We start from the raw sequence: 72,089 nt of genomic DNA, 5'->3' as shown, positions 1-72,089 counted from the left end.
GTGCAAGCAGGTGAAATACGCCGGAGGTGGTGATTATCTATTGTAACTCGTATTCTATGAAAATATATTCGACCGTGACCCACAGTATTAACGGGTTTTCATCGTTCCATCTCAATATACTACACCCTTTTGCTGCAACAAGTCCCTTGTAATAACAAGCACTGTTGTTATGTTGGGGAATCGTAAGTTCCTACACAAAAGTAGCAGGTAAACAATTACATACGTTGGCTCATACACGGATATAAGTAAGTTCCTACACGGTAAAAACCAGGAAGTAGGCATGCTAGTTCCTGCACGATGGAAAAAGGTACATTTGTATAGGTATACACACAATTAAATATGTATAAACGAATTTTCAAAAATAAATAAATATATGAAGATTAAAAAGTATTATAAAAATCGGTAGAATACGATTGCGTACGTTTGTCCTTTTTGGCAACAATAATATTTATAAATCATTCGATTTTCGTCTACAATAAATAATTTATATTATATATTTATATAAATTTTTTTTTGTAAGAAATAGCAATAAATATTGTACAGTTGAAACATTTGCCGTGAATAGTTACTGACAGTGGTGTATCCATGAGGGTAGTTTTGGGGGTTCAAACGACCCCCTTAGGCTTTTTTTTTTTAATGTTATTTTAGTTTCTTGCGCTTTGTTACGATCAATATCAATAGATCAGTTGCGTTTAATATTAACCCATTAACCAAGTATCCAAATATAAAAAATGTAATATTATATACAAGTAATAACGTTCTCTATAATACGGATGATCATAAATATTGTCATTGTATATTATAAACTAGAAGAGCGTATAATAGTTTTATAATTAGATATTCTAGGTATTTTTCACAAAACATTAATCACAATCAATGAGTACTATTATTTTGATCTTGGAAATATTATAGTTAATTCTTTCTTTCTTATCCGAGAAGTTATATGAACAAGTTAACGTCTTTACATTTATAGTCTTACGTTTCACAGAATTAAAATAGTAAGTGTTAACAAAATTAATTTATTTTATAATACTAAATAATTTTTTTTCGAATATTAAATTATATACAGTATAGTATATTATATTATAACTAGTAGATATTATAAAATATGATTTTTGTTTTATAATTAAATCATTTTAGGCTCATTCGGAAAGTGATAAAAAAAATCATCGGGAAAAATGGATTCTTTTTTTTTTACTCATGTTAAAATAACAAAAAGTAAATGTATAAATGTAAATGTTATGAAATAAATTTTAAAATATACATATAGATAATAATTTTATGTTGTAGATATATTTTTATTTCTGTAACCACCCCCATAAATATCATTCTAGATACGCCACTGGCTACTGATATAAGTTAAAACTAATATTTATGAACGTAATAAGTTCGAATAATGACTATCCACTTTGCTAATTATTGTATCTAAAACCAATTACTACAAATACGAAATCTATACCATAAAGATGAAATATCTATGTTCGTAATGCTCGATCTTTTTTAATTTATTGTTTTTTCCGTGAACTTAAATGTTTAAACTATGTCATCAATAAAATTAGCAATAACAATGCAATTAAAAACCACATTTCGAGAAATTCTGATTATTTATAGCTTAATCTTAGTACATGACATGTTTGTATGAATAAAATGTAAAACAATACCATTGTAAGAAAATGTTTTAATAATTCACAATAAGATTGGTTATCTCAGTCCAACCTTATTATTTATAACCGTAAAATAAATAATAACTAATGATTTAAGTATTTTAATACTCAAATGTTGACAAAACTCGACAAAAATCATGAGAATATAAGCAATATTATTGAAGTTAAAATATCATATAACTTTCAATTTGTATACCCAATGGTTGGAAATTGAATATAAGTATTATTAATGAATATTAATATTAATAACTATTGATATAAGATATTTTACATATCACTCATTGTGAGTATTAATGAAAATAATTGTTCGGAAAGTCACATAAAAGTTTTGTTAAAGATTAATAGTTAAATTTTGACTATATTGAATATTTTAACAAAACAAGTAAATATCTTTTTTTTTAAATATAACTTGGCAATGAAGTTGTCGATAAACTAGCCAAATCCACACATAATATAATCTGCCCTCCCTTCTTTTACTCAACTTCTCCAGTCTGATTTCAACCCTTTGATAAAAATATATACATCCAATTTATGGTCCTCCCACTGGAATAACCTGTCGGCAAATTTCGTCTCGAGATATAGAAATATTACCCCAAATATTCTAAATAAAACGTGGTTCAATAAATTATATCTATATAGACCATTGATTGTCCAATTTAATCGTTTACGTATGGGACACAATCTATTACCTAGTCACTCATTTAAACTCGCCCTAAATGACTCTCCTTTCTGCACACTTCATTTAAATGAATGTATCTGTGACCTTCCACATATTTTATTTGATTGCCCTGCTCTTCAGGCTAAATACCAAATCTTAATAAATTCTCATAAAATTCTCAACATTTGTTTTAATCTGTTTTAACTCCATACTGAATACTAAATCTGAAATTTTTATAAAAATTGTAACCTCTATTATTTTGGAAGTTAGATTTATAATATAAAATATTTTTATATTAATATTTGTAATCGTTGAGCTATCATAGTTTTATACTAGAGTCTATTAATAAAAAAGTAAAAAATAAAATTCCCCAATTTTCATTCTGGACAGACCTTTCAATTTTCTTTGAAATATACTTATATGATTTTTTTATGTTACGTAGATATATAAAATAATTCAATATAGAATAAAGATAATAAGACGTTTCTTAATAATAATAATGAAAAATAAAAATGTCAAATAACAAATGATGAAACAAACAAATTTTGTCTAGTAACAAATTGACATAATTTCAAGTTATCATATTTTTCGTGGCAATAGTTTTAACTGTAATATGTGTCACGTTATAATATATTATATTATTGGCTAAGTCCAAAAATCAACAAATTTCATATTCCATATTGTAGCTATAGGTAACATTAAAAACTATGTTTACTTCGCTGGTTTTATAAGCTATTGAATCACAACACGTTTTGATGTCAAACAGTGAACGAATATACATTTTCAGCTTTGTGTGTAATTTTATATTTCGAAAGTAAACAAAAATAAATAAGTAATGGCGACATTATTTAATATTAAATGTAACATAATGGACCATGAAAATGTTAAACAACTGTTTTATAGTCCAAAGAAATGTTCGATTTGCAAAAAAAGAAGTTTTTTTCGACTGAAAAAAATGGTTAAGTGCATTGGTAAGTAAAACAATATAAGACTATAAATTAAATTATTACATTGTAATTTATTGTTTATACATATGCATTAGTATCGATACTCTTGATAATTTACAAGATGGATTTCTTATTAAAATATAAAATAATCACTTAACAGCTTGCAAAAGCATAATCCATAAAAAGTGTTGGGTGGCGGAAAGTCGGTCTGTAAACCGATCGGTATACGAAGTGGCGGTAACTCACCACAGCGTTTCTACCACTGATACTGAAACGGTGACGATACAATTCATTCCATCTTCCGAGAAGGACGTGCCAGAGAAGGACGTGCCGGAAAAGGACATGCTGGAGAAGGACGTGCTGGAGAAGGCAATCAACCAAGACGTCCAATTGCAGGGTATCACAGCAGTGGTACCAGTCGAGATCCTTCCTACTTTGACGACGTGGCTCTATATGTGGCTGATGCCGAGGGAGGTCCTGCGGTTTCTAATCACTTCCTCATGGGAAATGGAGTATAAACAAGAATCGTTGCTGACCGCATTCAGATTCGTGGGTATATTTCCGTACGTGGTTAAGGACGCGGTAGCAAAGGCAAGGACGACGTTGAACGGACCCGGCGGTGTGGTAGTGGTCGGTCCTTTCGCGGTGACCCGCCGTCTTATCTGGACCTGGTCCATGACCGTCAACGACAATATCTCGCAGGTGTGCCTCGAAGTGACCTACGATCCGGCCATCGGTCTGGTTGTACGCGTCACATTCCAGTGCATCTTCTGGCAGATGACTCCGGAAAAGAAACCAACATTAGAGATGTGGGAATTGATCCCATCAAATTCAACAGCGGATTGCACACTAGAGACGTTGTGGGACTGGGTCGAGCCCGAAACCGTTATCTTATCATGGCAAATGGTGCAGGAAAGCCCGGACCATGGTACACTCATTCAAGTGAACGTCCTCGCAAATCCATCGTGGACGCGAATCACCGCATTTGGTAAGTCCACAGAAATTTTACGAGCATATAAGCATCCATCATGCGATTATGTTTCGTGCAGTGTGGTCGTTGTTCAATGAATTTGAGGTCCAAAAAAAATATTTTCAGTACCTATGCCAAAAAAAAAATAGTTACTTCTTCTAATCAAGGAAAAATGGGCAATATATAAAAAAAAATAAGAAAGGCCAAATCCAAAATGACCACAGGAAAAATATAAAATTCACCGTAAAAATACTCTTTGGTTAAAGTCTAAAAGGTTCAGTATGAAAATTATAATGAATTTTCACACTAGAACCTTTACCAAAATCTTCCATCACAATGGCATAATTTATGTATTTAAAACTCACCTCAATGTCAATAAGATTACAAGACGATAATAATTGCTTAACGTCGTACATCATATCATAAAATCTATCATTGTTTTATGATTTCAGATTGCATTAAAATTATATTGAAGAACAATAATAATTACAAACCGAAGAGTAAAAAACAACACCGAACCGTCGTCAATAGGTCAAAAGTTGAACAACCTGTCTCTTATTCTGTAGAAAGCAAGTTAACCAAATTAGGTAAATGAAACCTTTAAAAATAATATCATAATTATTCAAATGATCAGAAATTAATACAACCGTAATTTTTTTTCAGATTATTTAAAACTTAGCGAACCATGGGTATATAAAAGAACCAGACGGAATGATTGTAATCGGATTGTGTATTCATTGATCATAACCAATTCAAAATTCCAAGGCCTCATTATTTAATTTTTTAGTTTTTTTTTTTTTTTTTTGATCTCTTTACATGTTTATACACTTTATTGAATGTTAATCTATTATTTTCGATTATAACTCGGTTATATTGTTTAATTGTTCAAATAAACGATTTTTTTTTTTTTTTTATAAATACAGTATGTAAATGCTAATTGAGAACACTCAATATTTTTGTGTTGAGACCAGGGACAGGAACCGAACCGAAAAGAACCGATTCTGGAACCGGAACCTTTTAAATAATAGGAACCGATACCGGAACCAAACCGGAATTTTTAAATTATAAAAGTTCTTTTAGGTTCCAAAATTAAATAATTTTATTTAGCATAGATTATTTGTAGTTACTACTTTGTTTATAAATAATCAGGGATCCATTCTTATTATGTTTATACCTAGAACTATACAAAGTTCTTATTATTATTCTTACCTATTTAAAATTATATTTTTGAAGTATTTATTATGTGTATACTTATCACAAAATACATTATATAGAAATGTTTTTCCCAGTATATACCATAATTGGAATCTATATTATCTTCCAAATAAAGCGATGATATTATTAAAATAAACACACTACCCGCTAGTGTGAATTGTAGTTCATAGTTTATTGACGATTGACGAGTATTGTAAATATTTTTTAACTACTGCTCCTATGGAGTGAAGGCTATTATTTATAATTTAATTATTTTTAACCTATTTATCGTATGCGATTTTTAATTTAAATTTTTACTATTTTCTAAATTCTGATACATAACGATTTAGTTTTACCAGTTATAACAGATTTTATATCAGTAGGGGACAACGTTGTTGAATGTCAGCAATAGATATTAAAATAATTTTTCGTTTACTACTATACTACACTAACAAATGGACGATGGTATATTATAGTATATTCACTATTTTTTTTTTTTTTTATTGATAAGAAATAATATTATATTTGACTAATAACAGGAACCGATACCGAAATTATCTGGAACCTGTACCTTTATTAATTTTCATCATACAACCGGAACCGAACCGGAATAGTTATTTTATTTTCTGAGAACCAGTACCGGAACCAATACCGATAAATTCAAACGGTTCCAGTCCCTGGTTGAGACCTGCAATTTGAATTAAATATTTAGTTGGTATTTATTAAATAAAATAAACAACTTTTTTCTTAAATTGAACCCACCACTAACAATTGAGGGGCGACATTCCAAAGTGTACTATAGCAAAAAATTGAATATATGAGTTATACATCAAAACATATAGTTTAAATGGTGGGGAATCGTTTGAAACCATCAAATTATGCCTAACCGTACTATTTCCTATCAATAAATTGATTACAAATACTAAGATTGCGTCAAAATGCACTACTGCCGATGGCGAGAATTTATTAGAATGTACTATGTGTACTGAATCTATCAATTTGGCCAAAATGTACTATTGCCCATGGTAATTTAAAAATCAGACCATAGAAATATTTCAAAAAGAACTATTTCCATGATTTTTTTCAAAATGTATTATATCCAGACTACGTCATAACGTACTATTGCCCATGATAAAAAGGAAATTTAGTACATCGGTTATATTCAAGATGCACTATTGCCATGTGTTACAAATGAAAAAGTTATTCCTTATTTAAATTTTGAGTTTATATTTATTCTAAATTCATGTTATCACTATAGCTGTGCGGATTTACATTTTCATATAGTGATTATAATAACCTAAAAGGTAAAACATAATAGAACGTTTCTAACTTCATCATTATACCATAAAATTCGCTCCAAAACTTGGCTGTTATCATTAATGAATACGTGATAGATAATAGTTTAAATTTTATTTTGCTTTTGAGGCTTAAAACAATTATTTTTACATGTCATTAAACACGTCTTTCTTAAACGTAAAGATGACTTCGAAAGGCCGCATAAGAAATTTAATGAAAAATGCAAGAGTAATGGTAAGATATTTAGTCTTATCTTATAGAATTACCTAAGACAAATCATGTAAAGGTATTGAAACAAAAAGATGTAAAAAATCTTTTAAGATTTTTTACGATACCAGATGATGCAAAAACATTTTATTCTGATATATTTAAAGAAAGTTGTGAATTAAACGTTGAAGATATTGTAGATGAATATAATGAAGATCAAGACTGACTAATCATTGTATCATATTTTAAAAAAACATTAATCAACATTTTAAATAGATATGGGTAATATCTAGTTGTTAATAATATTAATAAATTTATTATTTTATTTACTATTTTATTATTATAAATGAGGCAAAATTTTTTTTTTTTTTTTTTGTATTTTAATAAATTATATTCATTTTATTTGGTTAAAATACCTTAACCCGTACTTAGTATTTTAAATAGGTATAGGGTAATATCTATTTGATATTGTTTATTAATTTAATTTTATTTGTTATACTTTATACTACATTACTATTATTAATGAGGCTAAATTGTTTTTATTTTTAACATTTTTAATGTATTGATTTTATTTTATTTTAAACAGATAAAGATAATATCTAATATTGTTAAATTATTTTATTTGTTTTATTTTAGTAATTTCTCCTTTAACCTTTATTAATGAATTCATAGATTCTGATTCACAAGGAATATTGTAAAAAAAAAAGTTTGTTTTATTATTAAGGTTATTATTTATTAGTTATTCGGTACCATGCTATCCAAAAACTGTAAAATATTTGTATTGGCAATAATATGTTTGAAGACAAACTTTACAACTTAACTATTTTCATCCATCATACTTTATTCAAAAAAGGCTACTTAATTTTTACCATTGGGTTTTATTTCATAAATACTATTCCACATCTGTAGGAAATTATGGAATATGTACATTTTGGAAAAACTTGGTTCATTATTCTCTAAATTCTTAAGTAAGTCAAAGTGTACTATTGGATGGAAAAAGTACACTATGGCGCAACCAACATTTAAAATTATCAATTAAAATAGTAAAATAATAATTTTAAGGTAATTTTGACTTGAGAAGTATAATAAGTATATTTTTCTGAATTTTTAACATATTTTACCTTTTTTCTACTGTTTAACAACAGTATACAATAGAAAATCGTGATTCCTGAACATTTTGAAAAGTGGCATTAGTACATTATGGAATATCGCCCCTCAATTGTTTGCCTAATTTTTAAATTTATTTTGCTAACTTAACCATTTTCCTAAGTCCAAATTAGACAAAGCTACAGTATTTCTGAAAATGATTGTTCTATGGATATTCAAACTTGACATTTTATCTCTATTTATTAAGCTTAGTTTTACACATTATTATAATTTAACTACTATTCATTTTCACTTAAATTTGTGGAAGAATTATAACTTATAGCATAGAAACAGAAACCGTAAATAGGTATGTTATAAATTTCGCTACATTAAACGGATCTATTGGAATGAATGGAACGTATTAATAATTAATAACAAATGTAATTCTTATTTTTTATTTAATTATTAAAATGTTTATTTTTATGCAATAAAAGCCAACTAAGTAACATAATTCAAATTACAGATCTCTACGCAAAGATATTAAGTGTTCTCAATTAGCGTTTACACACCGTATATCTGAACTATACCTGTATTCCTATACGAACATGTTTATTCCTTATAATCCCGTGATTAATAATCTAATAATCCGTGTTACTAATTTATATTATAATTATTATATTGTTTAAATATATTATTTATTATGCACATTTTTAACCGCATATGTGTATTGTTATTTATTAAAAATTACTTAATCATTTATTTAATGATCACTCATAAATATATTTCTTTCTTAGTGATGTAAAGGGTCACAAAGTTAACAGTTTATTTAAAGCCACAATCAATACTTAATTTGTGATATAATTTCTGCTTCATGGTATTATTATTTTTAAAATAAATTATTAAATATACGATAACCATTTGAAATCCCTATGAAAAAGTTTCGAAATATGTATTCATTATAATATAAATCGTGAAAAAAAATTTCAATATACAAATCTTGATAAATAATAATTCTTTTTTTGCTAAATGACTGTTACACATGATATATTTCTAATTTTTTTAAAAAATTTACTTAGCCTTGTTTGGCTCCACTGATAAAAATATTTTATGGAGGATACAAATAAAATCAATTGAAACTTTTAATCAGTAAAAATACCTTATACTAATAATTAATCATGGTACTCGTTTTAGAGTATTTATAAAACATTATTTTATTCTATAACAACATAATAGGTAGTATTACATTCAAATATACTTTTTATTTGTGACAACAATGTGCTATGCGATTTTTATTATATTTTTCAATCATCGTATATTTAATTTTGAAGATTCATATGTACACATTTAATTGTGTATATATTCATATGTACTTTTTTCCTCCGTGTAGGAACTAACGTACGTATTTTTTGTACCTGTTACTCTCGTGTAGGAACTTACATTCGCCCGTTGTATTCACAGCGACTATGACTATTGCGCGGCACTTCAACCAAGTGCACTTCATTAGAACCTCTTCCTTTTTTTTGACAGGCCCGAGTTTTGCGTAGGTAAGCGGATCGCTCATCGAACACGGATGCCCGCACACTCCAGCGAACTTGATCTGTCCGGCCCATGGTCATCTGGATCCAATGTTCATTACGGTGGTTTTCACCGGTTACCCGTTATCAGGCCCATAATGCGTGTCGTGTTCAGCTTCAGTGACAAAATTCGGTCTTGCGAACCGTTTGGACCGTCTTGTCGAAGCAGCAACACCCGTTGTCTAGTGCGCCGTGTTACGACTGGAACTCAAGGGTGCCGTGCAATTATTTGAAATCAAATTTTTAAGAAAAAACGTTTTCATGAAAAATAAAAAGTTTTGAACAATAATACAGACTTTAATATAAAATCTACATTACATACCTATTCCATACAATTTTTAATAATATTGCAATCAATCTATATCAATTATCGTACCACTTTGATTGCTATTGCTTCGAAGTTACAAAATATAAATTATAACTATATTTTGTTGAGAAAAAAACCATTGGTTTTAATAATAGTTAATTATTAACTTGACATATATCTACACCATTTACACTTTAGCCTGCGTGGCTAACTTTTCAGGGGAGTGATAATGGACTGTTGAGATGCGTGTTTATTGCTTTGCGTGCTTCAATTTCGGTGAAAACGTTTGTACTTGATTTGGTTAGTTCTGTTGTACGATTGATGTAATTGTAAGTCGTTATACTAAGACAGGTTTGGAACTAGCTATGGCGCGTGCGATTGTAACCTCGGAGCAAATCATTGAAACACCTCAATTGTCTGGTGTTTGATGGATTAGTAGGACGCCAGATTACGATTCCATAAAGCCAAACCGGCCTAATAATTGACTTTTATTTAATTAGTTTATGTTTAGGTGGTATTTTCGAGTGAAAGAGAGGACAGAAGATATGAAGTTTATTGTTCACTGATTTTATTATGTCTTTTAATCGAGGGACCTCAGGTCTGTCATTCGTCGAGTATATGCCTAAGTATTTTATTTTAGTTCAGACAGAAATCGAAATATTGTTTATTATTAATCAAGGGCACACTTGAGGTATGTTTTTAATGTGAAGCTGACTTGCACATGCTTGCCGGTATGTATTGTTATTTATACCTCTATTGTTTAGCTCATCAGATTAATTGAACTATAATTTTCATCCAAAGTTGTCCATGGTTCTGGCATTAGTATTCAATTTCAGATAAATAAAATCTTAGAGATAACAGTAGTGTACGTTTGCTATAATAAATGTAATCAATGTATTTGATTTTTTTAAGTATTGTAAATGTACAACACTTAGGGAAATTTGTTGATATAGGTGTTCATGTGGACTTTTACACTATTTCCTTGTCGACCGAAGAAATGTCTGGGGTTAGTATCAATCAAAAAGAAAAAACAAATTGACGAAAAAATATTAAAATAATAAATTTGCAGTGCTTACAAAGATGTCCAACAGAATATTTCCATTTTATTTTAAACTTTCCAAGCCATATTTATTCGCGATATAATTTTTTAGCATAACGATGAAACAGAAAGATTAATGACCAGACATTGCTTATAGTACATATAGTACGTAATAAATTATCCTTTTTTTGAAACATTGGTGGCTAATGATATTTTTGGCCGAAAGAATAATAATAAAAATAATAAAAAAATAGTACTTGCTGGTAAAACATTCAAATTATTTTTATTTTTTGTATTCTGTTTTTGTATTGATCATGCTACTCTAATTCATCTATATTTAAATAGAATCTTCAACGAATATTCAATTTGATTTAGTTTAACTCGAGACTGACCACGATGATCCAGTGAACCCAATATAACCATTTGAAAAACATTATTCTTTATGTATTTAATTCTATCTAAATAAAGTTAAGACTGTTTATCTAAAACTATCATTTCAAAATTGAGTTTTAAAAATAATATGTTAGATCAATTAGAATATCTATTTGTTTAGTGATCATATTATAGTTTGTTGTTTTAATTTTTTTTTTTTTTTTGATATAAATCCAAAAGCAATTTACATATTAATTTATCCAATTACCATAGTAATTTATTAGTTATACTAAATAACACGTATTGTGTCAATCATAATGCTACAGAAAACCTTAATTATATAACGTGAAATTTAATCAAATATAGACAAATAGCATGAAAAATAACCCATTGTTGATAGTTTTAGAATACCGAACATTAATTATATATTTTTTAATTAAAAATACATACTCTGAACCTTTTGATTTTATATAAATCCGAACATAATTTAGAATTCTTGTCACTCGTTGGTATAAAATAAAATCCATAATTTTGCGTATTAATACAATAATGTTAACATTAAATGTCATAGAATTAATATAATAATTTATGTATGTAAATATGTAATTTTTTATATGTTTTAAAAATAATATAATATTTAAATGTTTTAAAAAAAAAAATTGCACAATAATTACAAAAATATGGTTATCGTGATTTTGTTTTATGTCCTCATAATTATGTAAATATATGAATACATTATGTAAATTTCTAATTTTGGTAGTTGTATACTTAACTTTAAATAGACCAAATATTTTTTTTATTCCGATCGATATAATATTACAAGATAATGATATTTATGTTTTAAGAGCAAATTAATGCACTTATAAGTAAACCTATTACCTATAACCAATCCATTGGCTTATAAAATAACTACAATATTTCCAAAATGTAAATTAAATTAGTGTTCGATATGAGAAATATTTTCAGGAAAATAATATAATGAATTTTAAAACCTTTCTAATTTTCAAACATCAATAATTTGTAAGCAAAATAATGGAATTATATATTGTGCGTGGGTATTTAACCCTTATAAAAAATTTATTATGTTGCTATATCTACATCTTCGATGTAAACATGAATATTAAAATCTTGTATATTGTATTTCTTTCTTGTTTGTTTAAAAATATTATCTCAGACCATTGAGATGTGTGCCAAGAAATCATTATTTTGTTATTAGTGATATTTCAATACAATTATTGTATCGTAGTTGGATTAACTCTAAGCATAAACGTTTTTATACAGAAAATTAACAATCATAATTTGTGATGTAATATATTCGATACACTCATTTCGAACTGTACCGGTATCGCGTGATGTATTTAAATAACAATGAAAATATGTAACATTCTAATAGTTCATGTTAGCTGTGTTTGTATTGTCGAGGGACATTTCATTGCAGCTCGACGTGACACAAAAACTATTTCGTCGGTCGTACGAAAAAATAATCCTTATCAAAATCGAGCACTTATGCGTGTAGAAACAACGATTGTCATAATAATATTATGATGAATGGCATGTTATAATAGGTGTATGATTGATCGCTTAAACAGTTGTATACGTGCGATTTACCAAAAATACTTGGTAGATATACACATGCACACGTCTCAGGTACGATCCATTAGAGATTGTAAACGTCAAGGACTGCGAACAACGAACGACCGCGATTTTACTCGTATTTTAAAATTTTCTAGTGACGTTCGAAATGCAATACGATGCATACCGTGAACGCAGGGTTTAATTAGTATACGTTGCATGCAATGCGTTTTCAAGATATCGTTGTGTGACATCAGAAAAATTAGGTGAAACTATAGGTCGTTTAGGCAAACGCCGTGTCCGAGGTGTTAGTGGCGTAAAAAATTATCAATCATATTAAAACATATTAGATCGTCCATTGTACGCGATAAACGCGGGCAACGCGAGCCAATTCATTTGCTCATTATATCTGAAGTGCAAAAAAGAAATGTTCTTTGGAATACATTTAATAAAAAAGGACAGATTGGTGTTGGCGATAAACTTTTGCATAGGTGCAACACGATTGCACACCTTAAATCATTTTTCTTTGAGCAAATACAAATATTTAAATTAATTTACCAACATTAATAATAACTTAATACGTATAGTAAAAAAAATGTATGTATATACATCACAGTAACTTATTATAACGCGTCAAAAAAAAAAAAATAAAATAAAAATATCAAGTTCTTATAACTTTTTAGCACAAAAACGTGGTCCTAATGTCAGCAAATAATTATTTAAAGATATTTCATTATTTTTATACCTTTTCTAACTATTTATTATAAATGCAATATTCTCTTCTTGCTCTTTACGTGGCTTGTTAATATTTATTATTTTTTAAATAAGATTCACTTTGAAGATCCAATAAAATATGTATAACTTGGTGAATATAATAATGAAATGTATAAAACTAAGCATTATAGTGGCTATGGAAAAATTCTGGCCAATTGGTCGTTCTTGCCTCGGTTGAAGGTTCATTTGCCCATAAAATCTTTTTCTATTTCAATTTTTTTTTTTTTGTTTCTCCATTTTCCCAAAATAAAATTGCACAAAAATAAAACAGACATATACATGTTGCACATTGCAGACTGCCACAATCTAATATAATATTTAGATAATACGACGTGAAAGTAACACTTATCAGTTATTATAGTAATAAAATATTATTAGCCGCCGTATAGTATCCACTGGCCGTAGCAATTGTGTATACGTATACTATACTATAGTTGGGTTTCTTAAACTATAATAATTTATTTAAAATTATTTTAAAATGTATTTAAATGTTTGTGTTTGCTCAAAGAAAAAAGATTTAAGGTGCGCAATTGTGTTGTTTTTCTCAAATATAAAAAGGTAAAAAGTCCGCAATCGTGTTATGCCCCCTTTGCACAATTCACTTCAAAACACACTGCACGTCAAAAAAACAAAAAGTATCGGAACACGATAAACCGCAAATTCACGTTTGCCACGTTCACGTTGGACATAAGCTCGTCTCCCAAAATTATGAAATTTCATTTAAAGTTCAGTTGTAGATATGGAGATCATCATAGAGATAAAATATTTTACGACTGCCATTTTTTCATATAACATACTCTAGTCTGTGAAAAAGTTGTATCTTATTTGCATAAAGAAATCTTCACGTACTTAATAATTTCTCGAAATCTTAACAATAAATTGTTTTTATACCGTTGTTAACAAACGATTTACATTTCAACGGGGGGGGGGGGGGGAAGAGTAAATATTAACAATAATGAATCTTCTTTATCCAAAACCAAGCTTTAAAATTGTTGTACACGTGGACCGCGTACACTGCGCGCGGTCCCCCCGAAATTCGTCGCGGTCGTCGTAAAAAAAACATCGAATTTTTAAACGATGTGAACGCACACGAGTACTTAACGTACAACCGAATAATAATGGGTCTGCACGAAACGCGCACCGACAGGCGTTATAATAATAACAACGTGCAACACCAGACGCGGCGGGACGGGCGGGCGCTGGGGCAGGGAAACAAATTGGTTATCCGCACATTCGCACACAACGGTAATGAAACGGCGCGAGTGTTTGCGCGCGCGGACGATGAGCCTAATCGTAAACCCTGTGCGAATGTGCAACAACGTGACGATTACAATGCGAGTGCATAGTTTAAAAAAAAAAAAGAACTGATAGTGTTCAGTGCGCGCCAGAAGCGAACGACTGTTCGGCCGAGCGTAATCTCTTGAAATAGTAAAAACACTCTCGTTAAAAAATCCGCTCGGCCGACCCCCGTGACCGCGGCAGGTACACGTGCACCGGCGCAACGGACGAGTTTTCGCCGCCCGACCATGAAATATCTGCTGCTCGCGTTATCGTTCGTCGCCGTCCGGTGCGAACCGCCCCAAGACGATCGGCTGATCGGTTTGCATACGTGGCGGCCCGACGACGGGTCGTATTACGATTACTTTTGGCCGTTGCTCGCGAAGATCCACTCGAAGTACTTCGGCCACGCCACGGACGACACCGGTGCGACGGCGGCGGACGGACGGAGTCTGGCGGTCGCGGAAAACGCGATTCCGACGCCGGTAAAACTACGGGGCACACTGCCCGGGCCCTAGGGACGGGTAACCAATGGAGGTGTTCCGGTTGGGGACTGGTTTTTACGGTTCCGGTTCTCGATTATTTTATTAAAAGGTTCGGGTCTCGGTTTTTGAAAAATACAAAATAAGGATTCGGGTTCAGGTTCCGGTACTATAGGGTTCTACATTTTTTTTTTTTTTTCTTTAATTTATTCCCTAGTATTTTTTGATACATGTTTAAAAATGATACATATGTTACCTGTATTATAGCATTACACTAGGCAATATGGCATATTTTATGAAAATAAATATCTCAAAATGTCACTCTTTAACTAATTAATTTTTACATTGTTTTTTTTTTTTTAACAGCTATATAGTAGTGTATAATATTATAGTATTAGCCTAAAAATTCGGTTCCGGTTCCCAATATTTTAAGAATTCTTGGGTTACAGAACCGGTTCTTTTGAGTTCGGTTCCAGCCCCTGGTTCCTGGTGGAAAATCGATCGTTAACCGGGTACTGAGTGTTTTGCCGACAAAAAATTTCGGTATCACACCAAGTACCCGATAATACGGAGTGAAAACCTCACCTAACCTAGCAGAGTATCGGTTAAACGTCCGTTGTCAGTGCTCCGGGACGTGTCCGGGCCGGGTCAGGTGTTCAGTGCCCCGTCCTCTTCGATACAATGTCTTGTCATCGGTCAAAGTCAGGCATCTCGAAATTAGTAGCCACGTGCTAGTTTCTTACGTATTGTCGGGTGAAGTTAACCTAACGTTTTTATTTAAAAAACAAGTAAAAACCTTATTTCAAACCTTTAAGTGAGTAATAAGTTGTTATTACCTGTTATTTGTGTGATAGTTATTCGTTAAATTTGATTACAATGTGCGAGTAGAGCCGTGTTTAGTCTAATTTGACGCCGACGATTTTTCAGTGGCGAAACAATGAACTCGGAGACCACACGGTCCGTTTCATTGTTCACACTTGTTTGGACATGTAAGTTACCGGGCTGAACACGTCCACGGAATGAGAATCGTCTCCAACGATAATTTTCTGGTCACATCCTGCATAAATGAGAACGGTGTTATTTCAAACTAAAATAGATCAAATTATTTTATTGCACACGGACCGAGCTCAGACACGTCCCGGGGCAGTGGAAATGGACCTTGAGCGACGAGTTTCAATAATTGTTACATCGAGTACTCGGCTAACGGGTAATCGTTGGGTAACCGGAACATCTCTAAATTGTATTGATTAAAAACATAGTTAAAGGAATTAAATTGCACTTCTTCATTGTCGTCAATTGGATGTATATTTTATAATATTGATCGAATAAAAAAAAAAAAAAAAATCTTAAGTTATAGATTAATTACAAATTATAAGCAGGCAACAAGTGAACTAAGAACAGCAACAATTATTGTTGCTGTTCTTAGTTCGCTTATTATAATTTATAATATATTATAATTTATTATAATTATTATAACGACGCGTCGTGACCGTTGATTGATGGGTGATAGCCTGTAAGGAATAATGTGTTTCAGTTTCAGATTGTTTTAATGTAATTTATTATTGAGCATACGATTTATTTTTCTAATCCTTAGAATAAAACACCGATTTTTTTACAGTAATAACCAGCTATCAAAATTGGCTCGTTAATCCTAAACATATATTATATTATAATTCATAACTTAAGATGTTCCATGTTATATTAATAGATGTAAATATTTTTATGCACAGATTAACAGTCGGGTAAAAAATCTAGTGTTACACTGAGTACCGGATAAAGGCCGAGTTTTAACCATGACATCGATTATTCGAAAATCGAGTAATTATCTCGTAATTATAATACAAATAATAAACAGACTTACTGCATTCGATCGAGGATATAACATCAATCATTTATATTATGTTTTGATTTTTTCGAAAATAATCGTCAATGTTTTGTTTAGACTACAAAATTCTCTTGCACCAAGTAGAATTGCGATTGTACACCTGAGTTTAGAAATTATATATGGGTGTTAGATTTCCGCAACGGTCGATGTAGAAGTTTACAGTATAATAATTATTCTAAAATACTTGTACACTCGTCCGATAAGCTTGTCGCGCGAAAGTTTTCGGGAAAACGTCAGAAATCACGAAATTGATAGAGTAGTATTAGAGCATTACGACGACGTCGAGTCAAAGTGGTTCTGACGATTGGTTTTCATTTTGTTTTCGGTCGTTTTAGCTGGCAGGCCTGGATCCGCTAGAGGACGGTACGGCGACATTGATAGGACTGAAGTCACGGGAGACCCAACAACAGATGTTTGGTTACGACCCGTTATACGTGGTTCCGTCGGTATTGGATCGGTTGCCGGCACCGTCTCCACCCAAGAAAAAGAATAGCGATCCGAACGGAAAGATATACAAAGGAAGGATCACGAGGATGTCGTCGTTAGCCGACCGATCGACGTCCGTGTAACCAAAAGAGTTTTATTCCATCGCGTGTCGGCCGATTTTGTAATATGTAATTATAACAAAATCAAAATAATCAATAATGAGTGCGCATTCCGCGTGGGCACATATATTTTTTTCTTATTTGTTTTGAAAAACCTTTTTGTTGTATTAAACGCTACGATATAACAATAATTGCTGTCTGCGATAAGTTACGAACCGCTTATATGATTATTTCAATAATTTATAATTACCTCACATCGAGAAACGAAATAAACCAACGGTTTTCCGTTTTCACTTTATATGCATTTACATTTTTTTTATGTCACTGTTTTTAGGTATTTTTATGTACCCGTTTGAGAACACTGTACGCAGTTTTAGCTGATATTTTACTTAACCATGAGAATGACACTGTACAAGGTCCGTATCACCAGCACGGCCACTTTTGAAAAATAGTACCAAACATTGACAGTATAATGTACTTTTTTTTGTAAAATGTTGTACACCCACCCAAATCCGAGAAAAACCGATTTTTCTATGGTCATAACATTCTGTACTGTGCCTACTACCTATAACAGCCACAATGCTGTACAGTTATACTGTATTCCTAAAATAATGTGACATAAGTTAATAATACATTTTTAATAGGTATCAATAAACCCAATTTACTTTCCCCCGCACTATAACTTATAATAGTATATAATGGACTAAATGTAAATTAAAATAATTAAAAATAAAAAACCCCAATTTCTGGTTTGTCCATGTATTTGACTAGATGTTTATTTTAATTTATTTATTTATTTATTTTTTTTTTTATCAATAAGTCACAACAGCTATGGTTATTGACTTTTGTAATACATAATGAGGTAATATAAACATATTTTTAGATAAAGAGCATTGCATTTTATACATATAAAGAGGAAGCGGTGGGTGAGTTATACAATTCAAGTTTGGGGCGTGAGGCCATATTTAGATTAAATTATATAATTTAGTTAGTTTTAAGAAGGTGAATATTTTTTAATGTTGTCTGGATCCAGGTCTAGTGCTTCTTGGAGGTTGTCAGCTAACTTAAGTTTGATTCCAGTGCCGTTGAATTCTTGACAGCAACATATGATATGTTTGACTGAAGGAATTTCACCACAAGTGAGACAAGGTTCGGGATTCGTTTTGGTCATTAGGTGGTATGAGTTAACCATATGTGTTCAATTCTGATTCTATTAAGAATTACTTCTTGACACCTGGGAAGATGGATGGTTGGCCATGGGAGAATGCTTGGTTTGATTTCGTTTAGCTTGGTTCGTAGAGTTGATCAGGTGTGTTGCCAATTTTTAAGGATATACTCAGTGATGAAGTGTTTATAATCTTGTAATGTATGTGAGCAGAGGACTAGAGAATGTGGAGATGAGATGGACTGTTTGGCACATGTATCTGCTAATTCGTTTCCGGGAATGCCGATATGACTTGGTATGCATATAAAGGTGATAGTCTGTGCATTGGTTTGAAGATATGATATCTGTTTCTGTATTTTTTGTGATATGCTATTAGGATGAAAGAAATTTCCGATGCTTGTGAGTGTGCTAAGTGAATTGCTGAGTATGATGGACTTGTTTATAGTGTCTTGTTTTATAATATCTAGAGCATGTGAGATAGCCAAGGCATCAGCCATGTAGATTGAACAATATTCAGGGAGCTTGTATATTTGTCTGGTTTCATTGAATGTAACTGCAGCGCCTACACCAGTTTCCGTTTTGGATCCGTTCGTGAAAAAACAAGTATGATCTTGATATCCTTCAAGGATTGATTTTAGTTCACTTTTATATATAATTGGCGTAGTTTCGCTTTTCGGTAGGGTTTGAGATTAATGTCGATATTCATCGTCCAGGGGGGAGTGGTCGGACATTCATGGTTGATTATGTCAGAGTATTTAAAATTGGAGTCTTGGAGTTCGGTTATGATGCCGTGATGAATGTCAAGGTTGTTCTAGGCTCGTCTAGCAGATAGAAGCATGATATTTTTTTTTCTTATGAGATTTAAGGGTGGGGTATAAGAAATATTGAGCAGACTGGGAATAGGGCTTGATCGGAATGCACCGGAGGCTAATTTCAGTCCTAGGTTGTGTACTATGTCAATCATATTAAGGCTAGATAGTTTAGATTTGAAAAAAAGAAAGGAACCATTTTCTAGTTTGGATAGGATGAGTGATGTATATATCTGTTTAAGGGATATAGAATTTGCGCCCCAAGAAGTGTGACAGAGTTTTGAGAATATTTATTCTTAACATGGTTGCTCTTCAGATATCTTTAAGGTGTGGTTCCAGGTATTTTTGTGATCAAATGTGATTCCAACGATTTTTATTGATTTTGAGGTTTAAATTGGGACGTTATACATTGAAATATCTAGAGAAGGATATTTTTTTGTTCTAGTAAATATGATGCTCTGAGATTTAGATGGGGAGAAACGGTATCCTGATGTTTCAGACCATGTGGCAAGTGATAGTATTATGCCTTGTAGATATGGCTATATGATGGAACAGTTTTTTGCGGGACAGTAAATATTCAGGTCATCTTCAAAGAGCGATGATTTTACGGGAAATTTGATTCTTTCGCTAAAGTCGTTTTGGCTACAAGGAATAAGGTGACTAAGAAGGTGGAACCTTGTGGTACGCCATTTTCTTGATTGAAGGTTGAGGAGAGGTGGCCGTTAATTTTGACTTAGAAAGATGTTTTCCAGGAAATGTTTGACGAAACGAAGTGAGTTGCCGTTACATAAGATTTGTTGTAATTGTTCGATAATCTGGGGTTAGGTGTCGTCTGCCTTTGTTATGTCAAGAGCGACAAGTCCCAAAGCTTGGTTGTTATCTAAAAATTTTGATATGTCTTTTTGTTCATCGTGAAGACTGTTGTATGTGCTCCTGTGTTTACGAAAACCATTTTGTTGAGAAGAAAGATAACTTGTTTTTTCGAGGAACCATCTCAGACGAGAATTAATAATTTTTTTTAAGTATTTTGCTCATTGTATTAATGAGGGATATTGGTCTATATCCTTCTATTCTAAAATTATCCTTTCCTGGTTTTGAGATTGGGATAACAAAGGCATTTTTCCAAGAGCTTGAGATTTGTCTAGTGTTCCATATTTTGTTGTAAAGGTTGAGGATGAAGTAGATGAAGTTGATGAGGATATGTTGTGTAAAAAACTGTATGGAATTTCATCAGGGCCAGGGGAGAGGCTAGAACATTTTGAAAGAGCCCAGCTTAGTTCTTTTAAGCTAATGGTGATATTGAGGTGGTTTTGATCTTAATTAAGTGAGCTGATGTCGGATTGGAGTGATCGGTGTCAACTGGTGAGGTTCTTATTTAGAAATGACTCATAGTTATTGTCAGAGCTGTTCGAGTAGAAATGGTTACCAAGAATATTAGCAACCTCGATTGGATCAGTGAGAAGAGTGGTGTCATTTATTATGTGGGTCTGTTTTTTTTTTTTGCCTTTTCCATGTAAAGACCTAATTTTATTCCATACAGAACTGGGATCACTTTTGAAGCCTCTGGTAGAAGTGAACATCTTCCACGAGGATGCTTTGTTACGTTTTACGAGATATTTTGTTTTTCGGCGAAGTTCCTTTAGGCGTATATGGTCCTTAATTTTTTCCGTTTTTTGGAACCGTTTGATTGCGGTATTCTTATCCATGATGGATTGCTTAATTTCTAGGTTTCACCATGGAACTTTACGGTTGTTGAAAGTGCCGTTTGTTTTACCGATTGCTATGTTTGCTGCATTAATGATGGAACTGGTTATGTGGATAATGTCATTTTCAATTGGACCGTTTGGTGTAGGGGGTTTGTGTTTACATAGACATCGTCTAGTTGATAGAAAAGATTCCAGTTAGGATTTTTTGGTTTCCATTTAGCAGGAGATGATGAGAGGGTTGTTTTGCTTGAAAGTAGCTCGATCTTAATTGGAATATGATCACTGTCATATATTTCGGATAAAGTTGACCACGTAATGCGTTGGGCATGGTTTGAGCTACATATTGATAGGTCAATGGATGAGAATTTTCCATTTGAGGGATTGAGACGGGTGGGTGCACCATTATTGAGAAGAATAATGTTGTCTGATTCAAGTATTTTTTTGATTTGTTCACCCTGGTTGTCTGTTTTGTCCGATCCCCAGCTTAAGCCATGGCTGTTGAAATCTCCCAGGTATATAAAGGGGGTAGAAAATTGTTGTATTACTTATCGTTGTACCGTTTTGAACGGTTTACTGTACGCTAGTAATTACACACGTGTTGAGTAAATTATAAATAAAAATAAAAATAAAAATATATTTTTCATTCGTTACTCCACTTTCGAGCCACAAATTTAATGTTTATTTTAACGTGATGGTTTAAGATAATAATTGCCTATTATAATATATAATAAGCTTGCTAATAAAATAAAGTTTAGTATATTTGAAATGTGTTTGAAGAGATGGTTGTGCTTCGAGTTATAATTAATAACTCAGGATTAATATGAAAAAGCCTTTGGACGGAGACTTAGTATAAAGTGTTTCAAATGAAAAAATAAATAATTGTTATATACTCATAAAATATAATAAACAATCATATAACTTGACTGTTAATATAAATTTATAATAATAATTGTAGTCGTAAACTATTAGTTTTATTTACAATTTGTTAATAAACTATCAAACCATTTGTAAAATTTAGTTTATAATGGATTATTTTTTCTCAATGTTAACCATGAAGTACTAAGTAATTACATCTTTAAATAGTTATTGTTCAAACGAGCAATTATATTTGTATCTGGCCACGACAACCTGTTCCCTACGATGACGTGCTGATGAAAGAATTTGCTCGCACTTTATCGCGCTGGAATTATTTTCCGAGGCGGCACTTGCAACCAAGCGAGCTGGTTGTGTGGATTGTCTGTGCCGACTTTTATTTTGTGCGTGTTTGTTTTCTTCCTGTTAAAGACTATTATCGCATAATCGTGCAAACACCGTACCGTCTCCCACGTTTTGGTCACAAGTGTTCGGTTGTGCCGTGCCGACGGCCGAATAGTTGTGCCGTGGTTCACCATTTCGTGCGCGTAGCTTGTATTCACCACATTCGCCATTCAGGGTCATCAGTAGTGTCACCGTCGTCGGGGTTGATCGCGTCCAGTAAGCGGATCCGGATTCTTCGTCATCTGCCGGTCTTGATGGCTGTCGCACGTGCTTTGTGCACGGTCGCGTAGGTGTAATCACACAGACCCCAAGACCGTTCGAGGTATTCACGATCGCAACCGGTGACGCATAGCGTGATCTAGATTATTTTATTGTTCAGAATTTTTTATTATAATTATTGTCATTTTTTTATTAAAATCATTATTAAACTATTGTTATTATTATCATTAATTTATATTTTCATAAGAGTACTTTAAAACTCGGGCGCCCGTCAATTGTATATTATTATCATCAATATTATTACAAGTTATTTATTTTAATATAAGTTAAGGGTATGATTATTTATGGTATTTACTAAATCTGAGGTTACCTCTGTCCCTCATTCCCTTTTTTGACTGACGTTACAGTCGGGTTTATTTCGGGTGTGGCGAGGCCGTCGGATTACCTCTGTCCGACCATTGAGGTTTCGCGTACAGTTATAAATGTAATATACTCAAAACCAGGCCAATTCTATGTTGTTAAATGTTACGAAGGGAAAAAAATTGAGTTGTATTTTTATTAAATGTTGTTAATTCTTAAAGTGAGTTTTTCTTTAAAATCTCATATCTATAAATTACTATAAATCCGAATTTCAAAAATTGATTATTTTAAAACTTTTTCCATTAAACTTTTATTGTTATTACAGTTGTCCGTGTTTCTATAATAAAGTATAAGAAGATCTACGTTCTTTCTATGGCAACATGACTCGTATGTGTAGACAATTTACTACGCAGAATAATTCACAATTATTTTTAATGACGATACGATGTTAATAAACGGCAAGCTGTATGCAGATATCTAGTTGTGGAAATAATAACACTTTGTAAATGAAACTCACAAAAATTATTTTATTTTACATTTGTAATTCAGACGATTCGGGCATAGATCTTAAAAATTTCCTGCGATATTATTCTGGTAGGCAATGAGAAACATAGGGTTGTCAAACTTAGAGTCTAGAATGTGTACGATTAACATATCCTATAAAATATTACATTTGTCACAGAGCTCTATTTATGAAAATTTCATTATGAAAACCGGTATTCATACTGATTTTTGTCTTGGCTTGACTTTTGAAATGAGTTCGCATCTTGTGTTGTGATGTGTTAACGTACGTAAATGCCCGAATAGCGTTAATTTTAATGTTATACGAATTTAGCAGTTCAGCACTCACCATAGGATTATTATTAACGGTCCTCTTTATAATATGTATAGTAAACTAACATATCTTCTAAATAAGTGGTTCTCAACCGGTGTGCCATGAAAAATGTCTGATATTTTTGAAAATACCGATTGATAAAATTATGCCAGTTAAATGTCAATTAAATGTTTAGAAAAGACGATAATATGTTGGTGTAAAGTGTACAGTGTACGCTGACCGGGGCTACAACACGATTACGCAATTTTTCCTTTTTTTACCCGACTAATTACACCACGATTGCGCCCCGATTCCTTTTTACCTGGTAAAATCACAACACCATTGCGCACCAAATAATAATATGTATGCAACATAAAATAATGTATACAATACATACTTTCTACACATAATTTTCATAAACATGCACTCAAATTTATTACTTATTAACTCACAATTTCCCTTCTCAATTATTACAGGCTTAAGACTGTCAACAAATTTTCATCGTTGGCTTGGTTAAAAATTGTTTTTTTTTTCTAAATTACATGTATGCTAAATGTATATAATAACATGGTCAATAGTCGAAATTTTTTTACTAAAATTATTTTTTTTTCATAACTGATAGTCATTAGTCGATATTATTATTATAACTAGCTCAATCAACTTTTCATTTCAATCTTGAAAAAGTGCATTTTATGAATTAATAGTTTGAGTGCATTTATATGTAAATTATAGAAAGTATGTAATGTATATTTTATTATTTTATTTTATTATTTTATTACATTATTTTACGTTGTACATAAATTATTATACATAGTATCGTATATAATTTGGTGCGCAATGATGTTGTGATTTTATCAGGTTAAAAAGGATCGGGGGAAATCATGTTATAAATTTTTTGAACGATTAGTCGGGTCAAAAAAGGAAAAATTGCGCAATCGTGTTGCACCGGCGGTAAAGCTTTAAACCAAGTCGATATCTTAGCACGTAGTTAAAGTTTTTTTTTTGCTATCAAGTGCCTGAGTGTACCACAAAAACTTGTGATGTATAATAGTGTGTCGTGAAAAAAAAAGGTTGAGAACCACTACTCTAAATAATACAGGTACTTGTGGGTTTACTACATTCCAATATACGGCGATGAATGGTAATTAAGTTTTAAGAATACATTCATATAGTTAAGCAAGGCGGTCAGGATTATCTATTAGAAACTTTTACATTTTATACATAACTTCCACAAGACAGTGTTCTGATCATGTCAAAAAAAACTTCTACTATATAACACATTATGTTCTTATTACTCGTATAAAATATCCTTGGCTCATACTTGATACATGAATATTATGCTTAATAGTACACATAAAAAACTCTACAGTAGAATAAAGACTTTATCTGTTAAATCCATTATACCGATATAAAATCGATACATTTCGAATAGATTAATCTTTTATAAAAACCTCTTTCGATGTAATTTAATGGAAAATAGCCAAGCCAGTTGTTATTTAAACAGTTCAAATTTTCTAGTCAATTAGTCTATGTATCATCGCTAACGTCCTCAAATATGTAACTATAATAAATTACTCTGTAATAAACCTCAAATATTTATATTCAATTGGCTGTATATGAGTTATTAACTTCTAAAAGATTTTATGGCTAACTTTGAAACGACCGCAATCTACTCAATTCTCAACAAAAAAAATTACCAGATGAAGCAGAAATAATTGTTGCCTCATCGGGTAGTTTTTTAGATAATTATAAGACTAATTATTAGAATAAAACACAACTGATGACAAGACCTGCTTACCACACTCCGCGGGTATACGCAATTTTTCGATGGATTCCGTCCAGCTTTTTTAATTTGCATGCGATAAAAAATGTATCGTACAAAAAAATAAAAAGCTCATAGCTTAATAATAGATATATAGATATCCTTCAGCGTGAACAGAAAAAAATTGTGCCTTAAGCTGTAAGATATTTGCAGGCTGTGTGATTGTTTAAAAAAAAATTGGTTGGATGTGGTTAAAAGTTACATGCCATAATTTGTCTAAAACAGGGAGCAGAAGAAATTGGTTTTTGTAGCAATAAAAGATCTATATAGTCTATGAAACAACAAAAAATAAAAATAAACACTGCATTCGACACGAAATATATTTGTTGTATATGCACATGTGTGTATGTGTGTGTTTGTAAGCTCCTGGATGATTATAGTGACATTTGACGACGAAGATGATTTTGACACAAACAGCAATTTTTACATGATTGATACTTCTTGGAAAAGAAGATAGTTGAGTAAGACGTCGTGATAAAATTATCGACTGCGATGGTCGTATAGTCCACGAAAATCTGTGACAACTTATTCGTCTTGTGTTTCAAATCGATAATAGTTAGACATTTTTCGTGTCCACAAAATAACACTTGGTGGGACTCGTGAAACAATAAATATATATATATATATATATATATATATATATATATACTCATATAAATATATAGTTAAGAAGCGGGTTTATTCGTGTGAATTACGAGTTTTCTGCAAATCAACACAAAATATCGGTGTTTAACTATGCAGAAAATACGGAAAAATGTATGACTTGCGACGAACAAAATATAAATTATTTATCAGTTCCAATATTTTGAATCTCCCTGTAAAAAATGGGCTCAGAACATACAAATACATACTACTATCATCTAGATCAGTGGTGGCCAAACTACGGCCCGCGGGCCAACTCCGGCCCGCCATCATTTAAAATCTGGCCCGCGAAAGTCTTCTATATTAGAGCACTTATTTGTATAACTGTAATATTTTGCATTTACGTAAAAAAAAATTTAGAATGCATTTTTTTATGGCCCGCGATAAAAAAAAAGTTGTTTTTTATGGCCCGAGGAAAAAAAAGTTTGGCCACCACTGATCTAGATGATATAACTTTTGAAATATTTAGTTTTGTATTCTACGTGTTTAGATTTTGAATAAATATAACGAGATGCCGGGTGGAATATCAATAAAAGGTACGCAATGCATCGGATTGCAATTCATCTGGTCGGTCGAACGTACGTAGTAGTGGCAACTGTAAATTTTGTCAACTGATAATGAACACACACTCGTAGAGGTGTTTCGTGCGCATTACATCGATTCAACCACCTGACTATAGTCGGTATCAGTGGCGTGGCAAACTAAAATATTTTTAGAGGCAAGTATATTTTGTTGATAGGGTATCCCCCCCCCCCCCAAACTGAGAGGTGGCCGCCTCTCGATTACCCACATCGCCACGCCACTGGTATGCATTACGTATAAACCCGTACAAGCTCGTTACATAGTGCTGTGAACGTGTACTGAGGTTGTTTTTAATTTATCGGCCAACGAACGCCATCATTACGCCCTCACTATTTTCCAAAACCGTTTTCAAATACAGTCTCCGACGACGATGGTAAAAAGTTTGGTGGCATCAACGGGGAAAAAAAACCGTTAAAACCTTGTCGGTAATTGATTTTTTTTCGACTGGTGTTTGTCGAAGTGATGTTTGTAACATTATTAACCATTACCCAGTCATATCTATTACGCGTTCTAACCAAAAATATAGGTTAATTGCGATCACGTGAACACTAAAACAGTGTGTACACATCTCGTATTTTAAATTAGTAAATAACGGATAGTGTTGAATTAAGTGAAACAGTTTTTGTTAAAATAATAATGGCGGTTAATTCTTTTGTGTGTATATAGGCATTGGTAGTGATGTGATGCAAACACCGCAATAATGTAATTAAAAGTTAATTAACTGTTAATATTGATCATGTGGACACATATTTGATGTACAAAAAAAAAAAAAAAGAATCATAAGTAAAAATTAATATTGAAAATTATAAATTAAAAAAGAACACACAGAAACATATAGGTATTATATAATAAAGGGTTTATGATTGTTGCGATTTTAATTTCGTAACACCGGTCGCGTTGGACATGTACAAAATTTAAGACTTTTGTTCACTGTTGTATCCCATTTTTTCTTCTAAAGGTACATGTGTATTACGTTCACAGCATTATATTTTTACGAAACGTGTAAAACGTTATTCATTCGGGCATAATAATTTCAATCATGTAGTATTATATTACAATTTATCAGGTCGTTGTTTACAAAATATAACTGACATTGATATTATTAAAACTTAGCAAACCCAATAATTTAAATGTGGACAGAATTTTAATATTCTTTGTGGTGTTTTATATTGCAATTTCTAATTCAAATTATTTTTTATGCAAATTAAATTATATCCATAAAAACTTGCTTATAGATATTCCTTTACGGTTTATAAACTTCCATATCCACGCATCGAATTTATAGATTGATGTCTCAGTCATGATCTAGTTAATAATGTCTTCTCATCATTCAGAAAAGTAATGAAAATACAACAATAAATATTATTACAGGACGGTGGTATAGAATATTTTATTGCATCATATATACGCATAATGTATATAGGTGCATACAATTTATAGTTTCTAAAATTGTAAAAAAAAAAAGAAAGTTATGAAATAAAAAATGTTTTCGAATTTTTTAAATCATTTTTTTACCATGATATGTATAACTGTACATTTTCTAAAAAAACGACTGGAAATATCTAAAAATTATCTGTTCAAAATACCACCATATGTTTCATACAGTAGATATGTACAAGTGTTCGTACAATTTTTAGAAACATTTTCTCAAATTCAAAAAAATTATAGGTAGATATGTTGTAAATTTGATAAGTTTCTCAATGCTCCGACTAAAATAAAATATATTTCTATGGTTAAAAAAATAAGAATTTCGTGTTGTGGAAAAAAAATTGATTTCTAAAGATGCCTTAGTCCTTTTCAACCAAATGCGATTTATCACCATCCGAACTTTGAATCTTCAGTGTGGACAATATGAGCAAGTCACATACACCCACCTACAGAGATATCATTGTGAGTAAAATAAACGAAATAAAAAGAGAATAGACAAAGATAACTTAAAAATGGTAGAAGACCGCATAAAATGGAGAGGTGGTAGGTACAAAGAAAGTAGATTTAGAGATGAAAGCAGATCTCATAATGAAGCGAATCTAGCAGTAAAAATGTTGATGATGTAGTGAACATGAGAAAATGCTTGTAAGTGCAAATAAAGCATAGGATCGCTCAAAGTTCAAACCATCAACGATAATAGATTAAATATGGTCAAGTAATTATATTTTATACATTTTTTGTAATTAGTAATTCATTGGAGTAAAGTGTTATATTTAAAACAGTTATTATCTCAAACAATTTAATATTCTGCATTAATACCGATACTAACAGTTTTGTTTCATTGTTTTTATTAATTTATCCACTAAGAGCAATTTACGTATATGATATTAGTTTTAAGTTTTAATTTATTACACAAGGAATTTGCTCGAACATTGTTATCTTGAAAAGATTAATTTTTAAGTAAACAGTAATTGTGATCTATAATTAACTAGTTAGATCACAACTTGAAAGTTATACTACGGACCGTAAGCGTAAATATGTTAAACAATGTTTAGGGTATTATGTTAGTATCTTCTTTGTTTAAATAAATGAATTAATTTTTTTAATCATTTTTTAATCAATAAACAAACGTGTTTTGGGGCGTAACACATCTCCACCAAAAGTATATCTTTCCCTTTTCCACCAATATCCGTTTTCACCAAATGAGATAAAATACCTTTACTTTTCATGAGTTTTTCGGATTTATGTAAAATATATATAAATATACACACAATATAATCAATAATATTGTAAATTTATTGTATTTAATTGTTTGTTAAACCGTTATCGTACTTATGTATGTACTTTTATATCAATTAACCATGATAATATTTAAATAATCAAATATTTTATGAAAAAGTAAAAAGATGGCAGTTTAAATAGTGTATTACAATTGCGTGTGTGTTAAAATAAAACGTAAATTTTAAAATTTATAATTCTGTGATGGCTAAAGTTATCGAAAGTAAACGTGGAAACAAAACACTAGTACTAAACAACTTTACATTTCTTATTGATTCAGTTAACAAATATCAACCAATATTATATATAGTTACAATTTACATAACTAAGGTATCGTAAACCATAATACATCATTTTTTTCACATTTTTATATCTGACCATTTATAATTATACCATAATAATTATTACATCGTTTTTTCACCTTTTTATACCTGAATCTTACATATTTTTATATCTTTTTTTAAATTCAATTTAACATTTTCCATCCCATTTTGTACGTATTATATAATGCCTTTACATTTATTAAATTAATAGTATATATTAAATAAAATTATAACTGTGCTATAGATTCTAATTTAAGTTTAGTATACAAATGTTTTGGTAAAAACGTAGTCAATATCTCATTTGGTGGAAACGGAATAGGTCTACTTTTGGTGGAAACGGGCATCGCCCGTGTTATGTCATGTTTGCTGTGTTTAGTATATAAATAGAATTTAAAAAGGGGAATTCACATGGGGTCAATGAGACACATCGATGTTTTATCTCGATATATCGATGTTTTGAATCAATGGTTTGTTTTCGATTAATCTATTAAACGTCGATGTTTATGTTCAAAGTGTTCGAATTTTGTTTGTATTATTTTAGTATGCAGTATATAACAATCGTTATATAGTATACACTATACATTTATAATCAGGGCTCGTAAGTTAATAAACAAAAAATGCATAAATAAGCATTCACTAACATTTGATCAAATATGCATTAAAAATCCTTAACTATGCATGAAAAAATACTTTAAGGATTTTTTAAAATAATAAGAATCATCCATTTATATTTTTAAAAGTTATATTATTTCTTTGGTTACATTTTATTAAAATTATAATTAATGAACACACGTTGTGACAAAAATAGATAGAATGCAATTGGAGAAGAGTGGAAGTGGTGCGCAATAACATTGTTTTGATGGTAAATACTGCTTTTAACATATAAAACTTAATGTCATAAAAAAATAAAAATATTGATAAAATACTAAGATTTTATAAACAAGTTCGGAAAAGTAAATAAGAATGAATTTAAACATTTATTGATCTAATTTTTTTTTTTTTTTACTTCCACGAAAAAAGATTCTGCTGAGTTTACATAAAATAATATGCGCTATTTACTCAAAAAAACTCAACTATTTGACAAATATGCCAATACACACAAAACATGCAAAAACATGCTCTATTAAACTTTAGATTTTTATTACTATTGTTATGAAACGGATTTTTATCTCAATTAGCATATTTATATATATAGCAAAAAAAAACATGTAAATATATGAACTTACGACGAACCCTGATTGTAGTATTTAATATGTATTTAAAAATATAAGTTAAACAATAGTATTTTAACTCTTGAATTTATTATTTAATCAAAAAAATAGTACACTGTACAAATAATAAGGTGTGCAATAAATAGCAGCTTTAGAGGGAAAAAATTTTTTTGCTGTTTTTAAACTTTGATGTTCTTAAAAATCGATAGTTTTTCACCGATACATCAAACACATCGATATTTAAAAAATCGATTCGTTGATATATCGAATATCGATGTTAAAACAATATTGCCCATCCCTAATTCAACAGTATTTACTTATAAATATAACAATTAGTAAATTGTATTTAAAAGAAGAATTTGCATTCCATTGGCTGTTCGTAAATTGAAAAGGTTTAATCCCTTTACCAACGCCTAAGAGTATGAATATCTAATAATATCATAATCAAGTTAGGCATACAGACTTTAAAAAAAAAAGCATGGATGTACCTATTACCTCTGGAATGTTGATTTCGATTTAATTAATTTAATACTAACAGCTTAAATTATTATTAAGTTAGTAAATAAACATGCATAAACAGTACAAAAGTTAGGTTTTAAATATATAATGATTTTAAAATGTACCTATTTGTTGTAGAAGCATTTGGATATTGGAGGCAATGATATGGTATTTTAGTTATAACTACGATTGGATATTGAACACGTGTGGTAAGTATTTTGATCAACTTGTAGGCAGTTAAAAAACCGCGGTGCATACTACTTGCGTCCTAGATTTTATTTAATACTTAAGTAAGTTGCGTTCTGAACAATAAGGTCGGTAACAAACCAAAACCTACTTATGTCTCAGTAAATAACCGGAATCGTTTGTAGAAAATATTTTGTACTTTATTAAAACGTACCATCGACATTATTGTCTGAATATACCACCTGTTAAATCTACCTTTTTTTTTGGTATATGATTTAGTGTTCGTATATTATTTGTAATCAGACTTTGTTGTCGTTTACATTTTAATATCTGAAGTTTACAAAATGATCTTATTATAGTATATTATAATAATGTACGCTCTACATATAAAACAAGTTCCATGTTAATCTCGTTGCATCACGGTAAAACTTTTAAATATAATTATACTGTTAAGCAGGGATAAAACTTTGAGGATTACATTTTATAAAATAACGTAAGTATGATTACAATATGATTAGCTTTAAAATATTCGTCTTATATTAAATACTCTTATACAAATTCATCTATTCATCTAAAATTTAATAATATTATAATACCTAACAAATGAAGTAGCGAATAAATGGTCAAAAAATAGTTGGGAATCGTTATAATATGTGCTAAATTATTAATATACATTTATTAATATAAAAATAGTGTAGACAATAAAAGTGTTAATATATACATATTTTCTACTAAAAGGTTAAATAATAATAAACAAAAATATACATAAATTATTTATAAATATAAGTTCTAATTTTTATTGCAGTGTATAAAATAATCATCCTGGCTAACATTAGAATGATTTTTTGTTTTAAATAGAAATTCTTATAAACTTAGACTATGTATTTATAACTTAAAATTACGTATATCGAATTTTTATTCAAATCAACCTAACGAAGAGTATATTTTCTCTTAGGGTATTAGTAATAGTTTAAAATTTTCTTTCATCTCATTTCCATTAATAGAGAAATTACTTTCATTATTCTTTTATTTTTAATGTGTTTTAATGTACAATTTTTTTTTTTTTTTTTTTGAAAATAAATAAATTTACAAACAGTATTAAAATAAATACCATAAGCAAATATGATAATTATATAAAATTAAATGAGAGACATTGATCAGGGAAGTTATCCAGTGATAGGATCCTTCAGGTGAGTTTCAAAGGCATTAGGCCTTTTTTACAACTCGGTAGTTTCCAAAATTGTATGCAAACGTTGAATAATGAAAATTTTTGGTTATTGTTCCATTTTTTTTTTATAGGTTTGATTGAGCATAAGCACTTGGATTCAAATAATGAACTATTGTTTGACAAGCTCATATTAATCACTTGCATCGCCATTTTAAAACGGTATCAAATTCGTTAAATTTAGCTGACGCTTGATTTAATGATAGAGCGTTAGAAAAAACTTTGCTTGTCGATATCTTATTGGTTCTCCCATAAGGATTTACAGGTAATTCAATAGATTCTTTTTTACTCTCGTCCCATTTTAAAATGGTAAATTTCCACACGTTATACTTGTATACACTGTACACATTACACGAATATGTGTATTATGTTATAAAGTCAAAGACCAAATCTTCACGAACGTGTAATTTTTAAGTTTCGCAGAGATCAAGTTCTCATTCTTTCTTAAAATTTATATTGTTCCGAAATCTCATGAAACACATTCTTGCATTGCGACCGATTTGAAAAAAGCTGAAATGTGTAAAATCAGTATAAAATTAGCGCGTTTAGTGGATATGAAACCGATTAAAGGTAACTCGACAGGGGTGATCTTGATACTCACGAACGAGGACACTGACCCTGGCAATACCAAGTAAAAATGTTGCTGTCAAAATGATTTCACAAATTAGTAACCAATTTGTAATTATTCGTAACCACAAATTTGGAATTTGTAACTTAATTACAAGTATAACCACCCAAAATCAATTTTCTATTTGCGGGTGTCAGTGTTAGTTCACTCGAACACTATACGACGTTTTTTCGAGTTTTGGTTGCTGGAGTGCTTTTTACATTTTAAATGGTAGCCGAGGAGCGAAGAAGGAATCATCATTATAATATTGCATTCGAGTATGAAATAACGTGGCAAACACGACAACAATGCGTAAATTATCGTAATAATGCGTAATCGTATTATTTTATATTTTTCTTTCAGCTACACTACAAATATAGTGCTGTTTTCATTGTCCTTTCAAAGATGAGTAGAGTCGTCCGAGAATAATTCAGTTACACGTTGTGTTACTCATAACTTATGAGTCATAAGATAGTATTATATTTTTTTATTTAATTAATTGTTGCACCATTTTTTTTTTTTTTTTGTAATTTCAATGATTTTAACAATTAGTTCAAAAATATTTCATTTTAAGAAATTTTATAACGACACAATGAAAATTTACGTTTATTTTGCCATCGTGAGAACCGAAAATGTTGAGAATCTCGACGAAGCCGTCCACTCTATTTAATGTACGCTTAAGGCGTTGACGAATTTAACGTAACAGTCCTTTTTTCTTGTGGATTCGTCAGAAACATGAAATTCGGGCATATCCTATTGTCGGGGACACAGTGCGAAACAACTATTCACACGGAAATCGACGAAAGAATAAAGTTTTCGCAGTCGCACGTGAACCGCCAACCTTCGCCTCGACGCCAGCATGTGCACTTCACGTTATTTGGACGATATTCAACTGTAAATGCGTTTAGTTACGTCGATACTTGTGTAACGGTGTTCGTGTAATATATACACCACGCGAGCAAAATGTACAACGCTAGTTTGCAGCATGTCACATGTCAATATTTAACCGTTTCCTTATTGGAAAAAAAAAATCATTGCATTCAAAAATCGCACACTTTTGATTTCGACCACAAAATGGTTGATAAACGAAAACCGCACATTTTATCGGTCATTGTGTAACGAAATACCGCATATTTATAGTGGGTTAAAACTAAGTTTTATTTTTAGTGCTAGATTAAGGATGGAATATGATAAGCTACTGTACAATAATTATGCTTACACCACGTTTTAAGTCTTTAGTCGCCACAAGTTATTAGTCAGTCTTATGTATATGTTACCGGAAAAGTTGATAATTTAGGAAATTATGACCATTCCCAATAGCGGAAGGAAATTATATCATTGTCTAGTATACGTTATAATTTTCTAACGAGATCAAGCAATGATACCATATTTTTTTTATTTAATTAAATTTAATCTGTCTACTTAAAATATTACTTTTATCAAACACAATTATTAATTAACCACCTTAAATCAATTAATTACCATATTAAATAATTAATAATCAATGAACTAATATCATTTTGGGAGGCAGCTACTCTAAATAGCATTTCCGAGGCACAAGGATGTATCTGATGTCAATGTATGACAAAATGTAAGACAGAAATGTGTGTTTGTAGATTGACATCTAGAATTTGCAACTCTAAATGTCACGGAAGTTAGCCATTTGAGAACAAAAATGAGTAACTATTTTGAAAATTTAAAAAAGCTTAAATTATACTAAAGTAATAAAAAAATGTTTGCAACACTTGATTGTTTATTGATTATTTAATAGGCTAATTTATTTATTTAAGCTGGATAATTAATAATTGTGTTTGATAAAATTAATATTTAAATTAGAAAGATTAAATTGAACTATAACAAAAAAATATGGCATATTTGCCTGATATCGTTAGGAAATGGTAACATATACTAGGAAATGATATAATTTCCTTCCACTATTAGAAATTGTCATAATTTCATAAATTATAACATTTCTGATAACATTCATACCTATACAGTAGTTAAAACATAAGTGCATTTTTCTACTGGATATTAAAATTATTGAGTTATAAAAGCAAGTGTTTATTATTTGACGGTTTTAAGTAAAGAAAATTTAGAGTGTGTAACTGTGGAAGTATGGTTTAGCGATGTTTTATTAAAAACTGAACGTCCACGGTTATAACATGCAGTCTAATGAAGAATATTCTAAAAACTAAAAACGCATATAAACATGAACCGGTAAAAATAGTGAAAATTCAAATACAAGATGTACGTAATGAATGTAAACACAAGGCTTCTAATAACATTCGTGAAAAATATCAAAAAACAATTTGCAAGGATGTGTCATCTGTAGAAAATAATACAATTATAGAAAGCAATGACGTAAGTTTAATTAGGATGTCTATATATTATGAACGTAGGAAACTTTTACCAGTTTTACCGAAAAGTTTGAAAGATGCTCTAAACTTTTTTTTTTTAAATTGCGATATTTTAACCTGTCAAAACAAAAAAATTCACCAATGGACATAAACAAAATGAAATTATAACTATACGCGGATGGAGTCGGAATTATTTTTTTCCTTTTATTTTTAGCTTAATTATACTCATTTTAAGGAGCATTTGCTTAAATGTTTTTTTTTTTAAATTAATATTTTAAAAGTTATAACATTTTAATTTTTATACTTCAATAAATAATAATTGGGATTGAAATCATAAGCGTGCAGTTTTAGGATATAAAAATTTAAAAAATGTTGCGGTTTTGTTCTGTATTTCATCTCAAATGTACGGTTTTAGGAATTAACTTAACATGTCTACTCAGATAGCTGCTGCTGTACATATTTAAATTTTCTTAGCTTTAAAGACACTTATTGGATGATACTGTTATTGATGAACAAGCTGATATGTTATAAGAAATGGAAACCCAAAAATATTTCTTCAATACTTTATTAAAATTATCTTAATTAAAATGATTCTATAATATTTCTTTAGTATGGTACATTTATATCAGTGTTGGGAAAGTTTTTTTTAAAAAGGAACTCGTTCCTGTTCCTTGTTCTTGTTGTAAATAAGAAACTCGTTCCCGTTCTTCGTTATTGATGTAAAAAAGATACTTGTTCCTGTTTCTCAACGTTTTCCCAATTCCTTTAATTTTTTTTTGTATTATTTGAGTTATTGCCAATGGTGTTTTTTTGTGGATTACTTTTTAACTAAAAATAATCGATTAATTTTAATGTTCAATCCTTTTTCTGATAAGTAGTTAATTCAACATTGAAGGTAAATTTCTCTCTTATCGGTCCGCCACCCAAAGGTGTTCACCCCGTGGTAACATCGTTTATATCACAGTTATTCAACCGTGATATACATTAACATATTACATCTTGTATGCTAATCTCCAAATAATTAAGGTAAAAGATTTAATATATTCACGATACGTCCTGAGTTTGAGTTTGTGGCAATTTATTAATGTACTGACCAAATAACTGACATTAAATAATTTTATACTTTAGAAAATATTATTATAAAAAAAAAAAATGTTTTTTTTCCTTTTCACAATTTGAGGAACGAACATGTTCGTTCAAGTTTCTCGAAAATAGGAACTCTTTCCCGTTTTCTTGTTCCAATATGTGAAAAGGAACGCGTTCCCAACTTCGTTCCTAAGGCGTTTCCTCCCAACACTGGGTACATAGACTCTAATCTCTCAAACGTTGTGTGAATCAAAAAGTTTTGATAAAAGTCGACTTTATGGGTAGATTATAAAAATCAACTAATGTTTACTATTTTCAATCGTCAAGAACATCGTCAATGCAACGACGGATGTTTTGTTTCAAATTTATTTTCGCGAACGCGTGAATAAAATTCGTAACCCGTTCTTTGATTGAAATACCAGCAGTTGGCCGATTGTTGCATAAATATGATGCAAGTCCGTCGATGCGTTCGTCAACTTAACACGAAACGCGTTGCAGTCGCATGTTCCGCAAATGCGTACGCATCTTTTTATCGATTACCAGGTCACGGAGAGGAATTCGTGGTCTATTACAAGTACGGAAATCATTGATTCCTCGCGCTTACCTTATGGCTCCGTAAACTATCGAACAACAGCTAGTAGAACATCATTATGAATCTGTCCTGTTCACATTGTACGTAACACAAATATACCGTTCGGGAGAAGAAACTAACGTAGTAGCCAGCTAACTCCAATTTCCTAATTTACTTTTTTGATGTAAATTGCGTCTCGTATTTATTATTACTTTTATTGATTTTTTTTTTTTTTTTTTACTAGTTGATTATTAATCTATATACTATTTATTTTATGTCCATGTTGAATGGAATAAAAATTTGGGCCGAGTAATTTTTTTCGTTTCTAATTCTCCTAATTTTTTTTTCTTACATATAGGTGTATTCTTCTATTTCCATCGTTATTCTGTTTCTTGAGTCCTGACTTCTTACCGCTATATAAGTTTCATACTTCTTATATATTTTTTAAATGATTATAAAATTAAAAATATTTAGGTCAAGAAAATGAAATGAACTATTTAATAATTTACGAAATGTTTCACAATTGTTTGTCGTGTGTATTTTCGATGGTTAATTCTTGTATTCATGTAGAAATTCATCGTTATTGATTTATATACGATTCTAATATATAGCCTGCAGGTTCTAATACTCAAGCATCTTGTGGATGTGTTAACATGAGGTCTTCTGTAGTACAGTTTTCAACATATTGTAGAATTTAAAAAGTTAAGTCCGAAAAAGAGGTGTCAAAAATTACTTTATACAGTATTGAAATAACTATTGTATCATATATTAATTAATTAAGAAAATAGATATTAATAATTGTTGAATTTTTTGCACCAATTTATCCCTATGTGGAATCTACACCCCATCACTTGAATAGAAAGACAAATGGTTTATGTACGGGCAGAAACATGGTTCGCAATTTATTTAGGTAACTGAAAATATGGACCGCGACTTATATATGTCATCGGCACCTTTATTTATCGGGGAGCAGCTTATGTATATTCATCGAATACGCGTGGGAAGACCGTGAACCGAGTGGATCGCTGTAAATTGCGGCCTATTTTTAATTTTTTATGTATATTGCGGCCCGGGCATATTTTGTACATACGTAAACTGTGGTCTGGCTAGATTTTATATGTACGTTAATTGCGACCTGGGTATATTTTATACATACGTAAATTGTGGTCTGGATATAATTTTTATTACCTACTCAAATATTTTTTATTTATAAGTAATAATTACGTTTAATCAACTATACGTCTTGAGTAGTTAAAGATTCGACATCAGCATTTTTTAATTCAGAATGAATAATTTTATATGGCCTAGTAAACATATCATCAACGGCTTTTATTTTAAACTGTTGTTAAGTTGCTGTCGATTTATTATTTGTTCCGAAATTTTCAAATGACTTGTATAATCTTTAAAACTATCCATACAAATATTACTATCATTAAATTTCAAAAAATACTTACACGTGTTAACTGTGCAACACCAGCGCTGATATCATTTTTTAGCATTTTGTGAAAACGAAATTTGAAACCATCAACTATTTTCAACGTTTTATTCCTTTCGCTTTTTATAACGTACATTTTTATTAAATTGAAAAAAAAATGTAAACTGTAGATTGCATATCATAGGCGCACATTTGGTTGAAATTTTGGGGAGGCTATAATAATTCAATGTAAAATAACCCACAGGGGTTTCGCCTCCACACCCCCTTTCCATGCTTATTACAAAACTTATTACTGTTAAAAATATAGATATGTTCATTTTATTGTATATTATATATTGTATCTTATTATGTTTTATTAAAAAAAAAGCCCTAAATAACGTATATTTAAAAATAATTAATATTTTATTTTAATAACAAATATCTCTTTATATCCGCAAAAATATTCAAAATATCATCACTTTTTGTATTTTTGAATATATAGTATTAAAAGATCACTGAATCTATCTTGAACAAACGATGTCCTTAGCCAAGTTTTTATTTTTTTCATTGCACCGAAACTTCTTTAACAAGTAGCCCAACTAATTCGTTATTGTTAATGCTATTGTAAATAGTTTTTTATTATTTCTTATTTTACGATTTCGAAAAAACGAACAGATAATAAAAAAAAACAATTAATAACATTTTTAACAAAGTTTCGATTTTGGAATTGCTATTAAAATATTTGGGGGGGGGGCTAAGCCTATGTCCGCCTTTGCTGCATATAGATTGTAGAGCAACGTAAAACCTCAAGCGTAAGGTCTTCGATCAAATACACACTGGTTGCTAGTAATATATTATATTAGTGAACATATTATTATAATCTATATCGATCAATCAGAGATTAATACTTATCTTTAAATTGTACAGCCGACCGGAAATCGGAATATCTCAGGCCGCAATTGACGTACATTTCAAATACACCTGGGACACAATTTACGTATGTTTTAGGCTAAACACACATGGGCCACTTTAAAACCACACCACAACCACAAAGTGGTGGTCGTTCGTGGGTGATATATTAATTACATGTAAGGTAATATGAAAAACGCAGTCGAACACAGACGGACCACTTTCGGACCACTTTCCAACGGTAGTCTCATCGTGTCGCATGTATCACCCACGAATGATGTGGTTTTTTTAAAACCAATACGCCACGCGATATACAGTAGAATCCGCTTAATTGGGACACATTGGGCGGTGGCCTATTTGTCCCCATTATCCGACTGTCCCGATTAACCGAATAACTAATAAACCGAAACTATTAAAGTGCATATATGTACATACATAATAACTTTATTTAAAAAATACATACATACATACTTAATTCATACTTTATTTAAAAATTACATATTTTCATTATTATTAGCAGTAGTATATTATATTTACTATTTAGTATTATTATATTGTAAATTAATTAGATTATTATTTTATTATACATTAATTGATTAACATACTTAATTTATATTTTGTTAGGCTGCAGAAAATCGTTCATTCTTTTTTGCTGTAATTTATTAAGACTTTGCTTATTGATAAAATCTGCACAAACGTCTAACGAAGTTGTTGGAACATTTCCGTTTTCAATTTGTATAAAATATAGTCTCAGCTGATCAATGCACTTTTCTGCTTCTTTTGTTGTAATTTTGACGGGCTGAACGTTGTCATCGTCATCGCTTTCTTCATTTTGCAGACTTTTTTCAGCAATTTCATCAAGAATATTATCGTAATTTTTATTGTCATTGAAGCACTGCATACCATCATCAATTTTTATAAATAACTCCCCATTTTCTACGCATTGCATTACGTCATTTTCAATAGAAAAAATGGGAGGAATAGGTAAATCAATCAGTGGTATGAAACCGCAATGTGCAAAACAATGCTGAATCGTAACAGATGACACTTTTCTCCAGCTGTCAGCGATAAATTGTATTGCTTGTAGAATGTTTATTTTAGAACTGATATCTATAGCACATGTAGATGGAGTTACTAAATTATTTTCAATAGCCTTTAAAATGTATGTTACCAGTAGTCCACGGTAATGAGTTTTTAAATTCTTAATGATCCCCATATCGAATGGTTGAATGATAGAAGTAGTATTTGGAGGAAGAAATTCAAGTGTGATATTTTTTAAATCTATCAAGTTTCGATGTGGTCCAGCATTATCAACAGTTAATAAAATTTTCCTTGATTGTTTTCCAAGCTCTTTGTCCCAGTCTTTCAACCACGATGTAAATATTTCTGCTGTCATCCATGCATTTTTATTCGCTAAATAAGAAACAGGTAAGTTTGTTATTTTTATATTTTTAAAACATCTTGGCTTTGCGGATTTTCCAATTATTAACAGTTTTTTTTATCTGTGCCTGCCATATTACAACAACATAAAACTGTTATACGATCCATAGATTTTTTTGATCCCTCAAGTGTTTCACGTTTATAGCACAAAGAACCATCCGGAGTCGCTCGGTAGAATAAACCAGTTTCATCGGCATTATAAATGTCCTGAGGAGAAAAATTTTTAAGAATTTCCGGTAATTTAGCTAAAGACCATTCATTAGCTCCGTTTGTATCAGCACTTGATTTTTCTCCGTGAAATCGCTTGAATTTAATATTATTCCGATCCTTCCAACGAATTATCCAACCTTCTGTGGCCTTAAAATCACTATGTCCAATTTTTTCTGCAAAAAATTCAGCTTTCTGTTGTAACATGGGGCCCAAAATACGAACACCGCGTTCTGTAACAGCAGAAAACCATTCGTTCATAGCTTTGTCTACTATGGGATCTTTGCCTTCTCGTTTTCTTTTTCTATTTACAGGTGCACTTTTGTTGTCATTTAATTTTTCATATTGTTCTCGAATATCTTTTTCATTATTTTTTAATCGGCTTAGTACCGATTTAGACGTGCCTATTATTTTTCAACTCACGAAGACTAGTACTATGAGGTTGGGCCTTAATTTTTTCCAGTATAGAAATTTTTTCGATTAATGTTAAATCTTTACGAGACATAATTGTTACGTATTAACACAAACTGGGAAACGCACTAAAAACGCACATACATTAATACACCGAGACGAAAGAACGTGAACTAAAAGTTTTCGATTTTGTACGTAGGCTAGTGGACTTATATCATGGTAGTTAAAAAAAAAAGAAATAATTGACATAATTGACGTAAGATTTACGCACATTACCAATATGTGTATTATACATAAACGTGTGTATATAAAATATAATAGAATCATAAAGATTACAGTTTCGATAAGAATATCGATCAAAATATCTAGTTCGATATTCTTATCGAAACTGTAATCTTAATGGTTCTATTATATTTTATATACACAAAATATCAAAATATCTAGTTAGACACTTTTATTTTTGTCCCTTATAACCGATGGCTTGTCCCTAATATACGAAGTTAAATTGCCTTAAAGGAATACATTCGTTCGGGACTATGCCAATTTGTCCCCATTAAGTGGTTGTCCCTTTTAAGCGGTGTCCCAATTAAGCGGATTCCACTGTATTACAAAGTTACTAATTTTGTAGTTATAATTTTTCTCAGCTTTCCAGTTCATACGTCTATTAAAAATGATTCACACTTAATTAACTATCTAATAATAAACGGGTTTTTTTTTTTTTTTTTAGATTCGAAAAATATTACTAAATTACCACTGACAGACCACCAAAACAACACAATAATTGGAAAATACAATGTGACACGTTTTTCATTATTTCAATACAATAGGTATTTAGTAGGGTTTTTGCGTGTCGGTGAATTAGGAGTTATGTTAAAAGCAGTGTATTAATATAAAAAACAAATAACAAAGCAAATTGAAATGTTGCCAAACACGACACGTGTTTAATAATTATTGTGCTACGGGACAATTATGTACTAAACATAAGTTGTATAAATACTTAAGTGAAATGAAGGAAAAAATTTAGAAGTACTTTTTTTCAAGTTTTGGCAAAACATTTCAAAATGAGAACGTTGTATATAATGTGTACGGTCGTGACCGTTTTGCAGGTAATAATTTATTGATTTACCTATGATTATTATTATAAACTAAACTGAATTACACACAATACATTTATTTTAAATTATAAAAAAATTAATTAATTTTCTTCGCAGAATATTTTCTAAAACTATTCAATAAAAATGTTGAAATAACTAATTAAATAATTTTTAATTTCGAATAAGTATGACTAGTTATTATCATATTGGATTAAAATTGCAGTTCGTTCATATGAAAATAAAACTATGGTAAAATCGATTTCTACTATTTCAACTTGTTACGTTACGATTGTGTTTATTATTGTTTAAAGAATCTTGTTTTAAACAAAATATCACGTAAAGAACCAACGTCAATGTCATCAATCATAAATATATTGAGTTTAGCACGTCAATTCAAAAACACTATTGTTCGTCTAACGTATTTGAGAACCAATCAAATAGCAGGTAAACTGTAAAAATATGTTTAAAATAATCTGTGGATGGGCAGAAAAAACTACCACCATGATTTCAGTCAGTTGACGTTCTATTTGCATCACCTATTTTGTATCATATCAAAGTCCTTTCAAACTTTAATATGACAGAAAACAATAATAAATAATTGAGCTCCAAGTTATTTTATTGCTTTCTATCGAAAAACACAACATTATATCATTTAATATAAAGCCAATACGAAACGAAGAGCAACAATACATTTTCACTGTATGGTGCTTGTATTTTGTTTGACAAATATTTATGTTTTTTGGAATAATCCAAAAAGAAAAAGAGAAGACTTAGTAAAAAAAGGGAAAATAGAAATTATAAAATGTTTTGTTCTTGATAGGCCGGATAATTTTTTTTAAATTTAAAATTTAATATAAAATCATTGTTTTTTAAAAATTTATCTGCTTTTTATCCAAATTAATTATGATTATTTTTTAAAAAAATAATTTTAGTTGAGTTCATTTGTATCTCTATCTAAATCGATTTTTAGTATACTATCTTTACTTTTATCTAGATAAAAAAGTATTTATTTAGGTTCAACTCTGTTTATGACTAATTAGATGTTATGTGAGGTTGAATTTAAGTGAAATAGACACAGCATTTAGTGAACTGATACTGGATACTTCGACACTTGCACAGATAACTCAAATCGTTAAGTGAAATTAAAAGTGAAATAATCACAGGTAGCAATAACTTGTTACAAAAAACTCCTTGAAGGGTCCCGGTGGTCGGTTCGCATATATTTCCAAGAGCTAAATACGCACACACTAACGACTTATCGACCTTTGGGCAAGAGAGAGAAAAAAGATTTTGCATCCTTGTTATGGAGGGAAGTATGTCGGAATGGACCTTGGATGGATCCTTTGAAAATTTGATCTACTTTAGATGTCAATGGTGTATTGTTAGATTAGGCCCTTATTACTAGAATTGTGTTCTCTGTGCGCGCATCGAAAGAATCATTATTTATGACATGTTATATAGTCAAATGATGCACATCTTTACATAAGTGTATTTATATATAAAAAAAACAATTAATGTTGAAATATTAAAATAAATAGTTATTTTTCAGATTTTAGATTTTTCTATCAACGGAGTGTCAGCTGCAGAGGTAAATTACATTTTTTTCTTAAATAAACTTAATCATATTGATCTGAAATTTTCAACTATTTTGTACCTCAGTACCTAATACTTACAAGTTTCAAATTTTAAAAATTTGGATGTTATATTAGTTATATTAGAAAAATCTTAAAATATAGTTATAATCAGGGTTCATGCCCTAAAAAGTGCTTAAATAAGCATGCATTAATGCACTTAAAATTGGCAAAATATGCTTTGAAATATGCCTTAAAAAGTTAAAAATATGCATTTATATGAATTAAATATCTAAAATTATGTACTTAAAAAATTCTTATTTAAAAAAATCATTAATCATTTTTAAAATAACATGAATTATCCTTTTATTTTTTTATAGCTATATTTCATTCTTTTATGTAACATTTAAAAAAAAATAGATATTATTTAATACTATACCTTAAGCTTTCGTGAACTGCGTATAATGTACGTCTTTGTCAGTAATTCATTTTAAATCTAAAACTTTTGAAATTAATTTATTCATTAAATGTACGAGTATCAAAACGATAACAAAAGAAAAGATAATAAAATTTCTATTTTTAATTTTATTTATATTTTCCATTTGAATTTTTGATAGATTCTAATAGAATGTTGTATAATATGCCCGATAAAATAGAAATATGCAGAAATATGCTAAATATACAAAAACATGCCAAATATGCAAAACAAGATTTCACATACTTAACCGTGGTACCTTGAAATGGATTTCTTTATCACCTAGCATTAAATACAACTTAGCAAAATTGATATGCAAATGCATGAACTTATGAGCCCTGGTTATAATTAAGAACTAAATGTATGAAGTTAAGTTCGGTGATTTATTAACTTGATACATAATATTAATAACAATATTTTTTTTTAATTCCTTTGCGCACTTATGAGTTTTTCTAGTATTGCGGCCTAACCATCCTTAATATAAACGATACACCCTTTAAAAATTCGTAAAAATAATAAAAAATTAAGTCATCTTAATTCAAAAACAATGTAACAGTTTAATAAAGGGTATTTCTTACGCTTTGAAGTACCAAATGTAGTTTTTTCAATTAAAAATCAATATTTAATCTCATAAAATAAGATGTAAAATCAAAAATAATTCGACTAGTTTAGGATAACAGATAACCTATCTACTTTATTTACATGGATGTAAGAATATAAAATACTTTAATAACCGTTTTTATTTTCTCATTAGGTATGAAATGAGTTAAATTAAGTTTTTCTATTACAAAGAATTGTTAGTAGTATTTTAAAAAAATAGTTAAAAATAATCAAATTATATGGAGGTACAAAATATTACATATATTTTGAAATAACGATATACTTATATTCAACGGGTTGCTCTTTTTAAGTGCTAAGATGTGATTATATTATTCTTACCCGCGAATAAAATCGAACGCTGTGTGTTTCTACCCTATACCTAAAATGATAAAGTTTCAATTGCTATCTGGTATCTGGTTTTGAAAGGTTTCACTGCAATTATTGTTACCAGTAATTTGACGGCTGATATAATACTGCAATCGTTAAGAAAAATACTGCGTTTATATACATGTAGTATAATTATTTTCTGCACCTGTAACACGCGAATCATCATTATACTATTCAGATGGATTTTGAAAAACTTTCCGGCAGCAATGTTCGGACAATGCTCTCAAAAAGTATAACGTAGTGGAGGGTACATCAGCTAGTATTAATGCTGGATTTAGACATGGGGTAGGGTTTGAGAGAATGTATCGTTGAGAATGTAATCGTTATTTTCTATACACTGTCATTACGTACTCGTACAAATATAGAGTACGTTGAATTAAAATTTTAAATTTACCGTTGAATTATTTTGGGACTCTGGACTAGAACTACTCACTTAGCACTCTCCTACAAATTATTATATTATATTGTTTCTAAATCAGGGAATGGTCAATGAAGAACGAACTATACGAAAAAGGATTATAACAGAAACATCAAACGACGAAACGCAATCGGGAGTGAAGCCCCGAGCTTTGGGTGATAATCCAAAGAAAAAGAAAAAGTCAGTTACATCACCACCGTCGGAAGAAGAAAAAGAAAATGAGAACGAAAACAGACAAGATTCACAACAGCAGCCGACCAATCCCACGGATGCTTTTAGAAATCTAGGCAAAACTACAGTGGAAGAATTCAAAAACCGAGGAACAGACATAGTGAACGGATCAACTGGCATGGTGAAAATGATGAGTAGAAAGACGAAGGCGATAGGAGACTTAATGGGGAAGCAGATGAGGAACGTGGAGGATGTGACCATCGATGGTATCCGCATGGTTTCGGATGCTGGAGACGGCTTGACGAGGGGGACGAGACATGTGATGAACAGCACCAAGGAACTCGCTAAAGAGGGAGGGAGTCAGGCATATGAAGGGTTGAGGGCGATAACGGGCTTGACGAAGAGCACGACGAAAATGGCCGGCACCGCGATAAATTCACCCATGTCTATGGCCGGTGACTGGATCGGTGTGGGCAGAAATGCGTTCGCCATACCGATGAGATTTTCCAGGACCGCTTCCACACAGATAAATAAGAGACTGTTTGGAGACAACGAAAACCAGGACGACGACAAACAAGAAAATAAGGAAGAGGAAAATGAGGAAGAGGAAAAACCAAAACCAAAAACTAAGAGAACTAATAAAAAATAATGCAAAATATTAAGAATATAAAGTATGATGTGGTCACAAACACAAATTAATATTTAAATAAATATGTACTTTAAAAAAATTTACATTATTCGGCTTATTTATAGGAGATGCTATAGTAACTTACTACTGTTACACACTACCACGGGGGTGAATATTATATCACGTTATAAACTGTAAGCTTTGAATTGTACAGCTCCAAGAATGGAGTGTACGGTTTAGAAATGGAAACTTTACAGATTACGGGATACGTTTTACATTTAATTTTGTATATTAAAGAAATAAATATTTTAATATATTTAGCAAATGCGTTACAAATCGATAATGGTGGCTGGATAAGATAACCATTGTATAGAATGGACGAGGTGTAATTCACAGGATAGAAATAAATAAAGAAGTAATAATTTGTTGAACATCATAGTGTACCTACATATGCCTCAGGTTTCATAGAAAAAATGTTGAAAATGTTCCACCAATAGAAATAAAAAAACATTCCTAGAATTTTAAGTATGATATAAATAATTTTTTTATATGGTTATTAAACAATCAATTGGCCAATAATGAAACAAATGAATCATCTAATAAACATTTTTCTATATTCAGAAACATTTGCTAATTTTTTATAAGATAAGATATAAATAAGATATGAAATTATCGTCAAAATTAAGTACAACAGTTGAAATATTATTTCTTTTATTTCTTTTATTATTTATTGATCAATCCTAATTGTTTTATTGCTTTTTCAATTTGGTTAGGTTAACTTTATAAAATAAGCGGTCATACAAAACATGATTTTGTATTTGCTCTTTATAAATTAAATTTAACAACTCAATCATTTTATAATATTCAGATGTATTTGGTTTGCATTATTGTATAGATTTATTCTGATCTACTAATTTATAATAAAAATATAATTTCAGAAGATACCCAATAAAATCTGTAGTACTAAAAAATTAAATACTATTAGTTATATAAAAATATTGTTGTGACCCGATCCGATTCCCACCACGCAGAGTGGTTGGTGACACTGATAAGGCGCTGTCTATCGCAACGAGAGTGTTTGTGTGCGCATGCACAAATGATGTGCCGGCCGTTATACAACCACCACGAAGTCGCACACATTGTTTTTTCTGTCGTCGCCGTTCTTTTTCTAAGTTTTTACAATCGCCATTGCGGGCGTTACGTGGTAGTTAAATTTACCGTTCGCCGCATGTAGCTGATTTGATATAGGCGTTCGACATTGTGCGGATCTTGACGATGCTGCAATGTTTCACATGTATATTTGCCATTCGTCATATTGTATGATACCGAGTCGGGATCATCGCTATTTGTTGGTTACGCGTCGATTGATGTCAATAACAATCCACTCCCACGATATTACCAGGTCAGACGTATCAAAAATATTGTTGTCACTGTTTTTATCAATATTATTCACTAATTTGTTTACTAGTGTTATTGTTTACATTATTAATTGTATTTTGTTAGGACTAACATAAGTTAAGCTATTCTCTTGTACAAAATTTATTTGACGATAGTATATATCAATAAATCTTACAGTCCACTATTACATGTTTTTATGAATTTAAAATTAATTGCATAGCACCCAGCCCAAAAAAAAGGTCGATTTATCAATCGTGTTCATTAAACCGAATTTCGCGACCAAACAAATATTTAGTTAGTATTTTTTTAAATACATTTTTAAACTATTATTCCCATTTTTATATAAATACCTTAAAATAAATGGCATAGCTGAAGGATAGGTAAATGGTAGCTAACCTCAATCTGTAATCTTTTCAGTAGTCAATAAAATATTTAAAAACCAATTCAATATGTACCTACATGTATATTGTATATCTAATATGTGTAACAAAATAACATTATTTGATTAACATTAATATTGTTCGTACTTTTATATTTGGTGGCCCGCTTTAAGAAAATTATTTACCAAAGTAGCCAGCCGAGGAAAAAAGTTGGACATCACTGGTCTAGAGAATTGTCATTTGAGATGATTAATTATATTAACGACCATTTTCATCTAATGCAGTGGTTTCCAAACTTTTTTTCAGTGTCAACGTCAACGTTATGAAAAGATTATGTTGATGAAATTCATGAAAATAAAATTAAAAAAATTAAGGATTATGTTCAAAATAAATGTATTTGGGTATTTGTTTAAATGCAATTGGTATTTGTTTAAATGCAATTAATGAAACTACCGATATCATAGGTAGATATGTAGCCAATTTTGTAATTGGCATTTTAAATGAAACTGGGAGTTGTATTATTTTTCTTTTACATTCCGAGCAGCTGGAAAAATGTAATCATTCTACAATTTACTAATTATTTGATAGATTAATGAACTTAATTTGGTCTAACGGTATTCAGCACGATAAAGTATTGTTGTTTCTAAGCGACGCTACTCCCTATTTGGTAAAAGCTGGGGAAGCAATTAAATTATTTTATCCAAAAATTATACACGTTACGTATTTGGCCCATGGATTTCATAGGATCGCAGAAATTGTACGAACAGGATATCCAAAAGTTGACAAACTTATCGCAAATGTAAAAAAGATTTTCCGCAAAGCACCTTCTCGCATTCAATATTTTAAATCAATAGCCTCATCATTATCTCTACCACCTGAACCAATTTTGATAAGATGGGGTACTTGGATTAAGGCAGCTATTACTGTGAAAATTTTGAGCATATAAAATTAATCATCAATTATTTTGATGACAATGATGCAGTTTCAATAATAAAATTCAAAAAAGTATCTCTCGGATCAAAATATTGAAGCACAACTAGTATTCATAAAATCAAATTTTGGATTTTTACCAGATTTAATAACAAGACTTGAAAAACAAGAAATTCCACTGATGGATTCAATTTCTATTATCGAAGAAGCCAAAGAAAAATTAATTCAAATTAATGGAGAAATGAGGAAAATAATAAGAATTAAGATTGAATCTATTTTATCAAAAAAAAAAAAAAAATAAAGGGTATCAAACAGTTTTAAAAATATCAGATACAGTAGAGCCTCGATAGTCCGGACGAATTCAGACCGAGCATCGTCCGGATTACCGGAGGTTTCTCAAGATTACCTACTCAAATGACTAAGATTATATTTTTAATTTCGCCATCTTTATATTAAATGCATTTTAAATTATAAGAATAATAAACAACTTAAATTAAAACTAAACTAATGAATTACAAAAAAAAAAGAAAAAAGTTTATTATAATATGTAGAACTTAAGTATAATAATCGGTAATTTTTTTCTGAATAGTACTTTTAATTTTCATTTCAAAAGCGAGTTCTCTTAATCGACGTACCAACAAAATATTAGTGCTATCCATGTTCTCATCTTCCGCTCATTGCAATACACTATTCAGTGCACTCACAGATTTTAAAGGAGAAACTTTACTTGTACTGATTGAACCACTTTCATCCTCGTCGTCAATATCATCCTCTTTTGCTGCAATTTGTAGAATTTGATCATCAGTTAAGATTTTATGATTCGCTAAATTTTCGTCTGCGCCACGGCAAGCCCATTCCTGTGCTTGAAAATCAGACATTTTATTCATACATGTTTCCTGTATCTGGTTTATGAGTGTAGAAAGTTGAATGTCATTAATTTCAAAAACTTCGTCGATTTTATTTTCTGTTTGGAAAGGAAGTGTTTCCACGATTTCTTTATGAGCATTGGCGGAACCAAATTCCAACAATTTGCAAGACTAAAAACTGCGTCTTTTAAATTTATGGCCTTTAGAGCATCAATAAGGTTTTCACCATGCACCGGATCAGCCAAGAACATTGACTAAGAGAGACTTACGACAGTTTAATTTAATATTCTGAATTACATTTTGATCCATCGGTTGAATAAGCGCTGTAGTATTAGGGGGTAAAAACATTGCAAAAATGTTGCCATCATCACTTCGTAATTCTTCTGCTGATGGATGTCCAGGGCAATTATCCAACAATAATAAAGCTTTTGGAGGTAAATTTACATTTAAAATGAAAAAATAGAAGACACATCTGGTTTACTTGAAGATTTGAATTTAAATGATCTCACATATTTTAAAAACTATCCAATAACATCAGTTAAAATAGAACGTTCATTCTCAATATACAACAATTTACTCACTTTCAATCGACGTTCATTCAAGTTCGAAAATATCAAAAAATCTTTAATTATTCAATGTAATTTCCAAGGTAAAATAACTTATAAAATAATCAGTAAAAATAATAAGTAAAGAAATTTTTTTTTTTATTTTACAGAGCCATTAAAAGAAAACCTTGAAGAAAACTGACGGCCACTTTTAATAATATAAATACAATTTTTTTAAGATTTTTAAAATTTTTATTAAAGAATAAATTATTTTCACACATTTTTACTATACATTTAAAATAAAAAAAATAATTGCATATTTGAGTGCATATAACATTTTTTTTTTACATATTTTTGTGCATTTTTGATGATAATCTAATGCATTTTTGCATGCATATTTTCATAGTTTTCCATGCAATAAGTTCCGAGCCCTAATCATTATAAAAGGCTTTCTTATCATTTTTATCTCTTATCAATGAGGAGAATTGACCCAAGCCTTGCCATTCTTATTTGAAAAATAATACGTAACAATATAATAATGTGTACATAACATCATTATTGATTATTAGACTATCGATATTCCATGTTATCAATTTAACATTTACGAAAACGGTTTTTTCTCTCATCATGAATTTGTATTTTTTTTTAAATACCCGCAAAAAAATAATGTTTTATCCGAATCAATAGGACGTGTATATTCTTCATCGTCCCATAACCGTTTGAAACTGTTATGTCCAACAAGATGGATAGACCGACATGACTCAATAATTATTTTCCTCGAGTTATTTGATGCAATAGTTGATAGTTTATCAAAGTTTGTGCTTAGCTTGATAAGGATGCTTCATTAGGAGCATACCAATTGCAGTGTGCTATAAAAAAAAAACCAGAATTTCTACTAGCGACTTATGTACTGGGACACGTGTTGAGTTTGAATTTACCATTAAGTAAATTTCTTCAGACAAAGAATATAGATCTGGTTGAAGGTACTCAAACCGCTGATGACGCAGATAATACACGTATAATGTACGTGAATAATCAAACAACTAAGTTTAAACGATAAAAGTGAATTTAATATCATATTTAATAATGTAAAATCTAAATGTGATGCCTTAAACATTGAAATATCTATTCCTCGTACAACTACTAAGCAAAAAAACAGATGCAATATCCAGGTTGATTTGCCTAAAGGTGCGATCCCACGGCGCGTGGCTTGGTATAGCGCGGTACAACGAACGAGCCGTGGGATTGGTGTGGCGCGACCGTTCCCGATGATTGTCGGTTTTTGTGTCCCGCGTCAAAAGGAAATTGGCGCGGCGCGTGTATTGGAATAGCCGAGCTACGCGCCGTGGGATCACGCAGAAGCGCGTTCGTGGTTGCACCGTATACAGTCGAATGACGCGTCACGCGCCGTTGGATCGCACCTTGAGGATTATTACAGAATATCTTTATTCGTACCATTTATAGATCATTTTTTTAAATCAAATAATCGATTTTTATCTCATAGATCTATAATTGAAAATGTTAACCGTTATTTTACCATCATCCAAAAGTATACAATACGAAGAAAAAATTAAGCAGCTTGTTGAAATGCATCAAGGCCATTTAGATTGCAGCGTGTTAGCAGTTGTGAGTGAAATTAAAATTTGGCAACAAAAATTTACAGGAACTAAAAACGCTCTAATAGGAACTAATGACGCTGTTAAAAAATGTAACATATCAATTTTCCCTTCTACTTTCAAACTTTTACATATTTTAGCAACTCTCTCGGTTACAATTGCTAACGGTGAACGATCTTTTTCAACATTAAAAAGATTGAAAACATATTTATGAAACGCTACATGTGAAAATAGGTTGAATGGTTTGGCAATGATGAATATACAGTGATATAATGATAAACCCTGATAATGTTCTAAATAAATTAGCGACCAAAACAAGAAAACTACGTTTGATGTAAGTTTTAATGTAATTAAAATATTGTTTGACTTTAAATAAAGTACAAGAAAATTTAAAATAATATGTTTTATGTATACCAACCTATTGTATAGACCTAAACCGTAAACCCTCCCACCATTGAAAAATCCTGGCTACGCTACTGGTTTAAGCAGGAAGCAAGGGTATCTTTTTTCTACCACACAAAAAGTTATAGATTTTAAAAATATTCAAAGTTTATTATTCAAGTGTGCACGAACATAAACCATCTATTATTGTGATTGTATCCAAAATAATTATATTTGTGATAAGTCTAATACGGATAATAAGGCAGTGTACACTTCGTATGACTGTACACTGTACCCATTATATGTCATAGATACGTCAAGATTTATAAAGAAAAGTTAGCCAGTTATCATGTTAAACCTTTAAAAATTTATTATTTAACTTTCTAAAAATAAACTTGACTACCCCAGAATTTGGACTTGAGTGACGCCCATGCGTTACTGAATCAATCATGTATATTATTTCAATGGAACAATTGTTGAATATGTTGTTGTGATGTTAATGAGTAATGTTTTTGTGTGATCGCAATGTAACATAGCTTCAACGTTTTGTAACTTAGATTGCACAATGTCTGTTTTTGAGAATTCAAGAGTTAGAATTAAACTACATTCGCAATAGGTATTTTGTAGTTATATACAGTGAAACCTCGATACCTTGAATCGGTTAGAGACAAAAAAAAAATTCAAGTTATCGTAAATTTGACTTATGGAAAACCTCATTAATTCGAATTGGTAAAAAAAAAATCGAGTTGCCGAAAATATTTTTTTATTTAAAACACAAAGAATTTATTTTATAATTTTATTTATTTATATATTTACTAATAAACGTAAAATGTATATTGCATTAAAACTTTAAAAAAATATTAAGTAATAAATATGTATATGTATGTAGGGCCTGATTAACCAATAGGCTAAGTAGGCTACAGCCTAGGGTGCCAATCGGTCAACATTAAATTGGGGGCGCCACAAAAATTTTTTTTACGAATGTAGAATTTTTGCATAATATATACTTAAAAAAAAAAAAAATTATATTTTCGTTATTACACGTTCAATGCTGCGGCCTATTCGCCGTGCCCGTTACCGCGTCGCCGCAACGAATTTCCGCCCGGTCGACTATTGCAATATATTACGTTATTTGTCATATATCTATTTCTTGTAATCGTCGCGGGCTTATCCCACCGACGACCGAGCGATCCCACATCCACTAATATTATATATATAATATTGTTGTGTGTGCGTGAGGCGACCCGACAACGGGTAATATTGTACTATTCATATTTTTTCTCGGTCAATAATATATTATATCTTTACCATCGTCGGCCGTAGTAATCACTAGTCTCCGCCGCACTCCGAACCGATATAGTCAATTTATTCCGATCGTTTATTACTAATTCTTGACGCGTGTGCGTACGTACCAATTATTTATAATTTTATTGGTATATTTTTTAATACAATTTACAAACAGCTTATTAATATGAGTGAAAATAAAAAACCAAGTGGTTCCGAGTATCGAAAAAGGGCTCGAGAACGTAGTGAGCGGGAAGATGCACTTTTGAAAAAAATGCCTTCACTTGATTCGTTTTTTAGTAAATCTAAAACAACGTCTAATAATGATTCTTCTGAATCATTATTAGATGCCTCAGTGAAGAGTGTTCTGGTTGAAAGTAGCAAAAGCAAAAGTGAAATTCAAGTGACGATGCCGTCCACTAGTGAAGATATGGAAAAAGCTGTGGTTTCTATGCTTGAAACTCTAGATATAAATATAAATGACTGCAGGGGACAAAGTTACGACAACGCTTACAATATGCCAGGTTGCTACAAGGGACTGCAAAACAGAATTAAAGAGCTTAATCCATTAGCGCGCTATGTTCCTTGTGCAGGCCATTCACTACAGTTAGTAGGCTCTGCAACAGCTGGAAGTAGCTGAAATTCTACAAAATGTTTTGCTCTAGAACAGCAACTGTATAACTTTTTTCACTCTTCCACCAAAAGATGGGATATTCTATTATCTCATTACGACAAAGACTCTCTCAAAGACTAGATGGAGTGCATGTGCCGATGCTAGTAAGGCTATGTACAAATGCTATAAACCAATTACTACAGCTTTAATAGAAATTGGTACAAGTACGAAAAATAGTAAAGAAGATCAACTCGAGGCAAAACAACTATCTGAAAAACTTAAGTCCTTAGAAATGACACTAATGATTTGCTTTTGGAACGAAATCCTCACAAAGTTTCAAGATGTCAGTAAAATACTTCAAGGTGAAAATGTAGACTTAGATCAGACGGTAAATCTGTACGAAATACTTGAATCGTGTTTAATGTCACTAAGGAATGAAGAACAATTTTTAACTTTTGAAAGTAAAGCAAAGTCAATGTGTGGTTCTCAGAATTATAAAAAAAAATACTCAAAGAAAAAATAAATTGAAGTTACCTTATGGTGAAAGTGAAAAAGAGCACACCGAGTTTAACGGACGTAAGTCATTTATAACAGATAGCTATTATAGCGCGATTGATACGCTTAAAAGTCACCTAGCGAGAAGAAAAGATGTTTATTTGCAGCTGAGGAATTCTTTCGGATTTTTATGAAACATGAATGAAGTGGAAAAAATTGACTTGAAATGAAAAGCAAACAACTTGCTAAACATGTACCCTTCAGACTTGGACTTAACATTTCCCGAAAAATGTTTGTATCTTCAAACATTTTTACAAGAAAATGAAATATATTATGAAGAAACAAAAGTTCTAGGTGGAAATAAGAAAATGAGATCTAAAGCCTCCAGACTTTTGAGCCATTTAGAATCCTTGAAGATAGAGTCACTATTTCCAAATATTGAAGTGCCTCTAAGAATATATTTGAGTATGGCCGTCACAAATTGTAGCGGAGAAAAATCTTTTTCTGCTCTAGGGCGGGTGAAAAACTTTTTAAGATCTTCTTTACGCCAGGATAAAATGAAGACCCTTGCACTTTAGTTTATTGAAAGTGAATTCATGAACAATATTTCTTTCGATGAAATAGTAGAGTCTTTCGCAGCGTTAAAATCAAGGAAAAATCTTTTTAAAATGAATAATATTTAGTTCAATCATAAACTAAAATTTTTTAAATGCTTTTGTATATAATTTTATTAAATATAAAACACGTTTTATTTTAAACAAAAAAAGTCTGTTGTTTTTACGTTTTCTTAATCCTCGTTTTACCCTCCAACCACTCCGATCATTCATAGAGGCGCCAAATCAACCCTAGCCTACTGGTGACCAACTCCTTAATCAGGCCCTGTATGCATGTAATAAAGAAAATATAATGTAATGATTAAAGTGGAACTATTTTTTAAAGAAATCTGATATATTATTATTTTTTGACCTATCCGTAAAGATTTCAATAACAATTAGCGCGGAAAAAAGCTTTTCTCCAATTTCCTGTTATTCTTGTTAATGTACTTACGTACATTATAATGCGTAATACTTACGTAAACTATATAATGCCTGGGCAAGAGTAGTTTTAGGCAAAACCATATTATATCGTTGGATTTATAACTATTCTTTTTAAGCATTAGGTAAATATTAGATTGATAATATTAAACGGTTTTCAATTACGATTATCGTTATTTATAATAATACCTACACTTGGTTATTTGACCTTCGAGTTATCGAGTTATGTACGTGTTATATATTATTATATAAATTTGAGTTATAAGCCAAAATTCAACTATAATTACTTCGACTTATCGAGAAATTCGAGTTAGCGAAATTCGAATTATCGATAAAATTTATCACGCATATATTGTAAGGCAGGGGCCAAGGCATTCCTTCGAGTTATCAAAAATTTTACTTATAGAGGTTCGAGTTATCGAGGTTCCACTATATATTTAATCTATGCGAGTGTGTACTAACCTCATCGCACAAGTGTCATGCATTGGTCACGTATTAGGGTGAACAACGAACGCAAGTAATGGAAATAAAAGTAAACAAAATACCAAAATATATAATTTAACACAGGCACAAGTATTTTAGAAACTATCTACAATTTTACAATGACTATTCGTGAATTTTTTCTCTCTATAAACATACAAAATTATCGTAACCAAAACGATTATAAAATCCGTAGAATTATCAACGCGTGATGGACAACTAATATTATCGTGATCGCAACGATAGTCTTGCTTTGTCCATTATATCTTTTTTTAGCTTCATCTGTTCGGGATTCGAAGGGTTCAAATCGAAACATATCTCAATCGATTTGGTGAACAACTTCAATTTGTAAAGGTTTACGGCCAGTTTGTATCCTATTTTGAAATATTTTTGTCCACTTAACACCCACGCTTGTTCGTAATAATCCACAGCATCGTCTAAACGTAGTTACGTAAAAAGTTTAGAAATAAAATAATATGCTAAAAATCAGAAAAGTGATATACCGTATCTTTGTTCTTTTTCCGCTACGGCACTTAACAGTTCCAGGCCCTTGACTGACGATTTGTTATAAACAAGAACTTTATTGACTAACTCAACACATACATTTGTCTTGCCCGATTGAAAATACAACTCTGCCATGAGTAGCCAACTGCGTTCTAAATATTCGGCTTCTTCAAATTGCCAAGTAGCTTTTAAAACGACTCTTTTTAATATGGTCTTAGCCCTTTGAATTTGTTTCTGATAAACAAAAGCCATTGCCAATCCAAGTGATGCAGCAATTCTGTAAGTTCAAAATTATTGTACACTCGTAAGAACAAAAGTTTCGGATCTCGACAGATTTACTTATACGACTCTTGTGATAACTCATTAAAAACACTTATCGCTTTTTCAATGGATTGTTTTTCCTTGGATTCTAATAAAATGTAACTGGACAATAGTTTATAATTTTTTTGTTCCTCTGGTGTATTGGGTTTCATTTCCTGGGAAAAAAATCATTCATACAATATGCCACAAAAAATGACGTGTAGTGTACAATCAAATATCGATTGTTAATATTAGTACCGTTATTAATTTGTTAGCTAAGTTTAAATTCAATGTAGCTTCATCTAAACAAATCTGAATCATGTTGTGCAGTGCTTGCTGTCCCCATTCAGCATCGTTTTTGGCCAAATTGAAATGCTTCATTGCATCATTAATATTTGATCCATACCAGTTATATAAACCACAGCAATAATGAAATCCAGCTTGGGTGGTGTGATTGTGCACAACTTCCATAGAAGTTTTCACCTCTTCCAAACAGTTAGTTCTGCGGCAGACTTCAATGAGTCGTGCTAGAGCAGCCCAATTAGTGGGTTGCTTTTCTAAAAGTTTATAAAAATGTTTTTTAGCTGTTACAAAATCACATCGTCTGAATGATAAGTCAGCTACAATTAGCAATGCTATATCATTGTTTGTATCCTTGAGCAGCGAAGAACAAATCAGTTCGCATGAATTCCAATCATTTATCTACAAAATTAAAACATTACATATACATATTACAGGTTTAACAATATTTACTATTCTAATATTTAATAATCAGTTTTAGTAATTTTATTATTTGACAAAAATAATAATTGTAATTAATAGTTCAACACAGTAATTTATCTAAACTGAAAATTATAATTTATTAAGTACTTATTTGGATAAAAATAATAATACTTATTTTATTGATTTTATTATTGTATGTGAAGTCAAGTATTAAGGTGCACTGTAAAGTATATTTATAATTTTAACTTACTTGCATGAACAATTTAGCTAAACTTATCTTCAATGAACTTGCATCTTCACTGTCAGCATTTACATGTATAAGAGCTTGTTTATACAAAGAAATGGCAAGATCATTTTGATTTAACTTATGAGCTATTTCACCACTACGTCTCAATATATTTAATCGACTGTTCAAATCTTGGTTTTCAAGATAAGAACATTGTTTTAATAAATCAAGAGCTTCATCCAATTTGCCTTTTTTTTCCAAAGCCTGAAAATCACAAAACAGATATACAACCATAGAATAGTAATAAATATTCATTAAATAAATACATTATTACAAAGTACGTTTTTAACACATAGTGAAATATCAATTATTAACAGACAAATTTTTAAAGTATAATTTTCCAAAATACTATGCGTACATACAAATTTATAATTATTAACTAATCATTATTGTTTTTTTTTTTCAAATTACGATTAAATTAAGTATAATTATTTATTAAAATCAGCTAGCGACAAACATGGTAGTATTGTTTAGCATAGAAAATAAAACTGAAGTTTGATATAGATATATTCTTTAGTAATTTGTTTAGTTGGCTAATTATTATACATAAATTATACATTTTTAAACTTATATTTAAAAGTTTAATATTTTTCAACATAAAATGTTAAAATTATATTTTAACTCAATAATAATATAATGATAAACATACATTGGCCATGGGAATAACTTTCATTTCCAATGGGAGAGAATTTAAAACTTTAATTGCCATGTCACATTGGTTCAACTTTATTAAGAGATTAGCCATCTCCAAAGCACCATCTATACCTATTTAAATAGAATTAAAAAATCATTCAGCATTTAATTAATTCTTATGTGAATATAAAACTACTCACCAGATTTATTATAGTATTTTATGGCATCTTCATATTGATGAGCAGCAACAAATACTTGTGCAACTTTTATGAACATTGAAGGTTCATTCTTTAAACTCAATGCCTTCTTAATTACTTGAATAGCTTCATCAGGTTCCTAAAGAGACAAATATTAATTTTAATTAATGAAAACCCAAAAAACATTAATGTTTTATTAGTACCTGAATTTTTAGATACGCATTTGCTAGTTCAACCATATTTTCAACAGTTGGAAAAGAATCTACTAAATTTTTATAGCATTCTGCATATTCAAACGGATCTTGATTTGTTTTCATAAATATATCTGCTTTCATTTTTTGAGCCTAAAAATGAATACCATTTAAACGACATTAATTATCTAAATCAAATCAATAGGTAAATAAAATATAAAATAAAAACAAGTGTACTTTAATAAAAATGTCTTGATCAGATTTTATTGCATTTAAAATTTTTAAAGCACTTTTTAAGTCATTTTTACACATAGCAATTTTGGCTTCAGCTAATTTAATTTCTCCTTCATACTTTGTATCTTTCAAATATTTGTAAGCATCATTCACAGTCTGAATGGCCTTATCTATTTTTTCTACATTACAATAACATTCACTTAATGTAATAAATAAAGAAGATAAATCATTGTGTTCAAGAGCATGTTGTTTATCTATAACAATATATTTAGTGAATAACAAATTATTATCAATATGTTTAATAATTAGGTCCAATTAAATTAATTACTTGACAAATTGTTCAAAGAATTTTCCAGTGCTTGTATGCAGTCATTATCTTTTCCAAAATGTTTATGAACAAGCCCATTTAGTAAATTATATAAAGGCCACTCACTGATGGATAAATTATAACTAAGACCTAAATCTAAACTTTTAGATGCATTTGCAAAATTCCCCTGGGAATAAACAATATTATAAATACAAAATAAAAATCATAAATATTTATGTTAAGATGAATATGCTTAACACTAAGTTACCTGCTTTATAAAAAGATTAGCAACCATAAGATGTGCTTCCGAGTTTGTTGAATCTAATTCTAATACCCTTTCTAATGATTGATGAGCTTTTTTTATATTTTGAATATTACCAAGCATTATCCAACCATTGATAAGTCCAGGACAAATACTAAGTAATTTTTCTAAAGCGATTTCCTTATAAATGCTATCAGACAAGTATTTCATGAAGAACATAATCATATTTGGATTAAGTTTAATAAGGTACTCTGGACCAAATGACAAGTTAGTGATAGAATCAAACTGTTTATCAATTGCTGATTTTATTAAATTAGATTTTGATTCATTGTTTTTAATAAAATATGCGTTTATGAAGATAAGCTCAATAGATTTTAATTCTCCTCTAATTTCATTTAACAATTCAATTTGTTTTTCAACCTAAAATTAACAATTAATAAATCATTCAAGCATATTTTTAATGAAATATGATAACTTGATAAAATTAAATATAATATTTACTTCAACATTTATGTTGTTCATAGCAATATGACATAGAACTATGCCTTCTATTGCTTTAGGAATGTGCTCTTCATCTTTTATAAGATCAGCATAGATTTTTATTGCTTCTTCATACTGTCCAGACAAATATATCTGATATGCAAGTTCAAGTTTGTTATTAATACTCGGATCCAAATCAACAGCAATTTGCATGGCTCGTATGCATTCATTGATGATCAACTTATGTTGACCACAAATTCGTACAATAGCCGAAGACCATTGGACAAATATATGCGAGCATGGTTCTAACTCTTCAATGGACATAAAAAACTGGTCAGGTACTTCTTCATATTTTCCAACTACAGCTAAATTGTACAGAATTTTTACCTAAAAATAATTAAAAGTTAGTTTACTATCATAACTAAATAATTTTTCAAATATTTTTACTAACCATCAAAGGTAAAATGCATTTTGGGTTTATGTCCAGTATACGATCGATTGTTTCAAGAACTTCAGACCAATTACGTATGCTCATGTACAGATATAATTTTTCAAGAAAAGGTGGTAGAAAGTCTGGAAATTTGACAATGAGTTGATTTAACATTTGAATAGCATCAGTAATTTCTAAGGTAGCAACTTCACCAAGGTATGCTTCAATTGAATCAGTTTTCTAGAATGAATATTTTGGTTATAAATGAAATAATAATTTGACACTAAAAAAATTAATTTCATGAGAAAAATTTGCTCACCTGGGATAAAACAGCTCTAAAACAGTTTCTAGCATTTTTTAATTTGTTATCTTGAAATTCTAACCAACCTTTAACTAAATACCCATCAACTGAACTAGGATATTCAGATAAAAGCTTATCAACATAAGTCTTAGCATTTTGATTATAACCACAGAGAATTAAAACATTTGCAGCATGGAATAGAGCAATTTCCGAATGATTATAATCATTGACATATTGTTCTAATGTGTTTATTGTACTGGTATCTTGAACCTATAATGTAAGAATAATAAAAAAATCAAAATAGGTAAATTATAGTTCTAATAATCCACCATTTCTTATTTTTAGTTTAAGTACCTACCTCAAATTGTTTATGGGTATGGATCAAAACCAATGTAGAAGGTAATCCAACATCAGTAACTTTAACTAAGGTATCAAGTATAGTCAGACCTTTTGATAGTTTATTATGAAGCACAAATGAAAGCCCATAATACAGTTGGTTTACATAACTATTTTGATTAATTTGTAGAGCTCTATTACCAGCTAATTGAGCGCTATAGTAATATTTTTTTCTTAGATAATACTGCACAAGTTCATAATCCATTTTTTCCAATAATAACTATAACATATCTTCAATGTTTACTTGTAATTTATTGTACATTCATAATCATGGTTAGTTCAACTATTTAATAGCCTTTGGTAACACTGGAACAATGTTCAACTTTTCATTTGGATATTTTTTTTTGAACTTTAAAAGAAACGGACAATGTAAATTTGTCTTTGTGTTATTTTGAATTAAATAATCAAATACTTCCTGCAAAAACAAAAAATAGAAAATAAGTTTAAAAATTTAAAAAAATATTATTTAACACAAAAAAAAGTAAAGAAATTACAACTAATATTTAAGGTTGATAAAAAAAAACTGTTAACTAAAAGGTAATGTAATCAATTACTTTATTTTATAATTATAGTTTATTATTAATTTATTTTTGGTAGATTTAAAAATATTTTTTAATTAGATATTTTCTATATAAATATTAATTAGCTAAATTTTTAAGTAAAAATAAAATATAATTTATACAAACTTTTGTTGACAAATATAAAGCATAAGAGGCAGTTAAAACACTATTATCATAAACTTTTTATTAAGTTTCCATGGTAACAAAATATAATACTTTATTTAGTAGGTTGTCTTTTAGGGTTCTCCTAAAGGAGGGTATCACAAAAACATAATCATATTAAAATAAACAAATATTTAACAGGTTAATACTAATAAAAATGACAAAATAATAAAATGTTAGTAATTTATACGAACTTGAGCAATCAAAGACCCAAGATCATGACCTCTATGTCTTACTGGTACTTCAGTATGATATAAAACATATATATCATCAAATGTTTTGTATTCTATTTTAATAATAAAATTATCTGAAAAAAATGTAAAGATAAATATTTAGTATAAATCTAATAATTAAATATAACTATCTGGTTTAACATCTATACAGATAATTAATATTAAACTGTAAGTTAATAAAAATGGAATTAACATTTATAATCCCATATGTTTATGCATAAATCAAATACTACAAACAGTGGAGTATACAGAAAATATTTTTGGGAGGGGCTACTATGGACAGATACTGTAGGTACTTATCTACATTTCATTTACTGAATGTCCCAAAACGATTTGATGGTGGACGCACATAAAGCAAAAATATAATATATGTTTAAAATAATTTTTAAGTTTTTTAAAACATTTTCGAAGAAGGGCTGTAGCCCACTAGGCTCCTCCCCTATATACATTACTGACTACAAAGGAATATTTTAAGTCAATCTTGTTAGTAAAAAATCAGCATTTTCATAAGACACAAATCTTATTAAGATAAGCAGAAGAAAACTTATTTCTTGATAATACAATGAAATACTTAGGCAGTATATCAATATATTATAATAAAATGTTCAAGATTTGTTAAACTATGATACTTTTCGAGTTACTAAAACTGCAGCTAGAAGATTCTTTGGATTAAAAATGGATAGGTACCATAATATATATCTATAATTCAGTATTAATACATTGATCTCTTCTTACCTTGGGCATTTACAATTTCTTGGTTAAACGTTTTATTTTTTACATCGTGTATAAGACCATTTTTAATCACATAATTAATATTTTTTAGGACAAATCGGCTCATGGTATTGAAACGTTACAGATCCGTTCGACGATAGCAGAAAAAAGGCGCAACTGAAACGTGTGCAATGTGCATCTAAAGACAGATAATAATAAATCATCCGAACCATTAACGGTGAATCTAATGAAGCAGAGTGGGCGAGAAGAATAGAAATATATTAATTTTGATATTTATTCGTTTCGTTGTAAACTACGATAATTTTTTTATTGAACCATCTTACCCGACAATGGTTCAGCACATTACAGCGAACCGTAACGATGGGTCTTACGATATTTCAACAACAGTTACAGTTCGACGAGTCGTCCGAGCAACAACCCACATCGCACGTCCATTGGGACATTTTTAAATATTGAATTATAAAATGACTGCTCATAAAACCGTTGATTTATAAAAACGTCCGATCGGAATTTGTATATGTTTGATAACGATGCCGTGGGCGACGGACACATAGATAATATAATATTACATATCTATTACTATATTACATTATTATCTGTGGTCGGGGAACCGTGAGACGATGAAAACTGATGAGTACCGAAGGATCGGATCACGGGATGAATAAATTTATGTCAATTCATGGACCACAGATGTATAAAAATGTATCGTTATAGTAATATGATTTTATATGTTTGTGGATCGGACGAATCCAACGAGTAATGATAACTCCGCGGAACAAGTGATAGTACCGTTATCATCAACAGTGTCTTGATCATAGTAAACACGATGAATTGTCACCGTTTTTTTTTCTTTTGTTAAAAATGCATTCGTAACCGAAGGTCGCCGTCTTGTGGGGCCATCAATAAGTGGGTTCTCGTCTAGACGCAATGACTGACACACGTACACGTCTATAGTTTATATGATTTTATATCGAGTGACAGTTTTATCGTTTCGTTATTGTTTTTCAAACAAAAAAAGTCTGGATACCGTTCACACCATGTCTGTGCTAGTCACCCTGGTTGTGTTGTTGAGCTGTTCAATCGGTCACATACGTAGTGATGGCAGTTGCAACAAATTGTATGACAGTTTTTCTCAACATCTCGCTTCTAAAACGCCCTATAGATATGTGGCCAACTACAATGCAGAACCCATACATTTTGAAGGTGACCAGTGAACTGCTTGGTTTGACTGATATTTAAATTATTGCATATGTGTCGTGTGGCATTATTATTTTTTATGCATTTCGCTATAGTCTTATTCGTTTTCACCGTTAGGTTGTAATGCGTCGAAAATTTGGCTGGTCCAAAGGCATGGCACTAGGACACCTGGTAAGGAATTGACTGAGTTTGTAAAAAACAGGCTGCCACAAATCCAACAAGATATTGTCAAAAATTTGGACAAGAGTAGGTATACAAATTAAATTGTTATTCTGTATAGTCCAAAGAAAAAACCACATTGGTTTGCTTTGTTCTGTATTATTTAATTTATTGTATTTTAATATTTTGTTCTTGAATTTTGATTCGTTGATTTAATACATTATGGCAAAAACAAAGAAAAAAAAAGGAAATCATAAAGTTCATAATTTGCTTACAAATAATTATCTATTTTAATAAAACCGTTATATATCTATTATGTGTATTATATTTTTCAACAAAATTTATGTTATTCATACTTATAACATAGCAAACATAATAGTTTTAATATAAGGATGTTAATCTTTTGCAACATATAAAATATTAATTTATTTAAGCTACAAGATAAGATTAGTTAATAGCTAGTTACATTGTTCTTAACAAATCATACAATGACTTTGCAGTAAATAATAATTTGTACTGTAATTTCATCAAGGCAAATTATGTAATAAAGACGAGATAAAAGCGTGGAGTTCTCATAAAGAATTAGATGACCTAAAGCGATTAACTAAAGAAGGAGAGGATGAACTTTTAGCTATTGCTGAACGTATGCAACTTAGATTTCCTAATTTGTTAAATCAACCTTTCGAAAATACAAATTTTCTGGTAAAGTTTTGTTGTTAAATAATTATTGATTGTTGGCATTATAAAATATTATTTGTATAGTTTAGGTTCACCGGTACTCAAAGAACTAATGTAAGTGCTAAACAATTTGCAACTGGTATATTTGGACATCACGAAGTCAAAAAAGTGGTATTTGATGATCCACTTCCCAAAGACCCATTATTGAGAGTAAGTTAGATTAGATCAAATTATAATTTGATTTATTTTAATTTTAATTCATTAAGGTAAAAACATAAAACAAAATGTGTCTCTAAAGAAGTCTGAAGTACAATATTAAACATAAATAGTTTAGATAAGAATTTTATTGAAATGGTAATTTATTCCATTAGTCAGTAACTGATCAACATATCTTACTTTAATATATTAATTTAAAACAGACTAATAATAAATAGTAAATATATTATATATTAAAGTATTGTTTTTCTCTTTAGACCTTGTTTATTAATTATTTTTATCTTCTAGACTTCAATAGAAATTACTTGCCAACCCCTGATTTTGTCTGTCATTTTTGAACTTTTGATGTATATATACTTTTAAATATTTACTGTGTTATATCATTATGTAATTTAAAATATGATAATTATTGATTTTCCAAATCTTTATTTTTAATATTTTTAGTTTTACAAAGTTTGCCAAAAATGGAAAAATGATGTGAAAAAATCTCCTACTGCTTCTATTGAATATCAGAAGTTTATCGAAAATCAATTAACCAACGAAACTTTAAACAGTATATCCACTAGACTCGGACTTGATTACACTTTAACATTTAGTTAGTATAAATATGTTCCTTAGTTTCATTGCTTAGTTTGGAAATTACATAAGTAATTTTAATTTAAGATGATGTCAAGAGTATGTACATATACTGTGGTTTTGAAACTGCTTGGGAAAAAAATAAAGTCTCACCTTGGTGTTCGATTTTTGATAAGTCTGACTTAGAGGTAATTTTTTAAAACAATTCTTACATTGTTTCCTTTATATACATTGTATAATACTAACAATGTTGTTCTATACAGCTGTTTGAATATAGTGAAGATTTAAAGCACTATTTGATTGATGGTTATACTTATCAACTAACATACAAACAAGCTTGTGTTCTATTAAAAAATGCTATTGAACATTTTGAGTAAGTAAACATTATATTTAGTAATTTTAGTAATAATAATTCACTTTTTCATGTATAGCAATAAAGATTTGAATAGCAAAAATGGCATTTTCTATTTTACACACTCTGGAACAATTTTGAAGATGTTTGGAGTGTTGGGCCTTTTTAAAGATGAAAATGAATTAAAACATGATAACTATATAGAAATGAAAAATCGTCAATGGAGGACTTCAAAAATTGATGCATTTGCTTCAAACTTAGCATTTGTTTTATATGAGTACGAGATTAATGTTACACCTTTATTTCTTTGTATTGATTTTTATAATTTTTATTTGTAGGTGTAACAAGAATCAATCAAAGATATTGACTTTACATCAAGAAAGAATTATCCATCTTAAAGGCTGCGATGATATTCTTTGTTCATATGACAAATTTAAAGAACTTTATCAAAATGAACTTCAAAATTGTGATTTTAATGAAATGTGTAATATTGACTGAATTTTTATAATATTTAAGCTGAGAAAAAAATATTATTTTAATTTTATTTTTTAATGTCTGTATCAATTTTATTTTTTTAATTGAATCAAATGTAATGAGTATTCTTTAAATTTATTATCTTTATTGTACTGAAATTTTATTGCTTATGACCTTTTTGAGGTAAAATATTTGAAAAATTATATAGTTATATAACTTAAAATATAAATACATTATACAATTTTTATAACGTAATGAGTTTTATTATTATATTTTCTAGAAAATGTTGTTAATTCTTCATATTAGTAAGTAGTTAGAAATTAAATCAATGATAATTTCATCTTGATACTAAGATATTGAGATGCTTGAAGTTACTTAAACATTTATTTTATAATCAATGATTATACTAATAGATAATTCCAATAATTTTCCAAATTTTTTTTTTTTTTACTTATCAGAAGAATTACTAAAAAAATGCATTTCTCACAGAGCTACCAATCTTAAATTTTATATTTAAAACACATCTCTGTACAATGTTTTGTGTAGGTACACTTATACTATTAAGATAGGTGTTAACAAGAAAAAAAACGTGATTTTAAACTTTACAACGTTAGTAAGCAAGATATATTTTGCTTAGAGTTAGAAAAATTAAGTATATTTTTATATCAATTTGTAAATATTATCCATTAAAATTTTACTAAATAAATAAATTTCATATTTTTGACCGGATAATTCAATTGAAAAATGTATGAAAAAAAAAGAAGAAAAAAACAGTATATACCTACAGTCCCAGATAGCAAGATAACATTTTTTAATCGTTTATATGCTATTATTTTTTTAATGATGAGATTAATTAATCATTTGAATTTCATCATATTTTGATTAAATAATATATTAATATTTATATAATGTTGTTTGGCCACCCGTTTGAAATTAAATTAACATCAAAAACATAACATATATATATTGTTATTTTTAAAATGATAATATAACCATAAAATTGTAATATTTGGGAAATATTGTTTACCTTACATACTAAAATTATCAAATATCATTTCTTCAAATGGTTAAGATTGTATATGCTGTTTTTTTATCTAGTTTTAAATTTTATATACATGTATATATATATATATATATATATATATATATATATATATATATATATATATATATATATAGGCACAATTGGAGGGGAGAGGTTGATAATTATTTTTTAATTAATATAATCCTTACAATTTATTTAATTTGTTATTAATTAGTACTTGTATTTTGTTAATAAAATAAAAATCACTAAATATGTGATTATTTTCTGTAAAATGGTAGGGAAGGGAAAGATACTCAATATTATTCATTATATGTATTCCATGATCATATGAGTTAGTGGGTCACTGAAATAATTAATTTAGCGCCCCTAAATGTTGATTAAAAAGGCACCCCTGTGTATTATTTATTTAAATAAATTTCAATAAGTATAATAGTATGTTATAAATTAAGATTTAAGATTCTACGTAGAACTCAAAGTTATTTTTTTTTTTAGCTGCTGAAAAAAAAAATAATGATTATAGTCTATATAAAATTAGATGAAACTATTTTTATATAATATTTTTAGGCATTAGAACAATGCTGACAAATAATATGTTGGTACCCGTTGTTCTACCCGAATAATTTATATTTAATAATATTATGCAGAAGTTGTAGCTGTGTATGAAAAAACTGTTTAGATAAAATTAGGCTGCTTAAAATATAAATCATATAAATATAGGGTGTACAGAAATACATTATATATTACACTATCAATTATTTTTTTCTTAACACTCAACATCTAAGTATATATATTTTTCTCAGCAAAAGTAGCAAAAGTATTCCTATTTTCCAGGTATTGTTTTTTTTTTTTTTTTTTTTTTTAATTACAATTAGAACTTTTGATTTATGTGGATGTTCGTGATTTTCATTTTAATACTTGCTCAAGAGATATATTTTTCGAAATAATTTAACGCGTGCATAAACATTTTATGTTACAGCGACGGTTTGTCGTTTGCGAATAGATTTGATCAAGAAAATTTGAGAAAACAAGGATAACTTTCGTAAAAACGGTTGTTACGTTGTTAACCGTTTTTCCCGGTCATTACCTATTTAGGAAGCCGGTATTCCGGGTATACCGTCGAAATAACGAGAAAAAAAAATGGCGAGTGTAAAACGACGAATTAAAAATAGCAATATCCATTTGGACTAGTCCAGATGAACGCGAACGTACGTAATATCGATAATTCGATAATTTAATATTTCATCGGGTTGAGGTGAATTGTAATTGCGTTCGCGCGTGCTTAATCATAATACTCATAAGAGAAAAAGTTCATTCCGTGTAATTTTATTAATGTAAGTGGCTCTAGACTCAGAAGTTAAAATATGTTTTTTTCAAATCTCATCACCAGATGAAATTCTGAAATTTAATAATTCCTTGTAATTTCCGTTATTTTCTGTAGGTTTTTGAGAATCGTCAAATATACTATCATCGCGACGATGTCCTCAAATAGAGGTATATTTTTTATTCCAAGAAATATTAATGTGTCAATTATTGGTTTCAACCGAGATCTATTTTCTTTCATTTGTTCGTAGTGAACAGTATTTAAAGTATTAATAGTTTAATTTTGAGGATTATTAGTAATATGTAAAAATTATTTACTATCCTGAACGACAGGGCCGTATTTAAGATTTTGGCGCCCATAGACAACAACATTTTAGCACCCCCCATTTTGCTTATAATTTAATTTAAAACTATTTGGTAAGTAATACTACTAATACTAATTATAAGGATTTGTGGTATCTAATTTGGTATATAGATAAATATAATTAAAAAAAAAAAACAAGTAAATGCAGTGACTGGTAATTATTAATATATTATAATAGGTAACAAATAACAGAATATAGGTAATATACACATAAAATATATTTATACTATTCAATACATTTTAATTTATAAAATCATTACTTCAGTTTTTTTTTCTTGCTTGCTTGTTTTGCTGCAAATGTTTTTATCACATCTGAGTAGTTTAAGCTCTTTGCAAGAGTAGCTTCTATGTTTAGAACTGCAAGACTATTAAGTCCATAGATAATAGATAATCCATAGTATAGTCCATAGATAATATCCATAGTATATCCATAGATAGTCCATAGATAATTTTCTATTATCTATGATTGTGACGGGCGCGTGATTTGATAATGCCGCTACTTAGTTTTCGTTTAATTTTTCTTCAGGATTCCACGTATCGCGGAAGGCGCGAACGGGGGTGCTGAAACCGCTGAAAATCGATGGTGATTCACCGTCTAAAAAAAAAAAACCGGGGTGCTAAAAGTATTCTCTTACCCCCCCCCCCTAGTTATGTCTAAGGTTAATGAATTACCATTGCTTATTTTACGAATTTATCAATACGAATTAATGGTTAACAAGACCACCCGATACTTTAGCACTAAATTTTAAATGTATTTCAAATATTCTGTAAAAACGTAAAACGATAGTACAACGAAGCTTTTCTACCTACCAAGTGCAAAACATGCTAAATGCATAGGCAAATATCGGCTCTAACTGTAATTTAATAAAACTATTATTCTTCAATAAAACTATACACGTCACACCAACTCAGCTATGTACAATTAGACTTGTTTTCTTATTAAATTGGTATATTTAAACGTACATTTTATGTTCGAGTTTCTATTTTGTTATTGTCAAACTCAATAAAGTAAATAAAATATACTTTATTACATA

The 72,089-nt window shown here is 29.9% G+C and overlaps 7 protein-coding genes across 8 annotated transcripts; 4 read left to right on the top strand and 3 right to left on the bottom strand.

The window, feature by feature from the left end:
• The first annotated feature begins 2,869 nt into the window (after positions 1–2,869).
• On the top strand, positions 2,870–5,313 carry LOC112685402. The gene is made up of 3 exons (XM_025557268.1): positions 2,870–4,257; positions 4,692–4,826; positions 4,903–5,313. The coding sequence occupies exons 1-3, from the start codon at positions 3,612–3,614 to the stop codon at positions 5,016–5,018; spliced, it is 897 nt and encodes a 298-aa protein (XP_025413053.1). The 5' UTR covers positions 2,870–3,611; the 3' UTR covers positions 5,019–5,313.
• Positions 5,314–14,944: 9,631 nt separating this feature from the next.
• On the top strand, positions 14,945–18,148 carry LOC112685400. The gene is made up of 2 exons (XM_025557267.1): positions 14,945–15,423; positions 17,641–18,148. Exons 1-2 carry the CDS (start codon positions 15,187–15,189, stop codon positions 17,872–17,874), a joined length of 471 nt encoding a protein of 156 aa, XP_025413052.1. The 5' UTR covers positions 14,945–15,186; the 3' UTR covers positions 17,875–18,148.
• Positions 18,149–40,929: 22,781 nt separating this feature from the next.
• On the bottom strand, positions 40,930–42,471 carry LOC112685408 (tigger transposable element-derived protein 6-like). Its single transcript, XM_025557273.1, has 4 exons — positions 42,390–42,471; positions 41,861–42,325; positions 41,216–41,732; positions 40,930–41,158 (listed from the first exon to the last, which is right to left on the bottom strand). The coding sequence occupies exons 1-4, from the start codon at positions 42,469–42,471 to the stop codon at positions 40,930–40,932; spliced, it is 1,293 nt and encodes a 430-aa protein (XP_025413058.1).
• A 905-nt stretch (positions 42,472–43,376) lies between these two features.
• On the top strand, positions 43,377–47,766 carry LOC112685417. Its single transcript, XM_025557281.1, has 3 exons — positions 43,377–43,483; positions 45,021–45,059; positions 46,984–47,766. The coding sequence occupies exons 1-3, from the start codon at positions 43,439–43,441 to the stop codon at positions 47,740–47,742; spliced, it is 843 nt and encodes a 280-aa protein (XP_025413066.1). The 5' UTR covers positions 43,377–43,438; the 3' UTR covers positions 47,743–47,766.
• A 10,024-nt stretch (positions 47,767–57,790) lies between these two features.
• Positions 57,791–63,205, bottom strand: LOC112685385 (tetratricopeptide repeat protein 21B-like). Its single transcript, XM_025557241.1, has 15 exons — positions 62,950–63,205; positions 62,610–62,861; positions 62,312–62,530; positions 61,882–62,247; positions 61,387–61,800; positions 61,140–61,305; positions 60,815–61,065; positions 60,590–60,730; positions 60,390–60,525; positions 60,206–60,321; positions 59,521–59,760; positions 58,806–59,249; positions 58,587–58,723; positions 58,247–58,524; positions 57,791–58,180 (listed from the first exon to the last, which is right to left on the bottom strand). The coding sequence occupies exons 1-15, from the start codon at positions 63,190–63,192 to the stop codon at positions 57,969–57,971; spliced, it is 3,615 nt and encodes a 1,204-aa protein (XP_025413026.1). The 5' UTR covers positions 63,193–63,205; the 3' UTR covers positions 57,791–57,968.
• A 41-nt stretch (positions 63,206–63,246) lies between these two features.
• Positions 63,247–65,406, bottom strand: LOC112685388. Of its 2 annotated transcripts, XR_003148793.1 has the most exons (5): positions 64,998–65,392; positions 64,678–64,852; positions 63,904–64,016; positions 63,674–63,794; positions 63,316–63,402 (listed from the first exon to the last, which is right to left on the bottom strand). XR_003148793.1 is itself a non-coding variant. In XM_025557243.1 (4 exons), the coding sequence occupies exons 2-4, from the start codon at positions 64,778–64,780 to the stop codon at positions 63,271–63,273; spliced, it is 348 nt and encodes a 115-aa protein (XP_025413028.1). In that variant the 5' UTR covers positions 64,781–64,852; positions 64,998–65,406; the 3' UTR covers positions 63,247–63,270. The 2 variants fall into 2 exon arrangements, 1 of the variants encoding a protein (XP_025413028.1); XM_025557243.1 differs by lacking the exon at positions 63,674–63,794 and having other exon boundaries at positions 63,247–63,402; positions 64,998–65,406.
• A 126-nt stretch (positions 65,407–65,532) lies between these two features.
• Positions 65,533–68,386, top strand: LOC112685387 (multiple inositol polyphosphate phosphatase 1-like). The gene is made up of 9 exons (XM_025557242.1): positions 65,533–65,877; positions 65,989–66,117; positions 66,563–66,732; positions 66,793–66,918; positions 67,369–67,519; positions 67,588–67,688; positions 67,764–67,873; positions 67,932–68,129; positions 68,191–68,386. Exons 1-9 carry the CDS (start codon positions 65,634–65,636, stop codon positions 68,348–68,350), a joined length of 1,389 nt encoding a protein of 462 aa, XP_025413027.1. The 5' UTR covers positions 65,533–65,633; the 3' UTR covers positions 68,351–68,386.
• Positions 68,387–72,089: the final 3,703 nt, after the last annotated feature.

Source organism: Sipha flava, unplaced genomic scaffold (genome assembly GCF_003268045.1).
Source record: "Sipha flava isolate LNK unplaced genomic scaffold, YSA_version1 275_pilon_pilon, whole genome shotgun sequence".
Classification (NCBI taxonomy): Eukaryota; Metazoa; Arthropoda; class Insecta; order Hemiptera; family Aphididae; genus Sipha; species Sipha flava.
This window is presented reverse-complemented; position numbering and strand designations above follow the sequence as displayed.

Coding starts and splice junctions, on each gene's coding strand:
- LOC112685385 (XM_025557241.1), bottom strand. CDS start 63,192: ATGGATTATGAACTTGTGCAGTATTATCTAAGAAAAAAATATTACTAT. Junction 61,801..61,881: donor TGAACAACATAAATGTTGAA/GTAAATATTATA, acceptor TGTTAATTTTAG/GTTGAAAAACAAATTGAATT. Junction 59,761..60,205: donor AAGTTATTCCCATGGCCAAT/GTATGTTTATCA, acceptor TGTGATTTTCAG/GCTTTGGAAAAAAAAGGCAA.
- LOC112685400 (XM_025557267.1), top strand. CDS start 15,187: ATGAAATATCTGCTGCTCGCGTTATCGTTCGTCGCCGTCCGGTGCGAA. Junction 15,424..17,640: donor AAAACGCGATTCCGACGCCG/GTAAAACTACGG, acceptor CGGTCGTTTTAG/CTGGCAGGCCTGGATCCGCT.
- LOC112685417 (XM_025557281.1), top strand. CDS start 43,439: ATGAGAACGTTGTATATAATGTGTACGGTCGTGACCGTTTTGCAG. Junction 43,484..45,020: donor CGGTCGTGACCGTTTTGCAG/GTAATAATTTAT, acceptor GTTATTTTTCAG/ATTTTAGATTTTTCTATCAA. Junction 45,060..46,983: donor ACGGAGTGTCAGCTGCAGAG/GTAAATTACATT, acceptor TTTCTAAATCAG/GGAATGGTCAATGAAGAACG.
- LOC112685387 (XM_025557242.1), top strand. CDS start 65,634: ATGATTTTATATCGAGTGACAGTTTTATCGTTTCGTTATTGTTTTTCA. Junction 65,878..65,988: donor AGAACCCATACATTTTGAAG/GTGACCAGTGAA, acceptor TTTCACCGTTAG/GTTGTAATGCGTCGAAAATT. Junction 66,919..67,368: donor CCAAAGACCCATTATTGAGA/GTAAGTTAGATT, acceptor TAATATTTTTAG/TTTTACAAAGTTTGCCAAAA.
- LOC112685408 (XM_025557273.1), bottom strand. CDS start 42,471: ATGTCTCGTAAAGATTTAACATTAATCGAAAAAATTTCTATACTGGAA. Junction 42,326..42,389: donor ACCTCATAGTACTAGTCTTC/GTGAGTTGAAAA, acceptor ATAATGAAAAAG/ATATTCGAGAACAATATGAA. Junction 41,159..41,215: donor AAAATTGATGATGGTATGCA/GTGCTTCAATGA, acceptor TGCTGAAAAAAG/TCTGCAAAATGAAGAAAGCG.
- LOC112685388 (XM_025557243.1), bottom strand. CDS start 64,780: ATGAGCCGATTTGTCCTAAAAAATATTAATTATGTGATTAAAAATGGT. Junction 64,017..64,677: donor AGAAATTGTAAATGCCCAAG/GTAAGAAGAGAT, acceptor CATTTTTTTCAG/ATAATTTTATTATTAAAATA. Junction 63,403..63,903: donor TTGGGTCTTTGATTGCTCAA/GTTCGTATAAAT, acceptor TTGTTTTTGCAG/GAAGTATTTGATTATTTAAT.
- LOC112685402 (XM_025557268.1), top strand. CDS start 3,612: ATGCTGGAGAAGGACGTGCTGGAGAAGGCAATCAACCAAGACGTCCAA. Junction 4,258..4,691: donor GACGCGAATCACCGCATTTG/GTAAGTCCACAG, acceptor TTATGATTTCAG/ATTGCATTAAAATTATATTG. Junction 4,827..4,902: donor AAGCAAGTTAACCAAATTAG/GTAAATGAAACC, acceptor ATTTTTTTTCAG/ATTATTTAAAACTTAGCGAA.